This window comes from Lissotriton helveticus, chromosome 3_1 (genome assembly GCF_964261635.1).
Source record: "Lissotriton helveticus chromosome 3_1, aLisHel1.1, whole genome shotgun sequence".
Taxonomy (NCBI): Eukaryota; Metazoa; Chordata; class Amphibia; order Caudata; family Salamandridae; genus Lissotriton; species Lissotriton helveticus.
The window spans coordinates 1,770,272,877-1,770,344,965 of record NC_136061.1 but is presented as its reverse complement, the minus strand read 5'-3'; the positions used below and the strand labels follow the sequence as shown (position 1 = coordinate 1,770,344,965).

At 44.7% G+C, this 72,089-nt stretch overlaps 1 protein-coding gene across 2 annotated transcripts; it reads right to left on the bottom strand.

The window, feature by feature from the left end:
- Window positions 1-11,400: 11,400 nt before the first annotated feature.
- Window positions 11,401-68,360, bottom strand: LOC144823782 (interferon alpha-inducible protein 6-like). Of its 2 annotated transcripts, XM_078682609.1 has the most exons (5): window positions 68,229-68,360; window positions 17,960-18,025; window positions 16,059-16,220; window positions 14,192-14,302; window positions 11,401-11,785 (listed from the first exon to the last, which is right to left on the bottom strand). In XM_078682609.1, exons 2-4 carry the CDS (start codon window positions 17,997-17,999, stop codon window positions 14,229-14,231), a joined length of 276 nt encoding a protein of 91 aa, XP_078538735.1. In that variant the 5' UTR covers window positions 18,000-18,025; window positions 68,229-68,360; the 3' UTR covers window positions 11,401-11,785; window positions 14,192-14,228. The 2 variants fall into 2 exon arrangements, with proteins under 2 accessions (XP_078538735.1, XP_078538736.1); XM_078682610.1 differs by lacking the exon at window positions 14,192-14,302.
- Window positions 68,361-72,089: the final 3,729 nt, after the last annotated feature.

The window sequence follows — 72,089 nt, the reverse complement described above, 5'->3', positions numbered from 1 at the left end:
ACAGTATTCAGGGTAGCCCCCTGGCCGTAGATAAGGCGCCACCACAGGTTGTTATAGACAGGCCATGAAGCCCTAAGATGGACCTCTACCTCCTGATGGTCACCCAGACACCCCCCCGCAGTTGATCTTGTTTTCTTCAGAAAGGGCTGTTGGCCACATTGTCCTTTCTTCCTTTCCATCGCTTAGAGTTTCTGTGAGAACCTCCTGCACTCTGCTGCTGAGCATTATATGTTGTGTGTTTCTATAGGAGCTCGGGGAGAAACTTTTGAGACAATCTGAAGGTTCAATACGTCAGGTCCATTATGGAAAGAAGTTGACAGCACCTTCGCCTGAGGTATTACACACTAAACCTTTACTTAAGAGGCAGAGAGAGAGTTTGTATGCATGCAATAGGTGTGGTAAAGAACTTTCTATATTCAGTGGCGGCTCCTCCGCATTTGAGCATTGCAAAGTAAAGGAAATATAAAATGATAATAACTTTTAGTTATGATCATTTTTATGTTTCCTTTGCGGGCCGGCGGGTGGGCAGAGCTGCTCTGCACTCGGAGCAGGGCAGGGGAGGCAACTATTTGGTCGGCCCTCTCGGGACGCCCAAAACAATCATGTGCACTTTCCCTGTTCTCCATTCAGGCTGCATTACAACCTGCGTGGAGAACATGCCCAGGCCCCCATTTTCCTGGTTGAGCGTAGAACCAGGACGCACAAAACCAATCACAACGCTGCATTGGTCAGTGGAACCTGGGTGTCTACCAATCACAACGCTGGGAGCCTGGCTGTTCTTCCTGGCTTCCTGTCCACGAGGAGCAAAGACGCAGGTCCTGACGGCAAGGTAAGTGTGTATATATTTTTTCCATTGTGCACCCCCATGCCCTTCTGCCCCCCTGCCCCTCATGCTGCCCCGCCACCCGCAAATCATGCCGACTGCCACTGTCTATATTATACACAGGTGTTCTAAGAGTGTGATAAATCGTCATTCTGCGCTGCAGGAGGGACAGTCGGACTACAATCCAACAACCTTATCAGAGTGAAAAATGGGAGGAGGCTCCAGGGCTCCACCCTACGGCCAACTGGTTCTAGAAACACCACGGTAGTGTCTGACTCGCTGTGTGGTTAGTTATTTGCTAGTTGATGGCACCTGAAGGGGACTGAATTTTGCAGAAGATAAGCTAGGATCATTCACGTCAGATACTCCTGTAAAAGGTTGGAAGGGTGTGGATTATGAAAGTCAGTCTGACGCCAGAATCTCTGAAGGGCCAGTAGAGTTGTTGCAGAATCATTTGCTTGTTAGAAACTATAAACTGACTTTAGACCTGGGGGACCCCTGCGAGGGATGGGTTATGTTGAGCTTGACCAGAGTTGGCCCTCGCTTGCAGATCAGGTGTGAAATTTGAAGACCTTTATTAACCAGTATTGCCTGTGGCAGGTCTTTATTATGCTCAATATAGAAATTATGTGTAGTCCTGCCTGACTGAAATGTTCAACGTTCTTATTTTCAGACTTTTTTCAATTATTTCTAAATATGCCAAATGCGGTGGTTAATTAAAAGGTTTCTGGTATGATCATTATAGGCACTTGAGATGAATACGTTTATTTTTACTGAGCCTACATGATAATGGTCATTATTTTAAATCATGTCTGTTATGAAGGTTGTTTCTAATTCTGTTTGATGATGCAAATATACCTTACTCTGTCTTGCCTGTAATATTTCTTTCATGGCCTAGTGTGAGAATGATTTTCCAAGTAAGTCATGGGAGTGATTCAACATTACCATGGGTTGTATGACACAACCATGCATGCCTAAACCACACATGCCTTAACATCACAGTTTAAACAAATACTGCGTCATTACAATGTGTTCTTTTAGCACGCAAGTTGTTACAATGACTTGTTTTAGGGAAACGATGGACTTGGAATAGTATAATTTACTATTCCAACTCCATTCTGTGTATGAGTAGGGAATGTTTGAGTCAAAATCCAACATCGCGTTCCCTAAAGTAAGTTGTTGTAATGACTTGCGTGCTAAAGGAATGCGTAGTAACGCTGCATTCATTGCAGGGCCCACCTTGTAAAGTCACTGCGTGGTTTTGAATGTGTGGTAAATGATGTTTCCCCTCACCATGTCCCAAAATCAGAGTAAAGGATGTAAGTTCTGGGTGAAGGAAACTTTAATTCATCTGCCGTAGGAGGGCACGCCATATGAGGGATGTGGTGGGATGGTGAAATGGCTTTGTAAGAGTACACAAAATAGAGTGTACACCTATATAGTCATTAGTGATACCACAGCACACTTGCGATCAAATGTAAAACATTCATTAAAATGGAAGAATATCCACAGGTTAAGAATTCTCCCGCACTGCTCTCACATGACAGTAGAAGGCGCTGTGTGGATCTGTGGTGACTTCATTTCACCCAATAAGTGACAGAGCGGAGCTGTATATAAGCGTCTCCCATGAGTCCTGTTGTTAGTTTCTTGAATCTTTTCCATCCGAGCCCACAGATGTGGACTGTAGAACAAATTGCCTGAGAGAGTGTTCTGATTCCTAATTTGAGACCTTTTTAGATGGTAAAGAGGCCACTCCACAGATCAAGCAGGTATAAATCTGTGGTTAGATATAATACCCACCAAAAAGAGTGTCACCGAAGTTACGTAACTTATTATTATTCTGATGAATGCTTCCTCACCTTTGGATTAAATAGCATGGCAGTAGCTCCAGATGGTGGAGGGCCTGGTAAGTGGGCTCAGAATAAAATGACCTGCAGAACCGAGCAAACGAAGTACGCTTCACACTGGACTTGACATTCAAGGCAGTAGTACTTCGTAAACCTATGCACCAGCGCCCATGTCACAGCCTGGCAGATGTCTAGAAGAGATATCTATCTCGCAAAAGCCCTTGAGGGAGCTTGGCCCTGCTGGAATGCGCCCACTGGCCATCAATGGGTAGCTTCATGGCCAGTGTGTAGCATATTTTAATGCAAAGGACTGACACCTTCACACGATCCTCTGCTGCACTGCAGTTCATTTCTTTGCATCGACAAACTGATGTGAAAGTTCACACAATGGTCTTTTCTGCAATAAATATAAAAGCTCAGAGCTCTTCTAGGCTCAAGCTGATGAAGTCTCTCCTCCTCCTTTGAGGGGTGAGGTAGTGCAAAAAGCACTGAGAGAGTAATCGATTGGCCAACGTAGAAGGGAGTCATGACCTTTGGTAGGAAGGCTGCCACAGATATCGGTATTAGGTTTTTTGGGGAAAAGGCGGTGTAGGGGGGGTGGGGGTGGATCTAAGGTGCCTGTGTGGCGCACTGATATAATAGCAATGCAGAATGTGGTCTTTTGTGTTAATAGTTTTAAAGAACAGCTGTGCATAGGGTCCAAGTCGTGCAGATGAGAAACATGAAGACTAAGTTCAGATGCCATTGAATTAGAATTTATTGTTTGAGTGGATATGTGAGTTAAAGCTTTTATAAAATGCATCACAACTAGTGACTTAAAGATGGTTGGTGAGATAAACACGGAAAGGCCAAAAGAGCTGGCAAATACTCTTTGACTATGCCCACTGTACAGCCTTGCAGGTGATAGGAATAAGTAGGGCTCAGTCTGTATTTATCTTTCTCAAAACTCTAAGGTAGTAAAGGAAATTTTTACAGGAGCTCTCGCTCTTCTGTCCATTCCAGCCAGAATGCACCTCCTAACGAGTGCCTTGGAGGAAACACCAGTGCACAGAATTGTTGGCATTGCACATTCTCGATGGTGGAGAATAATTCTAGCTAGGGCGCATCCTTCTCCCTGTAGCACCTCATGATGAAACACCACTTGTAGCCCACTAGATGACAGCTTGTCCGATTTGCCATCCAAAGAGCCTAATATGTGTTTGGCAATCAGGAATATGTTCTTTGGATCCTGCAAACTCCAGAAGCATAGCGCCTCCTGCCACAGCATCCAGGACCACACCTTGCTGTGCTTGTTGCACTACCACATGACGGCTGTGTTGTCCATGAGCACCTGGGCCAGTCTCCCTTTGATGGGCTGTAGAAAGGGTTTCAGGGCCAGACGAATAGCCTGAAGGCTGAAGCTTTAAAAGATTGATATGGCTCCAGCTCTCTGCCAGAGATCAGAGGCCTCATAGGCTATCATTACGATGTCAGGTGGAAAGCCTCCAACCACTGGTCGGAGCCTTTCCACCTGACATGGTAGGTTGAAAGTCCGACCTCCGCATTAGGATGATGGCAGTCTGAGTTTAAACCTGTGGAGGAATCCAAGGCAGTTCCGACAGGCCCAAGGAACACGTCAGTGGGAAATGCACCATAATCCCTTAAGGACGGCATTTCCACCGTCAGGATCATGATAACGGCTTACGACAGTCAATCCATGTTGGCTTTTCCAACATGGATTGGCTGTTGGAAACTGACTTTGGGGGCCCCTAGTCGAGCCCCCTTCTCTCCTGGCTCTCCGCATTTAGGCCTGGAGGCAACCTATGGTGCCCCCTCAACATCCATGCGCCATGTGGCAGGCATCGCCTGGTGCCTGCCACACGCTACTGAGATGTTTACAAACTTCCATTTTTTAATGGGAGCTTGTGCTGCGGCCGTTTTCAGCCAGCCGAATAGGCTCCCATGGAAAAATGTAAGTTTATGTGCAATCACATCCTAATTGGGAATGCTGAACCCGCGAAATATGGTCGGGCGGTTCCTTTCCCGCAATGGTGTACAATATCGTAATGAGGGCCATGGTGTTTCACCTCTTGGTCTTAAATCACTTACGGATGCTTAAGGGCACACTTGTCACGACTTACAGTCGTGCCCGGAGCCAAAGCAGCATAGACACTCTATTGTAATGATGCAATACTCGAAAAGGTAGTTGAAATAGGTTTATTAACCCAACAGGGAGGCAAGTCATCCACATCTGAGACCTGGAGAACAACTGACACATATCAAGAATTCCATAGTGACATGCCTGCATTCTCCAGTGAGAATGCACAAACTTAAAGGGATAGATACAACACATCTCCCTTATAATGATAATAATAAGGAACAGAGGGAAAACAAGGAAAGGGGAAAAAGGCGAAATTCAAGGACTTGGAAAGGAAGAAATTAATCAGTACAATAATCTTGGAGATACGGAGGTGGTCTCCTGGACCTGGGCTTCATCCCACGAGAGGAAGCACACACATCACGAGAAAGTGATGGGCAAGTCTCACGAGACGAAACACACGCATCTTGAGAAGATGATGGGCAAACTTGTTCCTTACCAACACACTTCCGAGAGGTAGGTATCACAGGAGTATCAGCGGGTTCCATAACACCATCACCCCCCCCCACACACTTCGACAAACGTGACATGCTCCAAACATCACCCCCCGCAAGCATGACTACGTTCTTCATGACTTTCACAATGCGCCTAGGCCCAAAAAATTTAGACTCTCCCTTTGGGGACCAAAGACCCTTTTTGATGAAAACAAAATCACCTACTTTCCAAAAAGGATCTTTCACACCCTTCAATGCATCATACCTGCGCTTGTATCCATCCTGATAATTACACAACCTAGGATCTTTAACTACAATGCCTCTATCTTTAATAGACAACCACAAAGGATTGAGTTTTGAACCAGCAACACGGCCCCTGAGTTTCTCGAAAGGTGAAATACCAGTCACACTATTGGGAGCATTTCTATGCGCCCACAACTTTTCTCTAAGAATGGGTTTTTAGAGGAAGTCCTCTCTCTAAGGCGGTCTGGGCACACGCTTTAATCAATCTATTCATACTTTCCACCAAACCATTCGCCTGTGGAGAATAGAGGGCAGACCTATGATGGGTTATGGAGAGGTCTTTCAAGAAATCAGACATCTCCTGAGAGGTGAATTGGACACCATTATCTGAAACCAAAGTGTCCGGTACCCCTTCACAGGTGAAAGCATCCTTAAGAAATTCAATGATATTTCTGCTCAAAACGGTTCCCATGCAAGCAGCCGACAACCACTTAGAAGTGTAGTCAACAAGGACGACAACAAATCTCTCAGATAGTCCGAGATTCACAAAAGGTCCTACTATATCAATGGCCACCTTGGACCAAGGTCGTTCAGGAATGGCAACAGGAGAAAGAGGTGGAGTACACACCTTCCTCGATTTATCGTTACCGGCACAAATGTGACAGTCTTTGACAACGGTTTCAACTTCCCGGTCCAACTCGGGCCACCAATAGGATTCTCTCACCCTTGCTTTGGTGAGGCTACGACCTAAATGTCCCTCATGGGCTAGGTTGATTATCTTTTCTCTCATACCAGAAGGGGGAATTAGTCTGTCACCCCTAAATAGTTCGCCCTGAACGATGTTCAACTCGTCCTTTACATTCCAAAAACCTTTTGCCAAATCAGGAACTTCTTTCAAAACAGGCCAACCATTTACTGTGGCTTCCAAAACAAACTCCCTAGCTGGATCGCCAGGAAAACAGCCTTTCCACTCCACTTCATTTAGGGCAGACTCTCTTACCCATGAAACGGTAGGAGCATCCAGATCATACGTGGCCAACTTATCAATAGGCAACCTGGAAAGAAAATCAGCAGGGACATTCTTGGGGCCAGGTAAATACTCAACACAAAAATTGTACTCCATAAGACCTTCAACCCATCTCTTAATTCTGGGGGTAGTACATTCGACATTCCTACATGAGAACAACTGCACCAAAGGTTTATGGTCAGATCTTATTACAAATGGTAGGCCCCACAGATAGAATCTGAAATGATTAATGGCCCAAAAACATCCTAAGGCTTCGCGCTCAATGACCGAATAACGCTCCTCTGCACCCTTCAAAGAGCGCGAGGCGAAACCAATAACCTTTTCTGAACCATCCACCAACTGAGCCAACACCGCCCCCAAACCACGTAAACTGGCATCAGTGGATAAAATGGTCTTTTTGTACACATTAAAATGACCTAAGGTAGGCATTTTAGCAATTTCCGCCTTGACTGTCCCAAAAGCAATAGAACATTCTTTATTCCAATCAAAAACCGCACCCTTCTTAAGGAGAAGTCTGATGGGTTGCATAACGCTAGCGAAATTTGGAATAAACTTGGAGTAATACTCCGATAACCCATTAAAAGACTTTACATGATCCTTATTAGAAGGAGGTTGGGCCTGAAGAATGGCCTCAGCAAGATCAATCTTAGGACTGATGCCCTCCCCAGATATGTTGTGTCCCAAATAAGACACAGATCTAACCCTGAATTTGCATTTCTCACGTTTAAGCGTCAGACCTGCCTCCTTAAGTCTTGCCAAAACAGCAAAAAGGGTAACATCATGTCTGTTGACATCGGCACCGTGGACCAGAATGTCATCCTGAAAAAAGAGGACACAGTCAATGCCGGAAAGGACATTTTTCATGATCCTTTGGAAGCAAGCGGCCGCGCTGGCTAAACCAAAAGGCATCCTAACGAATCTATATGCACCGATGGGAGTAACAAAAGAAGTCAAGTGTCTTGACTCCTCATGTAACAGAACCTGGTGGTAAGCTGCTGACAGATCCATGACACTAAACATAGTAGCACCACCTAACTTGGTCAAAATCTCATTGATATTAGGCAAAGGCTGCCTGTCCACCCAAATAGCACTGTTGAGACTCCTGAGGTCCACACACATCCTAATTTTGGTTCCCTTGTCCTTGGGTGCCAAAACAATCGGTGCAAGCCATTCTGAGGATTCTATCTCCTCGATAACGCCAAGTTTCAATAACTTGTCAATCTCAACTTGCAGGGGTTGTAACATAAGGTTGGGCACCTTCCTGACCTTATGCACCACAGGCTTGGCACTGTCTTTCAGAATTATCCTGTGTTTGAACCCTTGGAGTAATCCTAGATCATCAGTAAACACTTCTGGGAATTTCTCAAGAACATCAGAAAAATCACCCACAACAGATACTAACATGACCTGTTCGGGTGCATTGGGATTTAACGTGATCCCCAGATTTCTTTGGTGACGCCAACCAAGAAGATTATCCCCCCTCTTGGCAATGTAAACCTTACCAACTGTTTCCCTCCCTTTAAATGCAATAGTTTGGATGGAATATCCCAATACCTCAATCTTCTGTTTGGCATATCCCACCGGATTGATATCAGAGGCTATGAGTTTAATCTTGTCTCCATCAAAATTTGCAAACCAAAATTTATCACTGATAAGAGTGAACAGGGAACCAGAGTCAGCTAACACAGGAACGACTTTGTTGGCAATTTGAATATCACAAGAGGGCATGACAACTATATCATCATCAACTTGATTCACACCATTGATAACATCATCCGTAATGCAATGAATGGAATCCTGAGAATAAGCTTCATCATCATCAATACAATTGACTTTGTTACTCTTGCACATCCTTGCATAGTGACCCTTCCTCCCACAATTTCTACAAACTGTACTTTTTGCAAAACAGTTTGGGTAATTCGGTCCATGTTTTTCACTACCACATCTGGGGCATCTAAATTTGTTCTCTCTATTAAAACTATTACTACCAAAGTTTTGCTTAGGTTTTTCTGCTTTGGTTGTGGTTTTTTCTTGTTTGGAGGAAGTTTTACTGACAACAGCAACATTACACTCAGGTTGGAGAGTTTGTCGGTGCTCCTGACTAACATTCGAAACCGGATCATTCTGTGAAGGGCCCTTCCTGATTTCTTTGACCCAAGTAGAGGTATGTTCAACACTCTCAACAATGAGTATAGCCTCTTTTAAATCTGGATTTTTGGACAACAATTTCTCTTGGATTTTAAGATCATTTGTGCAACGGACGAGTTGATCACGGATGAGAGAATCAGTTAAGAGTTCAAAATCGCAAGTCTGTGCAAGGGATTTGAGTGCAGCAACGTAATTTCCAACTCTCTCATTCTTAGCCTGAACACGCATAAAAAACTTGTGTCTCTCCATGACAACGTTAATGCGTGCACCAAAATGATTTTTGAGTAGAAGGACACTCATTTCAAATACATCCGAAGGTTCACCAGCACCTCTGCCATTAGGTATCGGATCTAAACTGTCATAAATGTTTCTACCCTCAATTCCAAGGTTGTTTAGTAAGACAGCTTGTTTCCTGACAGCGGAAAACTTCTCTCCACCAATTGCAAGTAAATAGGAGTCAAAGATAGGTTTCCACTTTTTCCATGGTAAGATAGGTTCACCTTGCTCACTTAAAAACTGGGGAGGTTGATTCATTCCACTCGTAGAAGATGACATGCTGAAAGAAAACAACTAAACAAACTAAAATAACAAGATAAATAAATAAGCTAACACAACAATCCAAAATAATAACTCAAAATAAGGAGTTAAAATAACAAAAGAGTTCCGCACTATCCTAGTGTGCCATGCCTGTTTCGCTACTTCAGAAAAACTTCTTTTGTTTGTTTCACTGCAGTTAATTTACTCTGCGTACAGCCATTTTCATTTGAAAAACGTTAAGTTCAACATTAAAGACTGATATTCCACTGCTTCAGTCAGATATACACATCAAAATCAATAAAAAGATCAGAAATAATCAGTCTTGACTACTATGTTTAGTCTGATAAATACGTCCAAGGTCATCTGTATCAACAAAAATTTATGACTTGCCTCACTTCGTAGATGTATAAATGCCCATGTAATATTTGGTAAACAAAAGAGATCTTCAGCGCGTAGGAAAAATCTATAGCGCGTTTGACAAATGGCCGAGGATCAAGCACGTCGCACAGGCAGACACACGGTTGCTAGGTGACTGGAATGCGCGTGTGTTGACAGAAGCGCGTTTGATTGTTTCTCACCTAGGCAACCCGTTGCCTGTGACGTGTGGCTCGAAAACGCCAGGCACGTTGCGTGTGACGTGACACTTGAGGAGAGAAGACGCGGAGAGACAATGGCGAGCACGCTCCAGGCAGGCACACTCCGATGTAACAGAACAGCTCGTGCAGATCACGTTCCAGACAGGCACGCTCCAATGAAGTTGACCAGCTCGTGTCGGATTTAAAAAATGCCGAGCAACGGAGGTAGGGATACCTCGACAAAACACACCAATTTCAGTCTAGAGTTATAAAATGTACCTTTCGTCGGGTGCCGGTGCCGCCAGTCAGATTCTCCTCGCAATTCACGTAGGGCACAATGAAGAGCAGAAAACGAGGATTTTTCTTTTAAGTTGAGAAAAAAAAACGAATCAATAAAGTGAGGTCTTCATAGCGCTGGGTTCGTAATCACCTGCTGGGTTCATCGTCGCCAGTATTGTAATGATGCAATACTCGAAAAGGTAGTTGAAATAGGTTTATTAACCCAACAGGGAGGCAAGTCATCCACATCTGAGACCTGGAGAACAACTGACACATATCAAGAATTCCATAGTGACATGCCTGCATTCTCCAGTGAGAATGCACAAACTTAAAGGGATAGATACAACACACTCCTCATACAGGTCGGTGCAACGTCTGATTTCTTCAGTCTCATCATGATTTGAATCTTGTTGTTTTCCGTAGGAACAATGTTCGCTAGCACACTGAAAAACGTTTTGGAATTTTAAAAAAAAATTAAGAAGTTGGGAGCAGCGCTCTAGATCCGTGTCAAAGGGCGCAGAAAGAATAACCTGATATTAGTGTGCAGGAGTGATGCTTATATATGGCACTGCTCTTGTCACTTCTGGGGCAGCACAGAGTCACCAATGAGCCACACAGTGCCATTTACCAGAGCACTTGGGCATTGCTGTAGAATTCTCCGGATCCATTCTGGGAATATTTTAAAGGCGCGGAATCTATGGTGAAAAACATTCCTCGGATATTGATGAGATAAATGTTGTTGATTCATTGACTGTATGTGTTCCATAGCAGGAGAGGATTGTCAGAACTGATGATAATGTGAGAAGGAGGATGAGGGAAGGAGTTTGCATTAGACTGAGCCTCGATAACAAGTGCTTAGCCAGAGTATGCTGTATTCCTAGCACCCCATAAAATATGACACCACGAGGGTTCGGAATTTAACGAGAGCGATGAATAGCACCTATCCCATGATTTTCCCTAAAAGGGGGCATAAAATATAGATTTTGATTCTTGTACCACTAAATCCACATGTTATGATATTTATCTAACCTTTTCAATCCGTTAAATTCCCGCAGGTTTGACCTGCCAACATTTATGTGGGAGATGTGGACTTTATTGCACGTGACATTTATTCGATGTGGTAAACGTTGCATGGGTAATCGAGATACCTGCTGAAACAGGAGTATGTGTGGAGATCCTAAAATAGCAGGGAGATTGTATCCTCTTGTAAGATGTAATATACAGAAAAGTCTTTGTAATAATGGTGCTCTTCAATGGCAGCTGACCTGACTTATCATGTTTCGTGTGAGTTAATGGTTCTTTGTTTTTTGTTTTTATACTTGTGTTTCCTTTGCAATAGAAAACATGGAGTTTATTGGTGGTTGTAATGATTTTATTGACAATTTTATAAGATGATTACATTAAGTAAAGACAAACTTAAGCTTAAAGACTGCAGACCTGATTTAAAGTTAGTGGTAATGAAATGTCCTCCAATCTTTAGGAGAAGGGCAAACTTCAAAGGAGAACGTACAGGCAGAATTTCCGTAACAATATTGGTCTATGATGGAGACATTGCAAAGGTTTTTATATTACTATGCTATCAAAGTAGGCCCTGTGTTAAGAAATTACAAGGTTGTGAAGTAACTGAGTTCCTTGCTTCAATGACTGATTGTCCAGCTGCTTCCTGCTGTGAAGTTTGTTCCATCAGATTTTCACTTTAGGACTCCAGGGTTTATCTTGGAATTACTCAACCAACCTACAAAAGATGAGAGTTAGTCAGGACAGTCAGCCAGTATATATTAGAATAAGAGCAAAATGAGTCAATTTACACTCCCCATGTATAAATATATTGTTTATTACAGCAATATTAACATTACCAGGTCCAAAACCCACATGCAGGATGGAGTATGTCCTTAGGCACTTTTGCCTCGGACCATGTGACTCGGCTCCTATCAATAACTCTCTGTGATTACCCCCCCCCCCCTTCTTGGGTAACAGAAACTAAATATCTGGTATTACTACTAAAAATACTCGTTCAGTTCAAATTTTAGAAAATTGTAATATTTCTACACGTTATTAGTAATGAGTGTAAGCATGTTAAAGAGTCTAATAGCCCTTCCTGTAAAAAAATGATAGGTAAAATGTACAAATTCCATATTCAATTAACTCTTTGAATGTGTAAAATGAAGATTTATATAGTGCACCAGCGATCTCAAGTGGTATCCCAGTGGACTAATATTAATCGCACTGCGTTAGATGTACGCATATCTCATTCCTTCCAAAAAATGTAATGTAACATTATGTGGTGTGTGGTGGACCTCTATAGCCTCATGTCCCTCCTGGGATCTATGAGGTCCCCAGGATAGGGAGTTGCTCCCTGTCAATCTGAGGGACATGAGAACCAGTAAACCTAAAGCATAATATGAGCCATGGATGAAAGAGTGATGTGTGGTGCATTCAGTGTCCAATGAGCTCTAATCTATGTAGGCCTTTGTTTCCACCTGGCTTTTTGGGCAGTGTGGAGTCAGCTTCAGTCATTTACAAAATGAACACATACCAACATTTTGTGTGCAAGCTGCTTTATTGTGAGTAAATATATAGGGCATAAGTGCCACTTCGAAGAGGGCAAATTAAAAAATTGTTTTCAAAGAGATCGAGGCCACCTAGAACCAACCTTCTCTAGATATATAGATATAGGCCCTTAGTTGGTGATTCACAGGCAAACGAGGCCTTGCCAGCTTCTTCACCTGCGAGATTACAGAGAGTGGGATTAGGTCCTAATCCAATTTTCCTTGAGATCTACTCACAGTCGGTGTCACAAGCTATCCTAGTCTAAGAGGCTTCCCTTGTTGCCCTTATTCTACCAGAGTAACAGCATCATCGTTGGCTGGATGATGCCATGCCTTTGAAGACAACTTCCCTTCTCTCACTGTAGTGCTCCCCTTTGTTAGCCTTACTGCACACGTTTGATGGCTGCTTTTCTAAACAGAATCCATGCAACATCACCACCTCATTAGGGTACGTACTAAGGAATGTATGCATTGTGTAGCTTTGTACAGAGCATGAAATAGACAGCCATGACTCCTTTGCTAAGAAAATGACCAGAATTAGTGTCATCTTCACGTCGGTGTCCACCCAGCATAACGTTGGGATCTGACTGGTGTTGAGACCTATCTGTCGGATTTGGGGCCTTAATGTGGTGACTCAACATGATTGCCTGTTTACTCAGCTTTGACACCCCAATCCAGGTAGCATCCACTGAGGGGCGTATGGTTGAGACCCCAAGACAAACACTAGCCAGTGTCTCAGGATGGAGCTGAGGTGTTTAAGCCTGGCTTTTTGACTACCTTACAGTCATTGTTTTGTCCCCTCCCTACTATGACCCTTTGCTGACAGGGCCTTCCCATGAATACTGCTGCAAGGCGGCTAAAGCACCAGTTCACCATCGAAACCTCCAGTTATCCCACCCCTATTAAGTGGTGTGTACCACTGACACCTAAGGGAGCCAACCAGAACAGGCACAGATCAATAACCTTCCCATACCTAAAGCCACACTGTGACTAAGTCACAGCATTCACCTGACCAGCCTCTACATGTCATTCGCCAGGAAGCTTTAGTGGACCCTCGCTATGGCTTTGATGGGACCCATAATTTGAAAAGCTCTGCCCTGTATCCATGGAAGGGGTTAGTGGTGAGCCTTTGGTACGCCACAATGCTCGAGCTTCCACCATCACAAGCTACAAAGAACGCCACTGGGCGTCTCCGACTCAGACTCATGTCCGAGTTTTTAGACCTTCTTCAGGCCCCAATTTCTAAAACCATCGGCTTTAAAGCCGATGCCTCAGACCGTGCTCCTCGGTGGTGAGTAACTAATGGGAAATGAGTGCAAAAGGTTATGTTAGTGCAATGAAATACATTATCATTACATAAACGTGTACATAGTTGTGTTACAATAAACCCAGCCCATACATTGTCGAATTATAAGCAATTTACAACGTTATCCAGAATGTGCACTTGAGAAGGATCTCATGGCTTCTGATTACAACTGACTAGAAAGCAAGAGTAAAAGATGCAGAGCCACACAGCCCACTGGCATGCTTCGGATTCCCACGGGTTTCCCCATTGCAGAATTACCTTGGGAAGATTAAAATATGCAACTTACTTTTTCTCCGTCTTGTCTGACTTGCCTGTCACCTTTATCATAACATATTCACCACAAATCCAGCAGCACCACCAACAGCAGCACCGACGTAGGCCCCTCCAGTTGTTGCTCCTGTAATAAAATGGATTCTCCCATTAACGAAGCACTGAAGGGCACTGAAGCAAGTGACTTGCGCTGGTGAAAGAGTTGACGTCATAGAAAGCTGAACTAATAAGGGGTGACGGTGAACAGCACTGATTTAAAAAGGAGCTGTTTGTCACAGTAACTACATATGTTTACAAGCTTCAGCCAAATCCAGGTGGCCTACTAGAACAAGCATTGGCAAAGTCAAAAGGTTTCGCCTTTACAACCGGAGAGACGGTCTGTAAGCTTTGCCAATGTTTGTCTGAAAAATATTGTTTAAAAAAATGTAAAAAAGAAAAAAAAATTAAATACTGGAGAAAAAGCAAACACATATTTTATGGGATCTCAAATCTGGTCATTGAATTAAATGTTTTCAGTCTTTATACCTGCAGTGGTTTATATTTCAAATACTTTTCACTCAAGAAAATTTGAACAGAATTTTATTAAGAATAGAGGAAGTGTCAAAATGGAATGCCTAATGTAGGGTCTGATTTGGAGTCTGGCGTGCGCAATACTTTATCACAAATGTGACAGACATCCCGTTCGCCGTATTAATGCATTATATCCAAGGCTCACAGTTTTACATTTTCACTAATTTTTACAGAAAATTAATTACATGAAACAATATATTTCCTCATTGTATTTATTTTTAAAAGCAGAAAAATACAAAAAAGTGGGCATCTTTGGAGCGTAGCGCCATGCCGTCATTCATGAATTCCAGGACGACACCAGAGCAGATTGACAGCATTGGGAGTTCAAAAAAACTGGTTGAGATTTCCTTAAATCAATGCTTATCTCAACATATATTTACTGTATAAAGCTACTATTTTCATATAGGTGTATTGTTGTATCATGTTTGGTGATTTAATGTGTTAACACCGGAAGGGCATCGAAGTATGAATTCTTATTTATCAGTTAAATAAAAATGGCGAGTTCTGACTCAATTTATTGACAAAACAGAGAAAAATATACAAAAATACCACTAAGATGGCCAAAACATAAATATGAATACATACAGATGGAAATGTTTAAAACATAAATACCATAAAACCGGGAGCCATGATTATATCCAATGGCACATGTAATATGGCAGATGGGATATCTGTCTCGTTTGTAAGAGAGTAACCCATCTGACGAACTCAAATGTAGGCCCTTAGTTTGCACACAATTCAGACATTTGGTAGTCTGCAGTAGCCAATGGTGTAGGTTAATGGGCCTCAAGGATGATGTTACCCACATCTTCTACCGTAGACACCATCTGAATGAGTGCAGCAGTGGCATTTCCCAGAGGAATACAAAAGCCTAAGTGCCAAAGCGTGTACTCTCCTGCAATAGGGTATACCACAAAGTCTACTATTCAGCTAACACTCAGCAAAAATATCCCTGTTGCTGTGCTTTGCAAACAAGATGGGAGGGGTAGGGAGTAACACAGCGTGTTGGCCGGGTATTTGAAGTGAAAAGCAGCAGACAGAAAAACACAAGGACTCTCAAGGATTGCTGAATGTAAATGAAAAAAGTTGTAGTTCCTATATGTGAGCATTGAAAGGGTACAAGTCAGCCAATCAATAAGACTGTAAAAAAGAAGGCATGCACCAAGGGAGAAGCACACACAACAAAAGGAAGGCAAAACTTCCTGTAAGAAACATGCAAATTAGAGGAACAATAGAGCATTGGTAAACTCTCAAATCTGACTGAGGGTGCCTCATATTAGAGATTCTATCAGTTCACACTGTGCTTCTCTTACCCAGGCTCGTCAGGATGGAGACCAATGATCCTGTTGGCACTCCACCACCATAGGCGATGGCAGTGGACTTCATCATTGCAGCTGCAAGGGACCCAGCTGCTACACCAGCTGCTGTGAAACCAGCTGCAGTCAATGCAGCAGGGACAGCAACACCTGTAATCCCTGTGCAGAAGAAGAGACAGAGGCCAGTATTACACGAGCAATCAACTTCACCCCCTTTACAATTAACTATGCCAAAGTGCCCAAATGCCCCATTATTCCAGCCTAAGCACATAACTACCTATCAACCTAGCTCACCTCTGACCTACAGCCCCTCTGCACGTCCATTCCACCAATGATGCCAACCTACTTAGATATTTCAATGCACTGCCGTCTTCCTCTGCAGAATCTGCGCTACAAAGGTGGAAGTTAGAGTGAATTTGTATTTAAATACAGAAGGAGCAAGTATGCATAACCTCTTTCTCCATTGGTATAAGTGTTCATTGGCTTTGTTCTAAGGATAAAGCTTTGGCACAAAATGGAGGTTTTCCCACCCTGTGTTGTTTATCATGAAGTTCTCCCATTGGAATGTTTCTCCTTGTCATCTGTGATCCCCTGGTGCCGGACCCACTACTTGGAAAAAGAGAACATGGCGCTTTGTGGACTTCGAGGCTGCCTGGTCTTCTGCTGCTCCTAGGATTTGTTGTCTCATTTCAACCACTGCAGAAGGCTTCACCATCTAGTCCTTCAGTAGCTGAGTCTTCCTTACAAATGAATCCCCTTTAGGCTCTTACAGTTACCCCCACTGGTCTCTCACTCTGGTTATCTGACTCCTTCTTGGGCTTTGCACCCGTAGACCTGGCCCGGATCTTGGAAGTAAAAGGAGCACCTGTGTCACTCACAATGTGGGTGACCATCATGAATATTAAACATTCCACCGCTGTATGTCAGCCACGGCTGACTGACTTCAATCCAACTCCCTTCAGTTTAACAGCAAAAAAACGGAGGTGCTTTACTGCTCTTCGGATAAGATACCGCGTTCACTCCCCGACAATTTCTGGCCCTCGACTTTTCCTGAGACAGTATCTGCCGCTGAGTCTGCACGCAACTTAGGGGTTATTTTTGGGCCTAACTTGCAGCTGGACATGCATGTAAATAAGACCACGGCTACGTGCATGATGCTGCTGCGTATGCTTCGCAAAGTTCTGCCCCTTCTACCTGAACAGTCTAGACCAGAAGTAGTGCGTGGGACCATCCTAAGTCGTCTAGACTATTGTAACGCTCTACTCCTGGAAGCCCCTAAAACGCTGCTAGGTAAACTACAACGGGTGCAGAATATGGCGGCTAAGCTGGCCCTCTCCCGCCCTAATTTCAGCTCCTCCACCGCTGCTCTGCGGGATTTACATTGGCTGCCGGTCCATCTACGTGTTCAGTATAAAGCTGTCTGCTTGGTGTTCAAGGCCTTGCATGGACAGGGCCTGGTCCCTCTGCAGAATATGTTTTCTTGGTACTTGTCCACGCGCTGTCTGCGCTCTTCTTCTGCGTGGCTGGTGGTGGTACCGAGATTCCAGAGAGTGAGGATGGGCGGAAGCTCGTTTAGTGTCGCAGCGGCTAAACTCTGGAATTCTCTGCCACTTTCTTTACGAGGTCAAAGGGACCTTTTACCATTTAAAAAAGCGTTGAAGACCCACCTGTTCCCTAGGGCAGTGTAAGATGTTGTTTTGTTGCTGACAGTGATCGCAAGCGCCAGGATGCCCTTGGGGTGACAGTAACGCGCTTTACAAATATACAAAATAAATAAATAAATAAATAAAATGCTACGTAAACCACCAACCTGTTGCCCCTTGGTGCCTACATTGCCGTGTTGGCCTAGAACGCCATGATAGGATGCTTGCAAAAAGAGAAGAGGGGTAATACCTTACCTGCACCCACAACCATGTAAGCAAGCGAAGCCCAAGACATACTGCTTAACTCCTTCTCCTTCAACTCTAAAAATGAAACACAGAAAAAGACTTGCTCATGCCTGAAAACTGCACCTTTACCATCACTGTCCACTCAGGGCCTGATCACAACCGGCCTGCTAAAATGTGGGGGAAATTGCACACACCCGCTAATCTGAGAATAGGCAAAGTTTGCAACTAGGCGAGTGCACAATTTGTGCCCAATTTCATGTTGGCTATCTAGGAATGGAGAATAACATGCCAACAGTGCATGTTATTCCTCATATCTATGTTGGTAAATCAGTGCCTGTGCACTATGTGCTTCTGCGGTTTGTTTCAATTTTCACCTGACGCAAATCGCGGAACCAACTACTTCTGAGTTTTGCCCCTACTGTAATCCTGTTTTAGAAGCAAATGGAAATTTGCTCCTAAAACGACAATACGGGCACTATCGCATTCAGGGCATTAAAGATTATTGACTTTGAACCTTTATCAATAACTTCAACAGTTTTGTGGCAAAGTCCTCTGGATTTACATATGACGTACACTTGGATTCTGCCAACTAAAGCAGTTGATGGAGCGAGATTTAGAAATATATTTATTTCAGCTCGCAAAGTTAAACTTCCATAATGAATAATAATATTAATTATGTGTGCAGTGAAAAACATTAATCAACCTAGATTAAACTTACAGATCATTACACGCGGGAAACTAATATGTGTGCTCATATATGTGCAATCGTGTGCAAAGTGCTTGCATGTGAGAAATAATAAAATAATCCTGTTTATTGTGCTGTCAGAATTAAATGTGGCTGTTTTTATTAATGGCAAGCGCTTATTTCTGTGTGCTCATGTTTTGTCTTTTCGTTTTAAACGTTGCACAAATCTGTTTGTTGCTTTATTTGCTTTTGCTAGGTAACTTAGACTAATGGGTTAATAATTAGCTAAGGTGTGTGGGTAACAGAATGATTTCTAATTCTTGCATTAATTATTCTTTTGTGTTTGTTTATATACTAGTTTCTGAAAAAGAGGCTTGAGGCCTAGCACATCTTATTATGCAGTTGGCAAAAATCCTGCTCAGAGAAAGCAAGAGCCCAGTGTGGAAAGTTTCTGCTGATGTTTTAAAAAAATGAAAATACAAACTTAATTTAATGAAAGAACTATTCGTACTTTTGGTCGGCTTGACCAAGGTCAGGAACCGGCAGAGAGATTGTCAAACTAAGGAAATCACGGACAAATATTTTTAGTTGTTGCAAACTGAAGGAAGCTACGTGACACGAGAATAAGGGACAATAGACTCTAAGAAAGAGTCGGAACTGGGCTTCGAAAATGTGATGACTTAATGTGGTCTGTCGTTTGACAGCCAATCAGCGTTTTGGACAAATGTGAAAAGTATTCTTTTTACTTATATTAGTTAGTTAGAAAGGTATAAAAGCTGACCCCTTTGGAGGGAGGGGGTTCTTCTCACTTTCCAAATCCAGATGGGCGTGACGTGCTGACGGACTTCTTTGGAGCACGTAAGAATTAATAGGGCAATAAGACTTTATAATTTTAATTTAGATGAAGTGAGTTTTAGATAGGGAAATAGGGTTTAGGTGATGGAAAAACTGTTTATTCTTCTTTAAACATGCTATTTGATTCTGCTTGAAAGCTGTCTAACTAATTTACAATTCCTCAAACCATGCTGCTTGAATAATAAAGATTCAATAAAATGCACTTTTCTTTGAATAAATAGTTAATAAATAAATTTTTTGAAAATACAAGCTGGCCTTGTTATTTCAAGAGTTTAGTTACCATCAGCAGATCATATCGCCTGTGTGACTTAATTAAATAGAAAATTATTAAACTATGGTAAAGTCATTGTTGGACCCGGTCCTTTGGGCAGGTTCACCCCGAGACTTTTTGTTTTTTCCTAGCCTGTTTCTGGAACCTGGGTTGGGGATTTTAGGCCTCTGCGCACTTTTTCACTGCGGTACAGTGTAAAGTGCGTGTGCTCTCTGTGTATGTGTGGTGAGTGACCTGCCCTCCCATAGGAATGAATGGGGAATATGTATGCCCATGGTAGATTCCTGGTGCGTGGGGAGTGCAGGGTCCAGTTTGATATGTGTGAACTCGTGAGGATGAATGCTGCGTAATGGTATATGCAGCATGGTTGTGTCTAGTCTAGAAGCGCCACTTTTAGAAGTTGGCTTATTTGTGTAGTGAGTCTGCTGGCACGTGATTGGGTGATGAGCCTGGCCCAGGAGTGCCTGGGCCTGCTTGTGGATTTACTGTCTGGTTTGAGTGGGACAGGGGCTGCAGGGCCCCCGGAGGGGGTCGGAGCCATCCCAAGGATGAAAGGCCACATCTGCTATCAGGGAAGCGGGAGGAGATGGTGCCGGGCTGTGTCTGCCTGCCCACCATGCTGGCTCTCCCTCCTGATGGCCCACTGTCACCTCTGACCTGAGGCTGACAGGAGAGAGAAACCAGAAACACCCAGGGCTCAGGGCCTGCTTACCCAAAGACTTCAAAAGACTTCAAAGCCTTTTCTGTGTATAAGAAGGGGCTGTGTCCCCTTCCAAAATGTTCTTGTCTTCTTCTTGTTTCTGACTTGAATCTACCAGGGTCGGGCGCTGCCCAGCCCCTGGATGCCTGGAGGACTCCTGATGGACTCTCCTGGATCCCTGGACTCCTGGGGGACCCCTCTGCCCTGCCTGGGCTGATGGGGGGACTTGGCTTTGCCCCCCCCTGGGAAGCTCCGGGACCTTTGCAGCATGGAGAAGCTGCATTTTTCTGTGGAGAGCGCTGGAACTGTATTTCTAGCGCCTGGAGGCGCTGAGCTTCCCCCTGAGCGCCTGGAGCGCTCTGCCTGTTTGCTAGCGCTTTGGAGTGCTTGATTTCCCCCTAGCGCGTAGGAGCTCTTTATCCTTGGCCATAGCGCTTAGGAGCGCTTTATTGTGTTCTAACGCTGGGGGCGCTTTGTGGGCTTTGGCCGGTGCCCACCCGGCATCTTATTACCCCATTTATTTGATTGATTGGGCCGATCGAGTGTCCACCTCGATTTATTCTTTTTTAAAGAAGCCGGTGCCCACCCGGCATTTGCCTCCCATTCACTGCCGCCGCCCGGGCTGGGAATCGCCTGAAGAACCGAAGGCGCCGCGCTCTCATTGGCTGAGAGAGCCCAGCCCCCTCACCAACGCCGCGACGGGATAGGCCCGTGCGGCGCAGCGCCATGGCCCTTGTCGTGCCGTGATTGGAGGAAGAGAGGAGGCTCGTCATCGGAGCCGGGACGGGATTGGCTGGTCGGCGCGGCCCCGGGAAGAGGAGAAGACGCGTGGCCTGCTGCTGGGGCTCCCGTGTGCGGAGGGAGCCCCGGCGAGAGAGAGAGAAGGCCGGCGCGAGGCTCCCCGCATGGAGGGAGAGCCTCGAGTGAACAGAGACCTGCCGTCGCCCCGCCCGCGATGGGCTGTCGGTGAGTCTGGGCTGGGCCGGGCAGAAGAGAAGGGAGGGGCGCCGGGACACATTGTCGGTGTCCGCCCCCCCCCAGTAGCGCGAGCACGCGCTAATTGGCAATAGGAAGCCATGAGGGCTTCAAGGGCGGCCCCGGTTGGCAGTGGGTCGCCCCAACGTTTGTTGCGAGTCCAGAGGGGCTCAAGGGGCCTCATCTTGTTTTGCGAGCCCCGAGAGGCTCGAAGGGGCATATTTAACTTTGGTGCGTTTAAGGGCGGCCCCGGTTGGCAGCGGGTCGCCCCAACGTTGTCCACAGCCATGAGAAGGCTCGAGGGGCCATTGTTTGCAGAGCCTGAGGGCTCCCACGGCCATAGATAGTTTTTCAGAGCCTGGGTGGCTCTGTGTGGCGCAGTTGATGTTCAAGGGCTACTGAGAGCCCATGCCACAGTTTTGAAATTCTCCAGCTGCCCAGCAATTAGTGGGCAGCTGCACCGTTTAGGCGCAATTGGAGAGAGAGTCCCTGTGTGGGACAGAGGGGGCACAGTGGTGCCCGGCCTGTCACAGCTGTCCAGCAATTAGTGGGCAGCTGCACCGTTTAGGTGTTGTGTGATTCCCAGGTGCCCAGCAAGTAGTGGGCACCTGCTACGTTTAGGCTTATGCTGAGACTGACGCTGCATGGCAGCGCACCCTGACATTGAGACTCAGGGCATCTTTGCCCCTACAAGGCCAGTTGGCCTAGGGACTGCCACAGGTGGTGGCTCATGTTTAGTTTTGCGCAATTGTAGGGTTATTGCACCTCTGAATGTATTTCCTTGCATCATGTGTTATTCCTGCACCTCTGAATGTTTAGGCATCATGTGACTTTTGCGCTACTGTATTGTTATGGGACCTCTGAATGTATTTTTATTGCATCATGTGCTTTCTTCTTAAACACCGCTGAATGTGTAGGTATACATTATGTGTTTCTCTTTACTACTCCTCTGAATGTGTTCCACACATCATGGGTAATGTGTTCTTTCTTAGACCCCTAAATGCTGTGTGATACTTAGGTGGTTGTTCTTTTTAGTACAGGTGGTCCTAGTGAGGTCCTGGTCCCCGGCGTGACATTCACCTAAGGTGGTTAGGGTTGCGTAGGAGGTACTTACCTGTTCCCAGTAGTTACTGGATGTGATCTATAACTGTTACTTTGTGTTACAGTGATTTTATATACTTTTATTCTAATTTCTGACAAGTATTTCTATATCTGCAAAGTGTTGATTCTGACAGTGGCCCATGTGGCCCTGTCTTGTAAATAATCCCTTGTGAATATTGCCGTGCCAGTTGGCACAATGTACATGTGTGATTTCTATCTGATATGTTTTGACAATACAAAAGTTATTTTAATATAACCTTGTGTGGAGTCTCTTTTGTGGTGTGCCTAGTATGTTGTTGCTGTTGTGCGCTGGCGCAAATGCTTTACACATCGCCTCCGAGTTTAGCCTAGACTGCTCGTGCCAAGCTACCTAGAGGGTGAGCAGGGGTTATCCTGGCGTGTGACTTCCTTGCCCTGACTAGAATGGTGGTTTCTGCCTGGCTTTGGCGTCAGCCTTAGCCTACCAGAAATAGCCGGTTCTAACATTGTTGGTCAGCGGTGCGGATTTGGACTTGTGTTTGCGCAATGCCACAGCGACAGCTGGCTACATTACAAAAACTCTGCGTTTTTCAGATAGTCACATATTTGGGATTATTGTTTTTGATTTTGTTTTTCCTCAAGAGTGTCATTTTCAGACGGTGTTCCTGCGCTTTATGTTTAGTGACAGATGAGAGAAAATGACAGGGCGGGACGCCAGTAGAGAGGGGAGGTTCCCATAGATTAGGAATCCCTTGCTGGGTCCAGTGTCCAATTCCTGTTCCTGTCCCTGTGTGGGTAGATGGAAGAGAGGGAGTGTGGAGGAGAAATTGCTTGCTCAGGAGGGTGGTTATTCCCTGAGTGTAGTGTGTGTGTCTGGATTCCCCAGTATGGTAGAATCCAGTGGTGGCAGCTTAAATAGGTCCAGTGCGTGAATTCCCATTTCCAGTTCCCAGAGTATGGTGCCTGGTGCTCTGTAAGAGGGTGATAGGTTGAGAGTCAGAGGCAGTGAGGAACTGTCTCACCAAGTCTGGAGGGGGAGTGTGTGGATGAGTGGTGTCTTGAACTGGAGGAGTTCGTGTGAGGTTTTTTTAAGGAGCTTGCACGTGAGGTGTACCTCTGGTGGTGTGCAGGAGGTCCTGCAGAGGCATTGGACAAGAAGGTGGATGTCTGGCGGCATGCTGGATGTCTCGCAGAGACATTAGGGAGTGATTCTAAAAGTAGTGGCTGGTGTATCTGATGGTCCTGTGTAGGTGAAGAGGTTCATGTGTAGCCCAGCTAGGTCCCATTAGGATGGTAGGGGTGTAGGGGCTCACGTCCTGTCTCAGTGGAGGCGGAGTGAGTGTGGGACGGTGTGTCCCGTGTTGGCCCGAAACCCTATCTCAGGGCCTGGAGGGTTCCCTAAGGGAGCGCCAGGTCAGGGGCCTAGGCTGTACTTACAAGTCATTTGAGGAGAATCTTCCTGTGTCTAGAGGACGGGGAGTGTCTGTAATCAGAACTCCGGCGGTCCTGGTGTTGGGCAGTACCGCTCCTAAGTGGAGGGTGCAGAAGTCCTGGTTCGCTGGGCATTTGACCGTCTAGAGTGCTTGACCATTTTTTTTGGGGCCTCTGGAGGTTGTTCCCCGAGGAGGGGGGTGGCCAGGTTCAGGTTCAGCCTGACCTGGAGGGAAGGGCATCTGTAATTCGTGTCCTGACCGGTTGTTGGCTTCCAGGGGTACCGCTCCATGGTGGGAGGGTACAGAACTCTGGAGGGGGGTGCAGAGGGACGGTGTCCTTACTTCTGACCCCAGTGGGAGGAAAGTGTGTTGCTGATACGCTGCTGGCGTGTGCTCTGTCTAGCCTAAGACATACTGAGAATCCCACTGTGATAGGGAGTACTGGAGGAAAGTGTGTTGATGATACGCCGCTGGCGTGTGCTCTGTCTAGCCTGAGACATACTGGGCCTGTAATAACGGAACTGGAAGGGGGTGCAGAAGGACGGTGTACTTCTGACCCCGGTGCAACCTGAGGGTTTAGATCCTAGGTTGGGAGATTAGGAAACTTCTAGGTCAAGAGGAATCTCTACCAAATTGGATCAGCGGAAGAGACTGAGGGGGCTGCCCTTGCTGTGTGTTCTGGGGCCCACCTGCAGTTTGTTGTTTCCACTAAGGTTGGGGAAAGGGGGCTTTGCTGTGTGCTGTGCCCCCACCTGCTTGAAGAGGGACTGTGCTGTGTGCTTTGTACCTCAGAAGTGAAATAGTTTCCAGGTGGTAGACCAGTGACGGAGTGAGGTCCTGATCTGGTAGGAGAGTTGTGTTCTGGTGAGTGCTTCCCTGTGAGGGTTATTCCTTCACCCTGACTAGAAGCAAGGGTCCCTACTTGGTCTAAGGTACTTACCTCTGCCAACTAGAGACCCCCAGTTCTAACATTGGTGGAATAGAGGTAGGGTGGGGCATTCTTGCCGTGACCTCTGGTCAACCTGAGGGTGTGGTCCCAAGGTTGTTGGATCAGTGGTAGTTGTAGCTACCCTGAGAGAGATAGTGGAGATTGGCTATTGTGTGCCAGGGGCTACTGCCCCCACTCTGTGGATTGGTTAGGACCTGTGATATTTGGATGGCCTAGGGCCTGGTCCTGGCTGTGGATGACTAGTGTGTACCAGTGGGGTATCCTAGTTGTGCCAGAGAGTTTTTTTTGTTGAGGGAAATCTATGTCGGTTCAGAGTGGCGAAAAACTGGAAGGTGTCCCTGCCGTGCAGGCCCGTGTCCGTGGTTTTGTCGCCCAAAGCAGTGAAGTCCATCAGTGGTGTGATTGGTCTACCCTGCGTTTTGGCTGGAAGGGGGTCGTGTTGGACCCGGTCCTTTGGGCAGGTTCACCCCGAGACTTTTTGCTTTTTCCTAGCCTGTTTCTGGAACCTGGGTTGGTGATTTTAGGCCTCTGCGCACTTTTTCACTGTGGTACAGTGTAAAGTGCGTGTGCTCTCTGTGTATGTGTGGTGAGTGACCTGCCCTCCCATAGGAATGAATGGGGAATATGTATGCCCATGGTAGATTCCTGATGCGTGGGGAGTGCAGGGTCGAGTTTGATATGTGTGAACTCGTGAGGATGAATGCTGCGTAATGGTATATGCAGCATGGTTGTGTCTAGTCTAGAAGCGCCACTTTTAGAAGTTGGCATATTTGTGTAGTGAGTCTGCTGGCACGTGATTGGGTGATGAGCCTGGCCCAGGAGTGCCTGGGCCTGCTTGTGGATTTACTGTCTGGTTTGAGTGGGACAGGGGCTGCAGGGCCCCCGGAGGGGGTCGGAGCCATCCCAAGGATGAAAGGCCACATCTGCTATCAGGGAAGCGGGAGGAGATGGTGCCGGGCTGTGTCTGCCTGCCCACCATGCTGGCTCTCCCTCCTGATGGCCCACTGTCACCTCTGACCTGAGGCTGACAGGAGAGAGAAACCAGAAACACCCAGGGCTCAGGGCCTGCTTACCCAAAGACTTCAAAAGACTTCAAAGCCTTTTCTGTGAATAAGAAGGGGCTGTGTCCCCTTCCAAAATGTTCTTGTCTTCTTCTTGTTTCTGACTTGAATCTACCAGGGGCGGGCGCTGCCCAGCCCCTGGATGCCTGGAGGACTCCTGATGGACTCTCCTGGATCCCTGGACTCCTGGGGGACCCCTCTGCCCTGCCTGGGCTGAAGGGGGGGCTTGGCTTTGCCCCCCCTGGGAAGCTCTGGGACCTTTGCAGCATGGAGGAGCTGCATTTTTCTGTGGAGAGCACTGGAACTGTATTTCTAGCGCCTGGAGGCGCTGAGCTTCCCCCTGAGCGCCTGGGAGCGCTCTGCCTGTTTGCTAGCGCTTTGGAGCGCTTGATTTCCCCCTAGCACGTAGGAGCGCTTTATCCTTGGCCATAGCGCTTAGGAGCGCTTTATTGTGTTCTAGCGCTGGGGGGCGCTTTGTGGGCTTTGGCCGGTGCCCACCCGGCATCTTATTACCCCGTTTATTTGATTGATTGGGCCGATCGAGTGTCCACCTCGATTTATTCTTTTTTAAAGAAGCCGGTGCCCACCCGGCATTTGCCTCCCATTCACCGCCGCCGCCCGGGCTGGGAATCGCCTGAAGAACCGAAGGCGCCGCTCTCTCATTGGCTGAGAGAGCCGAGCCCCCTCACCAACGCCGCGACGGGATAGGCCCGTGCGGCGCAGCGTCATGGCCCTTGTCGTGCTGTGATTGGAGGAAGAGAGGAGGCTCGTCATCGGAGCCGCCACGGGATTGGCTGGTCGGCGCGGCCCCGGGAAGAGGAGAAGACGCGTGGCCTGCTGCTGGGGCTCCCGTGTGCGGAGGGAGCCCCGGCGAGAGAGAGAGAAGGCCGGCGCGAGGCTCCCCGCATGGAGGGAGAGCCTCGAGTGAACAGAGACCTGCCGTCGCCTCGCCCGCGATGGGCTGCCGGTGAGTCTGGGCTGGGCCGGGCAGAAGAGAAGGGAGGGGCGCCGGGACACATTGTCGGTGTCCGCCCCCCCCCCAGTAGCGCGAGCACGCGCTAATTGGCAATAGGAAGCCATGAGGGCTTCAAGGGCGGCCCCGGTTGGCAGTGGGTCGCCCCAACGTGTGTTGCGAGTCCAGAGGGGCTCAAGGGGCCTCATCTTGTTTCGCGAGCCCCGAGAGGCTCGTAGGGGCATATTTAACTTTGGTGCGTTTAAGGGTGGCCCCGGTTGGCAGCGGGTCGCCCCAACGTTGTCCACAGCCATGAGAAGGCTCGAGGGGCCATTGTTTGCAGAGCCTGAGGGCTCCCACGGCCATAGATAGTTTTTCAGAGCCTGGGTGGCTCCGTGTGGCGCAGTTGATGTTCAAGGGCTACTGAGAGCCCATGCCACAGTTTTGAAATTCTCCAGCTGCCCAGCAATTAGTGGGCAGCTGCACCGTTTAGGCGCAATTGGAGAGAGAGTCCCTGTGTGGGACAGAGGGGGCACAGTGGTGCCCGGCCTGTCACAGCTGTCCAGCAATTAGTGGGCAGCTGCACCGTTTAGGTTTTGTGTGATTCCCAGGTGCCCAGCAAGTAGTGGGCACCTGCTACGTTTAGGCTTATGCTGAGACTGACGCTGCATGGCAGCGCACCCTGACATTGAGACTCAGGGCATCTTTGCCCCTACAAGGCCAGTTGGCCTAGGGACTGCCACAGGTGGTGGCTCATGTTTAGTTTTGCGCAATTGTAGGGTTATTGCACCTCTGAATGTATTTCCTTGCATCATGTGTTATTCCTGCACCTCTGAATGTTTAGGCATCATGTGACTTTTGCGCTACTGTATTGTTATGGGACCTCTGAATGTATTTTTATTGCATCATGTGCTTTCTTCTTAAACACCGCTGAATGTGTAGGTATACATTATGTGTTTCTCTTTACTACTCCTCTGAATGTGTTCCATACATCATGGGTAATGTGTTCTTTCTTAGACCCCTAAATGCTGTGTGATACTTAGGTGGTTGTTCTTTTTAGTACAGGTGGTCCTAGTGAGGTCCTGGTCCCCGGCGTGACATTCACCTAAGGTGGTTAGGGTTGCGTAGGAGGTACTTACCTGTTCCCAGTAGTTACTGGATGTGATCTATAACTGTTACTTTGTGTTACAGTGATTTCATATACTTTTATTCTAATTTCTGACAAGTATTTCTATATCTGCAAAGTGTTGATTCTGACAGTGGCCCATTTGGCCCTGTCTTGTAAATAATCCCTTGTGAATATTGCCGTGCCAGTTGGCACAATGTACATGTGTGATTTCTATCTGATATGTTTTGACAATACAAAAGTTATTTTAATATAACTTTGTGTGGAGTCTCTTTTTTGGTGTGCCTAGTATGTTGTTGCTGTTGTGCGCTGGCGCAAATGCTTTACACATCGCCTCCGAGTTTAGCCTAGACTGCTCGTGCCAAGCTACCTAGAGGGTGAGCAGGGGTTATCCTGGCGTGTGACTTCCTTGCCCTGACTAGAATGGTGGTTTCTGCCTGGCTTTGGCGTCAGCCTTAGCCTACCAGAAATAGCCGGTTCTAACAGTCATTATACCGCAAATGTATATAAATATATATATGGATTGTGAATAGGTTTTATTAATTAGGTCACATGATTCAGTTGCTCAAAAATATGTCTTTTTTAGTTTATGGGCCTTGTGAGTGATTTATAATTAATGGTGAGTATTGTAGAGTTGGGTAGTGTTGTTAGGACATATTTTCTATAGGGGTGCTGGATCAAATTCCCTGGTAGCAGAGTTCGGTTGCTATGGTAACTGACATGCTACATGGTAATTGCATAGGATCGATGTTTAACATATGTTGAGTTTGTTCACATGTTATATGTAGTCGAAAGGATTTTTCCAGCAGTGTGAAAAATTCCTAGCTTGCCGCGGCATTTGAGAAGTGTAACAAGAAGTGAAGTTACACAGTACATTTGTTCTGTTTCAAAATAGTGGTATTGTTATCACTAGTGTTGTGGGCGTACAACCCAAGTTTAGAGATTTTAGGTGTGTTAGGTAGAATGTATAGTGAGGATTTTCTATGAAATTGTAGCTTTCGAGTATAGGGACTAGGAGCCTGTTTTAAAACTCACTGTGAAGAGAGTAATAGAATCTTTCCAAACTTGAATGAAGGGTAAGTTAGCGTTGTCTATTCTTACTAGCAAAAGAGGATTTCTATGGTTGGTTAAAGTCCTGCCAAGATTTCATGTACATGTGGTTAGGGAAACTTTCTGTTTGAAAGTGCGTGAATGATTTTGTAATTTCGTTCGAGTCAAACTTTGAATTGCTACTTTATGTGCATTCAGAGGGAAATGAGTTTGTTATTACCTGTTAGAAGGGTAGAGTAGTCTTACTTTATCAACGATTGAATATTCTGTGAGAATAGCGTTGTCTATTCCACGCAAAGAATACTTGTATAATTGTAAAAGCTGTCACTTTATTTTAGCGAAACAGACAAATGGTTTGTTTTTCTGTTGTTATTAATTGAAATTCATTGAAAAAGTGTTCTTAAAATGGCGCTGTGAAATGTTTTTGTGAAGGAGGGGTGAGCGCTAGGAGTGAGACACGAGAAGCTGCATCGGCTGTGTACGTCACAGAGTCCGCGCTGCGATTGGCTAACATACGTCACAGCTAGAGCATTGATTGGTTCACGTGATTCTGACAAGCTGTTAGCTGATTGGCTTTTCTGAAAAACAGCAATTCTACTGGTTGAGCAAGGTGGTGATGTAGCTTAACCTGATTGGCTTGTTGGTGTGTTTCGCGCACGGATTGGTTAATTAAGCGGAACAACCAGGAAATATTTACGATCATCCTAAATTAAACGATTTTGATTTAAACATGAGTTATTATTACAAAAAAGAGGAAAAGAAGCTTACTTGGCTTCAGAAATAAAAAAATTTACTTTCACCTGATAAGAAAATTGAAACGCGAGGTGGAAAATTACTTCATAAGTACAAAACACCTGCAGCCTATATGGAAGGTGAATATGGTTAGCATACTTGCCTTTGGTTTGATGTATGGATGGATTATACCAAAAATTACGGTGTTTTGGCTTGGCCGGAAGATGGCTCATTTAATATGAGAATTTTGAAAAACTTGAGAGAAAAAATGATGGCTCTTGTGCCGAGACCTAGACCTACACAATTCGAAGCTTTAGTTGAATGGGAGGATGAGATGTTTGAATTGCAACGAGAAAGCTGTGGAATAAAAAAAAAAAAAATCATCAAACTTTAAAAGAGAAACTCATGAAGATAGAATGCGTCGATGGAGACAGACAGACATGTGTGATGGTCTTTACCCAGTGAGAGAAATGATTACTGAAATACCAGGTCAAAAGAATACCCAAAAGAAAAATAATATTGAAGAAAGTGATTTAGAAGATCCATTTTTAGAAGAAATGTATATGACAAATAAAAAACAGACTCCTTTAAAACCAGCTTGTTCATGGTCCACCCCGATGGTTTCTACTAGAACCACACCAAGTGCACCTCCATTGAATGAAGAAACACCCAAATTATATCCGAATAATTCTGAATCTTTTAAAACTCCTGAAAGGTTAAAGATGAGAAATAATTCTAGTGTATTTGGTGAAAGTCGAATTTTTCCTGAAACTCCAGGGTCAAGAAATGAGATTCCTTCCAGAAGTTTAATGGGTGCTGGCAAAGATGAGGAAGCTCCAAATACTTCAGAATATTTACGATCAAAGGAAGAATTAATTCGACAGTTAACAAAAAGCATGGAAGCAGTAACAGTCCAAGTAACGATTGGTCCTGTTCAGCCTGTTTTTGATCAAGGAGAAATTAAACAGCCAGGTTTAACAATTCCATTAAATGCAGAAATTCAGAAAGTGGCTGAAATTTTTTATTCAGAATTAACTGAAATTCATCGAGAAAAAACCAAAAATCCTGATTTAACTTTTAATCCAGGTTCATCATGCAGAACACCAATGGGTGCAGAATCAGATATTGAATCCCCAGAAAAGAGTGTTGAAAATTCAGATTCATCCTCAAAGCTTGATGTTGCAAGACTAAAAGCAGATTTAGAGGAATTAATAATTGGCACAATTGGTCCTGACAGTTTGAAGCATTATCAAGATGATGAATTGTTGTTTATTTGTAAGAGTGTACAGTGGAAAACAAAAAACAAATATGATCAATTAGAAGAGTTGGCTGCAGAATTAGAGATTGATTTGAGTAGACAGAAGAATTTGGGAAAACATTACAGATTGGATTTCACTGAAAAAGACATTGATAATTTCAATACAATGGGAAGAATTATGCATATAAAAGATTTGATTGTGTACATTAAAAAATTGGGTGACTTGAGCAAATGGAGAGTGAAGTGGACCAAGAAAAAAGAGGAAGAAAAAAGAGAAAGGATGGCTAATCAGTACCCAATGAGAGAAATTGCAGGTGGTGGTTATGTTCATGTTCCCTGGTCTAGACAAGATATTTTGTTGTTCACAAATGATTTTCCTCGGCTGAGAGAAAAGCCCGTGGAATAGTATGGACAGGTGGAAAGATTCATTAAAGTGTCAAAAGTTCTGTGGATTGATCTTGATGGATTCTTTGACATTGTTGTCCCATCAGATCTCTGGACAGAATGTAAAATTGCCGTAAGTTGGCCAAAAGTAGAACCAGCTCGAGATACAGTGACAGGTGCTCCATCATCAGAAGTAATGGGATTGTATGACAAAGTGATTTATTGGTTGAAAAATAAGATTCCCCCAAAAGAAGTTGATTGGGTTAAAATTGACAGAACAAATCAGGAGCCAAAAGAATCTGTTCATTCATTCTATGAAAGATTACTGTTGGTTTTCAAACAGTACAGTGGCTATGAAAAATTAAATGAAAAGGACATGAGTCACTTTATTTACAGATTCGTTTATGGTCTCAGACCTGAAATTGGTGACATGATTAGAAATAATATTGTTGGTTGGCAATCACACTCAGTTGATGACATATTAAGAAAGGCAAAATACTGCAGTGATGAAATTGATGCCAGACAAAAGAAATTAAAGGAGAAGGCAATGTGGGCACAGGTGAAGGTAGCTGAACAACAGATTGCTAGTTTGGAGAATAAAAATGTAAATTTTAATCAGAATCAGAGTCAAGGAAAATTTAAGAGTAATTTTAATAAGCCAAAATTTAACGTTAATGTTGAGGAGCTGAAACAGAAATTGCCTTGTTTTAATTGTGGCGAAATTGGACACTGGAAGCGAGAGTGTAAAAATCCGCCCAGAAATTTTAAAAATACATCATTAAATCCACAGATGCAGAATGATGTAAATCTGCAGCAACAGCTACAGCGACAACTAAATGAGTTGAATCTGCAGCAACAGCTACAGCGAGAGTTAGCAAATCAGCAGAGTCAAATTCCACAGCCTCCTCTTCCTAACTGTGGAGGTGGTCAAAGGTATAATTCGGAAACAGGATTTAGCGGAGGTGAACAGGTAATCAGACCAAAAGGAGTGAACGTGCCGAATGTTTCCCAACAGTTTTTGATGACAGAAAATGGAGGAAGTGATTCAGAGGATTACTTATGACGGTGCCTGAGAGAGGAGGAAGAGTGTGTACTTGGAGCCACTCTTGAGGTTGACCAGTCTGGTCCATTTGTAAATAGTAAAGTGAATGATGTAGAAATCACTTTTCTTGTGGACACTGGTGCTACCCGTTCTACTGTTAGATCAGTGGAAATTGAAAACCTGCCTCTCTCTGGTGACACCATCCAAGTAGTTGGCGTAGCTAATCAGCAAATTAAACAGATTTGACAGAGCCTGTGAAGGTAGAAATTGGCAAATTCAAAGACAAACACAGGTTTGTAGTTTGCAATAGCAGTCCTGTAAACTTGCTGGGAAGAGATATCCTATGCAAGATGAACTGCAAAATATATTGCTCACCGGAGGGTATTGAGCTACAGACTTTTGAGGAAGATGGGCTTTACAAATTAACAATGTTGATGGTTGAAGCAGAATAAAGTAAATTGTTTCCTGTATTTGAAAAAGATAATCTTCCAGAAGAATTGAAAAAGACAGTCAAAACTGAAATTTGGGATTTAACAGGGAATGAGATGGGCTTGATGAGACATGTTGATCCTGTTAAAATTACAGTGAAACAAGGAATAGAATTTCCAAACATACCTCAGTACAAAATGAAAGCAGAAACAATTGAAGGTATCATTCCTGTAATTGAGAAATTCATAAAACAAGGTGTCCTTAAAGAAATTGAAAGCAGTCCTTGTAATTCACCGATTATGGGGATCAAAAAGCCAAACGGAACGTACAGAATAGTTCAAGATCTGAGAAGGGTTAACCAGATAGTTGTTCCATGTTGTCCAGTCGTTCCAAACCCAGCGGTGATTCTTTATCAAATTCCGCATGATGCAGAATGGTATACTGTCATTGACCTTTGCAATGCGTTCTTTACTGTTCCATTGCATCCAGACAGCCAGCAAATCTTTGCGTTCAGGTTCCAAGGTTGTACACTAGAATGGTGTCGTATCCCTCAAGGGTATACAGAAAGTCCATCTATCTTTAATCAGTTGTTAAAGAAATCATTGGAGAATCTAAATTTGCCAGGAAAATCGACATTGGTCCAATACATTGATGATTTACTTGTTGCAGCAAAAACACGAGATAATTGTGTCACAGATACAATTACTCTTTTGAATCATCTGGCAGATGAGGGACATAAAGTGTCTCCTGCAAAATTACAGTTTTGCAAACAAGAGGTAAAATACCTTGGTCACAGAATTGCAAAAGGAGTCAGACAAGTGACAATTGGGAGAATCAAAATGATTCAGGGAATGCAACCTCCAAAAACAAAGAGACAGGTCAGAATGTTTCTAGGAATGGTTGGTTATTGTCGTCATTGGATTAGTGGATTTTCAGTAATTGCGAAACCACTGCAGAGACTGACAAAATCAGATATAAAAGATCCAATTGTTCTCACAGAAATTGAAATGGAAGCTTTTGAGAAGCTAAAAAGAAGCCTGTGTGAAGCACCTGCTTTAGGCATGCCAGACTACGACAAGAATTTTGAGCTGTATTGAAGTGAAAGGGAAGGATGTGCATTGTCTTTGTTAATTCAGAGACATGGAAAACAGAGAAAGCCAATTGCATAATTCTCAGCAGTACTTGATCCTGTTGCAAAAGCATTACCAGGTTGTTTAAAAGCAGTAGCTGCAACCAGTGTGAGTCTTGAGCAAAGTGAGGGAATCATTATGGGATTTCCTGTAAAAGTTTATGTACCTCATTCAGTTGAAATTTTGCTTACCAGAAGTAAAACTCAACACCTAACAAGTAACAGGCTTACTAAATATGAAAAGATTATTCTGGGATCAGATAATGTTTCAATAGCTAGGTGTGTAAATTTAAATCCTTCTACATTATTGCCTGATGGTACAGAAACTGAAATCAGAAATGAAAATGACATCGACCATGAGTGCTTAGATGTCTTAGAATAATGCACGAAACCTAGGAAGGACATTAAAGATGTTCCTTTGCCTGAGTCAGACTTTGTTTACTTTGTTGATGGCTCTTGTCTAAGAACAGAAGAGGTATTTCTGAGAGCAGCTTATTCTGTCTGTACAGTTGCTACGGTGATTGAAGCATCATGTCTTGAAGGAGTTCGTTCAGCTCAAGTAGCGGAACTGATTGCTTTGATTTGTGCCTGTGAAAAAGCAATACATTTGAAAATCACCATAATAACTGACAGCCAGTACGGATATGGAGTTGTGCATGATTATGGACAGCTTTGGTCACAAAGGGGTTATTTAACCTCTGCAGGTACTCCTATCAGAAATGTAAAACTGATTAAAAGACTAATTGATGGCCTTCAATTACCAGAAAAGATTGCTGTTGTAAAATGTTCAGCTCATAAAAAAGGTGAGGATTTCATTACCAAAGGAAATGCCTACGCAGATGAGATGGCAAAATACTGCGCGAGAAACAATTTTGCAATTAATCAGGAAAAGAATTATGAACATGTTTTAAATTCACTCATGCTAACATCAGTAGCTGAAACATGGCAGGGAGTTAAAGATTTACAAGATGAAGCAAGTGATTAGGAGAAAAATACATGGTTGAAAGCAGAATGTAGACAGAGAGATGAGGATGGAGTTTGGACTTACAAAGATGGCAGAACAGTTTTACCAAATAGCATGATTGCTGACATGGCTAGGATGTATCATGGTCAGGCACATATTGGAAGATATTCCATGATCAGACTTTTCAGAGAGACTTGGTTCAATCCAAAGTTCAGAATTATTGCAGAGTCTCTCTGTCAACGGTGTTTGGTTTGCCAACAAATGAACCCCAACAGAAAAACAGTTGTGAGCATGGGAACCATAGGACGGGAGGGTGGTCCTTTTACCAGGCTACAAATGGATTTCATTGAAATGCCACCTCATAATAAATTGCATTATGTTCTGGTCATTATCTGTTTGTTTTCAAGATGGGTTGAAGCTTTTCCCACACGTCATAATGATGCGACTACTGTTGCAAAATTGCTTTTAAGGGAGATTATACCAAGGTACGGTTTCCCGGTGACTGTGGAGAGTGATCGTGGAAGACATTTTGAAAACAGATTGCTAAAACTAATTTGTGAAGCTTTAAACATAGAACAGAAGCTCCATTGTGCATATAGACCAGAAGCTTCAGGTGTTGTGGAGCAAGTGAATGGTACTATAAAGAACAGAATTGGAAAAATGTGCCTAGCAACAGGTATTAAGTGGACAGATGCCCTTCCACTTGTTTTGATGTCTCTGAGAAGTACACCTGATAAAAAGACAGGTTTAAGTCCACATGATATTATCATGGGCAGAGTTATGAGACAAGCTTTTATTCCTGTAGGTAGATTGATGGCTATTAATGATAGCGTCATTTTGGAGTATTGTAGGAACTTATCTGATATCGTGACTTCTGTGTCTAATCAGGTGGGAACTGAAGTGCAAACAAGAGAAAAAGAACAAGCACATGATCTGTTACCAGGTGACTGGGTCAGGACAAAAGTTCATCGAAGAAGAAACTGTCTAGTACCCAGGTGGCAGAAAGCAAGACAGGTTATTCTTGTTACAACAAATGCAGTGAAGTGCAAAGGTTTGAAGAGGTGGATACATGCAAGTCACACTATTCGTGTACCTACACCTGAAAATTCTGATGAAGAGAGTGACACTACTGTTGATTCAGATTCTGAAGAAGAACCTGAAAGAAATCCAGATCCTGAAGATCGACAGGAAGGTCGACATCTGGAATGTTTGAATGGAAAGCAAGTCTTGAATGTAAAAGATTTGGAGATTGTGACATTAGACTCAGAAAATGATGAAGATCTGCTAGATAAAGAAGCGGAAGAAGAGTCTAATCAAGTTGTGAATCAAATTCAGGAGAGTATTGAAAAGCAGAAAAGAAGCTCTGAAAGCAGGAACAGAAATTCTGAAACTGGGAAGTTGAAGGTAATTGAAGAAGAAGAAGAAGATGAATTACCAAGTACCAGCTATAAGGATGATGTTTCCTTTATTGTTTTTTCCAAACACAAGCACATTGCACAGAGTACATACTTCCAATTACAATTCATGGTACATAATATGTAATACATTTCAAATCCATAATGCTATGCACCCATAGTCTCCTTCCATCTTGCTATTGGCTCCCAAATCTTTAGTCCTTGCAGCCTTCCTCTCTTACCCTTACGTGCACATATGGATTTCTCAAGGTTATACGTTGCTAAAAGATTCGCCACCCAAATTTGCATTGGAGGAGGGTTCTTATCCAGCCATGCTCTTGCTATGGTTAACCTATACACCGCCATTGCCATAAACATAAATTCCTTATGTATATCAACCTCCTCTGAATCTAACCCCAGCAATATCTACATGGGCGTTAAAAAGACTTGTAAGCCTAATATCCTATTCAGGAATCCCTCTATCTCTCTAATCAGGGTATACAGCTGGGGACAGAGCACGAAAATGTGAACGATATCTGCCTCCAATGAATTACGTCGAGGGCAGGTTATACCGCTAGATCCTCCCCACTTTGCTATTCTAGCTGGGGTATAATACAAGGAGTACAAAGTCTTATAATGCTGCGACTGCAGGGGAGCTGAACACAGAATGGTACGGCCCAAGTCCAGCGACTCCTGAAATTTTTCCGGTTCTCCCCCTAATTTTCCTGCCCATTTGTTACTAAATTTATTAATGTCGTCGGGCTTCCCTTTTACAAGGCTTGCATAAAAGGATCTAATCGTACAGTCACCTCCCAGCTTTATTTTTTCCAGTATTTGATTCCGTTCAAAGCCAGCTGTTCCCCCCTGCTTATTACTAAGAAAGCTCCTTACCTGGAGAAATTTAAAAAAATCCCTCCTATCTAAGCCGTACTTAGAGCAGAGAGCTGAGAACTGGGCTATTCCCTCTAAGTCCCTTAGGTCTCCTATCTGTGTAATCCCTTTATCTGCCCAACCTGCCATTATTGGATCGGCGAATACTGCCGCTGGAAATGATTTATTCTTATACAACCTGGTGTATCTATTGTACCTCCCTAACCCGGCCTTTTTTAAAAATGCAGTCCATATTTTCAGTACCGCCAGAACCGTTTTAAATCTCGTCCTCTTGTAATATCCAAAGTCCACGCTGTTTAAAAAACAATTCTCTGCCTCTGTTCCCAGCACTGCTGCATACACTTCCGTGGACATAATTGTGACCCCTTGATCCACCCCTCCTCCCCCAATTAAACCCTGCATATACTGTAGAACTGCAGCCATATGGTAAAGCCTAAAATCAGGAGCCCCCCATCCACCTCTCTCTCTCGGGAGGGACATAAATCTATATGCACGCCGGGTCTTACCTTGAGCCCAAATAAACCTATTCAATATTCCCTCTAACATATTGAACCATTTTACTTCAAAGAGTAAGGGTAAAGATCTAAAAAGGTAAAGAAACTTAGGCAGAATAAGCATTTTGATGACGTTGGTGCAGCCCATTAGAGATAGGTGTAGGTTATTCATCCTCTCCAGATCTATCCTAACCCTTGAAATTAGCGGGACAATATTATTCTCAATCACTAAACCCAAATCCGCAGATATTGACACTCCGAGATATACCGCAGTACTGACCACTCTTATATCATTACAACATGAATATACATTTTCTATTATCTGGGTCTTGGATCTATTCAAGCGATATCCTGATATCTGCCCAAACACCTCAGCCTCCACCTCTTGGATAGCTAAAGATGGATTCGAGGTTAGAATGGCCACATCGTCTGCGTAGGCCAAACTCTTCACAATACAACCATTTGCCCTCGCCGGTGGGATCGCAGGGTTACTTTCTAGTTTCCGCAACAGTGGGTCCAAATACAGTGCGAACAGTAATGGTGAAGAGGGGCAGCCTTGCCTAGTCCCCCTAGCAATCTTTACAGCAACAGAGAAGCCTCCATTAACTTTGATCCTAGCAGTGGGTACCTTATACAGCACCTGTATAGCTTTTATATACCCTTCAGGAATCCCGCACCACCTCATAACTCGCCATAGGTAGTCCCAGGAGACCCTGTCAAACGCTTTTTCTGCGTCTAAGAATAGTGCTGCCATTGGGTCCCCTAGGACACCTACGGCGTCAAACATGGTGATTACCCTCCTTACATGCTGTGTTGTACCTTTTCCAGGTATAAACCTGTGTTGTGTGGGACTCACTAATTGTTAAATTATCCTTGCCAGTCTCTTTGCCAGTATTTTAGAATAGACTTTAACGTCCGCGTTCATTAAAGTGATTGGCCTATATGAACCGGGAGCTTCTGGTGACTTTCCCTTCTTTAAAATTACCACAATATCTGCCCCCCCCCAGGATTCCGGGCTGGATTCCCCCACTTGTGCCTGTTGCATTATATTAAACATATCCAGCAACAATACATCCTTAAATACTTTGTAAAACTCAACCGGTATTTGGTCCGGGCCCGCTGCCTTTCCAGTAGGCAAACTGCCTAAGGCTACCAAAAATTCTTCTAATTGCAAGGGTGCCTCCAACCTTTCCCTATCTTCCTCTGGCATGCCTGGGGCAGGTATTCCCCTAAAATAGGTTTCTATATCTTCCAAACCCCCTGGATCATCAGCTGCATATAGTTCTGTATAAAAGTTCCTAAAAACTTCCCTTATTGTTTCAGAATTCATAACCAGATTACCCTGCGCCTCCCTTATTTCTTTAATATTAGCCGTAGCTGTTTTCTGTCTAGTTCTTATGGCCAAAATGTGTCCCACCCTTTCACTGAACTCATACGTTCTTTCCTTCTTTGTTAAATAGTTATCAGCTGCCTTTCTAGCAAAGCCTTCTATAGCTTCGGCCTTTAATGCTATTATTTTGAGTAGATGTGTTTCAAAAGGGGAGTTCCGTAGCATGGCTATAGCTAGATGTTCTTCTTCTTTCAGGAGTTTCTGTTGTACTGCTTCCCTCTTAACCCTCTCCTTTTTTTGTCTTGCCAATACAAAACTCGCTGTCTCTCCCCTCACCCCGGCCTTAAAGGCATCCCAAACCACCCCCGGGGGTGCTGTCCCTCTATTAAAGTCCCAGAAGTATTTAATCCATCCAGTTATATGTTCCCTGTATGCGGGGTCCTTTAACAAGGCTCTCTCGAAAGACCACTGTGTAACAGTTCTTGGAGCCTGCCCCTTCCTTAGCGTGAGAACTAATGGACTATGATCCGACAGGATACGAGGGTGTTTCTCAATTAGTGACTCAGCGAGCAAAGAGTTAGAGATTAAGAAGTAATCTAGCCTAACCATAGTTTTATGTGGGGCCGAGTAAAAGGTGTTCCCATCCATGTGGGGATGTAGTTTAACCCACGGGTCCTCCAGGGAGTTATGAGCCACCATGGCGGCTAATGCCCCAAACACTTTCTTTTTCCTCCCCCGATATTTCGCCCCTGGCTGCCCGAACGAACTCTCTGGATCATAAATGTTAAAATCCCCACAGCAGACAATCGGCTCAGACCATAGGGCTAATTCTGCGTCAAGAAACTGGAAAATCTCTGGATCGTCTTCCGTGGACCCGTAAATTGTAACTAATGTGAATTTTTGCGCCTTAACCTCTACTTCCAGAATAACCCACCTCCCCCATTGATCCTCCTTCTTCCTCTTGACTGCCACCTCATTTCTTCTCCCTAAAACTGCTACTCCCCTAGTTTTGGTCGCTTGCTTAGTGTAGGCCAAAACATCAACCCCTAGTTGCTCCAGGAGATACTTCTTATTTCCTTCAATATGTGTCTCTTGTGGACAAATCAGATCTAATCGCAGGGTCCTAAGGTACGCTGCCACCCTCAGTCTCTTATTTGCTTCGTTGAGACCACATATATTAATTGAAGCTATCCTACATGCCATTGTAGTAAATAGAAAGATCCTGAAGAAAACACCCATTTCATATGTCTCACCCCATGTGCTTGATACTGTGTGTCAATGTGCTGAATAGTACAAAACCAACCAAAACTTTGTGCCTGTTTCACCCCCACTCCCTCCCCTCCCCCCATGTGCCCTTGCAAGCCCCCCCTTCTCCTCCCCCCTCCCCCCCTCTACTGGCAAATAGGTCAAGCATGACCTATACGTGCCCGCTGTCGGTGTTGTGCCTGTCGCACCCTCACCCCCAACTCAACCCTCTACCATGCTGCTACGCCCTCTATGGGCCTTGTGTTTCCCCTTTACTGCTTTGCCCATCAGAGTTGTGGCCTTCTGACTATTTTGTTACCCTCCTTTCTGGTTTTTTAACTCTTCCAAGAATTGTTGGGCTTTAATCTCTGAGAAGTACATTCTTACTTTCCCCTTAGTAATCACTTTCAATCTTGCAGGGAAGAGTAAATACGCTTTCGAGCCCAAGGCCTGGAATGGAGCAATCAGCTGTCTAAGCCTCCACCTTCTCTCCACTGTAACATGGCAGAAGTCCGGTCTGGCAAAAAATGTTACACCCTCATAGGTCCGCCTGCTATCTGGCCTCGCCTTTTGGATAATTTCTTCTCTTAGGAGAAAGTTTCCCATATTTACTAGAATAGCTCTAGGCATAGCCCCTTGAGTACTTCCTCCTACGCCTGCTCCTTGGCTCTTCTTCTGCGTGAAGGGAAACCTATGGGCCCGTTGTATCTCTTTCTCCCACTGCCACTTCGACTCCGGGAATGCCCCCTTCAGCAGTTCCACCACAAAACGCCTGGCGTCTTGCCCCTCCTGTCCTTCTGCAATGCCCAAGAGTCTAATGTTATTTCGCCTCTGGCGGTTTTCGAAATCTTCAATTTTCCACTGGAGATCTTCAGTCGCTTTTTCCTGCGCCGACTTAAACATTTGCCAGTTGCCAACTTCGTCCTCCAGCTTACCAGTTCGCTCCTCCACTTCTGTTACTCTGATCGCCATTTCATCATATAGCTTATTGATTTTCCTCATAGTGTTCTGGATATTTTTTTAGGCCTGTCTCGCTCTGCGACTCTCCGATCTAGCTTCTGCCTGCATTTGCCTGAGTGTGTTGAAGAGCAAATCAAAGGGAGCATTTTGCGCTACCGCGCCTGTCAATGGTTCTGGAGTGTTGCCCTCCTGGTATGTCTGTGAGGTGGCTGAATAGTCCCAGACCAGACGCCTATCTGTACCCCTGGGGGATTCAGCAAGCTTTTTCCTTGTTTTAGGCAATTTCCTCCTTTGGGCTGTACCCCTTCCTGAGAAGCTATCCCCTGAATCTGAGTCACCTGCAGAAGTCATTTCGCTGGTTCCTTCTGAACCTGCGTCCCCAGTATCCTCAGTTAGCGAGTAGAAGCAGTCCCCCTCACCAGACACACCCTCCGTCCGTCCCAGCGCTTGCTGCTTTGTACTTTGCCCTGCTCCTGTTACACTGGCCAAACTTACATTGCTCCCCCAAGTATTTTTGGAGCACGGGGTGTTTTTAAGTTCTGCCTCCACCAGCATAATGGCCCCCATCATGTCTGCTTCGCCCACCTCTCTGTTTTCTACCCCGGCATCTCTTACCGTACCTTCCGTGACAGCAATCCGCTGTCTGCTGCTTTCTGCCGTGGGGGTTTCTGCTGATACGGCTGGGTTACTGACAGAGATCCGGGCGGGCGGTTGCTTGGCAACCAGAGGCTCAGCGTCTACGGCGTGCACAACGTCCTCGAGGATGCTCATCTCAGCTTCTATTCCTGCAGCGGAGCCGGTGCTTCTGACGGACAATCCTGGGGGTTTGGGTGAAGTGAAAGCCTCCGCTAAGGTGGGTTGACAGAGTGAACTTACATTTTCTCTGCTTTTAGCCTTCTCACTCGGTTTTCCCGTTCTGTATGCACGATTGTCGACCGGCGCTTCATGCCCTGCCCCGTTAGGCGCGCCTGTCTTTCCTCGGGGGTCTGTCTTTTTCTTTCCAAGTGGGGGTCCTGTTTTCGGTATTGCGCCCATTCTGGTACCAGTCTCCGGCGCTCCATGACCTGCGCCTACACCTTTTGCTGGGGCTAGATCCTCCGCATTCTCCTGACCCTTCTCCTGCTTTTCGTTCCGGAGGGGCATTTTGTTCACCTGCTGCTGTCTCTTTCTGTGGCCGTAGGCGCTTATCAGGCTGCAGATTTTCCCTTTTACCCAGACGTAATCTCCGAGAAATTTCTTGGTATATTGAGCAATATACTCCAAGCTTATAGCATGCCTGCTCAGCCCTTTAAGAATCCAGCGCTGTAGAGCCATCAGGGGATACACAGCAACGCCATTTCCATTACCATTACAGCATTCTTGGATTTAGTTGGGAGCCAGGGTGAGTGCGACTGCTCACCACAACCCAGCAGCGGCCATCTTGCCTCTCGTCATATGATAAGGATGATGTTTCTAATGGAGTGAAGCTGCTGAGTAAAGAAGTACCTGAATCCAGAATTCAAATTTCTGACAGTGAAACTGATGAGAGTGATGAAGATTCTCAAATAAGAAAGTTCAGAAAAAGAGCTTGGAGAACAGAGTGTAATGTAACTGAGCCAAAGAAGAAATTACCAAGGAAAGGTGATAATTGGCCAGAAGAAAATGAAGGCCTGAAATTCAAGTTGGTACACAGATCAAAGGAGCAAATCAACGAGATATCAAGTCAAAAGGATCCTGAAAAGAAAACTGAACCAGGAAAGAAAATAGAGGTCATTAATAGAAGGGCAAAAAGAATTGTGAAACCAAATCAGAAATATAAGTCACCTGAATGGACTTATATCATTATTCCACCTGTAGTGGAGATTAATAGTAGCAGTCAGGAAGAAGTAGATGACAATAGTGACAATGATTGAAGTATTTTAGTTTAAATTTAGGGTTTCTGTTTTTGGCATAAGGCTGAAGAAATTGTGTTAGGTGACACAAGGTCGAAGAAATTGTGTTAGCTGGAAATTAATTGTGACGTAAGGTCGAAGAAAAACTGTTAGAAGGTTGAGGGTTTTGAAAAAAAAAAAAAGAATTTAAAAAGGGGGGTGTTAGAATTTTAAAAAATTTAGACAATTTTAAATTTTATTTTTGTTTTCTTTACAAATTTAGTGAAAATGCCTTACGTTTTTGTGGATAATAGTTCAAGGTGCTCTATATTCAAGAGATGCTGTAAGATGTCTTTGATTTGTGTGTCCTAATAATTTTATTATGGTTAGTTCTAGCTGTCATTTTCCCTTTTGGAATAGATAAAGAATTGCACAAGGTCAACATGACGAGCAAAGCTTCAGTTAAACAAGACAAACATAGTGCAACTGACAAGACTAACAGAGTTATTGATCATAATCCTGAGATCCATCAGGATAGATCTGTTGGTGATTTTTCTAGCAATACTTTTTCAAGACTCCTGGCTGAATATGTAAAAGTCATGGAAGTCAAAGATTGTTATATATGTGTGAAATTGCCTGCTTCTGATTCGGAGGGAGTTACCTATAATATGCTTCCTCTTACTTATGGCATAACCTGCAGTGTGATAGCTAGCTTATTTGATCAAACTGGTCGTTTAGAATATTACTATTCTAATCATGACGAAATTTTTGCAAACCTGAAAATTTAGAAAAGCTTGAATAAACACAAACAAGCCAAACAGATGAGGGAATTCTTTGTAGTGACTAATGAACTTACTTATGAGTATGCTTTTAGAAATAATTTGACATGTAAATTGAGATCTGAGGAAAAGTCTTTCTTAAATTTAGTTGAGGAGAGAAGAGCCATTTATAAAAGGAATGAGATGCTTAAACAGACCAAATCCAAGTTCTGGCAAAAGGAGGACGAAAAATGTAATGGCAAATCTTTTGAAAATACTGCTATTCACGTAGATAAACCAATTAGTGGGAAATTTTGTATTAGGAGAGACAATACTTTATTTGATAACTATTTTGTGGGTGCGAGTCACTGTGAGGACACTTATCAAATCATGGGGGGTTGGGGATTCAAAGGTGGCAAAGACCCGATATTTCCTGGGATTTATTTTGTTTGTGGAGATAAAGTTTATTACAATCTCCCTGATCACTGGTATGGGACATGTTTTGTAGGATTCGTTTTTCCAAAAATATTTCATAGTGACAGAAAGGCAGAAGGTTCATTTGAAATCAGCAAACATTTGAACAGATACAAAAGAGAAAGTTTCTCAGAAATTTTGGGAGACATTTTTGAAGCAGTGATACCTCTAGTAGGTATAACCCTGAATGCAGGTAGAATCAGAAAATTATCAACAATTGTTGACAGAGTGTCAACTGACACAGCTGGTGGTTTCCAATTAGTGGATACTGAGGTCATTGCTATTCGGTCTATGGTAATGCAGAATCGTCTTGCTTTAGACATTCTGCTAGCAAAAGAAGGAGGAGTCGGTGGCATTTTACATGTCCAGCACTGTTGTACTTATATCCCTGACAAAAGTCAGGGTATTGAGATGTATATTAAAAATATCACTGAGCTGCATTCAGAAATTGTTCCCTTAGAAGAGGATGATTTTTCAGAACGTCTATCCAAAAGATTTCAAGCAATCAAAACTTGGTTCCAACAGATTGGTGGTTCAATTCTTGGCAAAATACTGACACCTTTATTAGTTATAGTTTTTGTGATACTATTGTTGAAGATCAGTTGTATGTTAAACAAGAGAAAGAAATACCTGAGGGAAAAGAAGAGAATATATAAGATCAGAAAGGAACAAGAGAAAGAGATAGAACTGGAAGAGTTTCGTAGAACTCAATATGAGAATTGCAGACAAACTGATGAGACAAGTCTTTAGAAATACTAACACAGTGAAAAACAAACATGTTCATCTATATAAAAAACAATTGTTACATTTTGGGTGTGGTTTGGTGATTTTAAAATCACCAGATGAGGGAGTTGATGGAGCGAGATTTAGAAATATATTTATTTCAGCTCCCAAAGTTAAACTTCCATAATGAATAATAATATTAATTATGTGTGCAGTGAAAAACATTAATCAAACTAGATTAAACTTGCAGATCATTACACGCGGGAAACTAATATGTGTGCTCATAAATGTGCAATTGTGTGCAAAGTGCTTGCATGTGAGAAGTAATAAAATAATCCTGTTTATTGTGCTGTCAGAATTAAATGTGGCTGTTTTTATTAATGGCATGTGCTTATTTCTGTGTGCTCATGTTTTGTCTTCGTTTTAAACGATGCACAAATATGTTTGTTGCTTTATTTGCTTTTGCTAGGTAACTTAGACTAATGGGTTAATAATTAGCTAAGGTGGGTGGGTAACAGAATGATTTCTAATTCTTGCATTAATTATTCTTTTGTGTTTGTTTATATACTAGTTTCTGAAAACGAGGCTTGAGGCCTAGCACATCTTAATATGCAGTTGGCAAAATCCTGCTCAGAGAAAGCAAGAGCCCAGTGTGGAAAGTTTCTGCTGATGTTTTAAAAAAATGAAAATACAAACTTAATTTAATGAAAGAACTATTCGTACTTTTGGTCGGCTTGACCAAGGTCAGGAACCGGCAGAGAGATTGTCAAGCTAAGGAAATCACGGACAAATATTTTTAGTTGTTGCAAACTGAAGGAAGCTACGTGACACGAGAATAAGGGACAATAGACTCTAAGAAAGAGTCGGAACTGGGCTTCGAAAATGTGATGACTTAATGTGGTCTGTCGTTTGACAGCCAATCAGCGTTTTGGACAAATGTGAAAAGTATTCTTTTTACTTAGATTAGTTAGTTAGAAAGGTATAAAAGCTGACCCCTTTGGAGGGAGGGGGTTCTTCTCACTTTCCAAATCCAGATGGGCGTGACGTGCAGACGGACTTCTTTGGAGCACGTAAGAATTAATAGGGCAATAAGACTTTATAATTTTAATTTAGATGAAGTGAGTTTTAGACAGGGAAATAGAGTTTAGGTGATGGAAAAACTGTTTATTCTTCTTTAAACATGCTATTTGATTCTGCTTGAAAACTGTCTAACTAATTTACAATTCCTCAAACCATGCTGCTTGAATAATAAAGATTCAATAAAATGCACTTTTCTTTGAATAAATAGTTAATAAATAAAAAATTTGAAAATACATGCTGGCCTTGATATTTCAAGAGTTTAGTTACCATCAGCAGATCATATCGCCTGTGTGACTTAATTAAATAGAAAATTATTAAACTATGGTAAAGTCATTATACCGCAAATGTATATAAATGTATATATGGATTGTGAATAGGTTTTATTAATTAGGTCACATGATTCAGTTGCTCAAAAATATGTCTTTTTTAGTTTATGGGCCTTGTGAGTTATTTATAATTAATGGTGAGTATTGTAGTGTTGGGTAGTGTTGTTATGACATATTTTCTATAGGGGCGCTGGATCACCGCCATCAGGGATCTGGTCTTCAGTCTTGTCTCCTGAGGAGGTAATGCCTCTTGCCTGCTCATGTTACGTTTGTATCCTGACAGTGATGCATAATCTCCAGACCCTATGGACAGCTTTTTGCTGAGCACCAAGGGCCAGGGGAACAGATGACAGACATAGATATATATCACTAGTCTGCTATTTATCACCAGGAACCTCTTCGCTGATTTGTTCCTAAATTTCAGGTGAGGCTTGTCTCCCAACTTGCTGCTTCTACACCACTGTTCAGTAGAATGCCCATCCGCTCCTCCCACCTCCTGTTCAGTCTCCTCGGACCACATGCAGTGTCTATTGTCTCATCTCAGCTGGTGGACTAGGCCAACTCTATGATGCTGGGTCTAGTGCCTTAAAAATACACGGCACTGCACATTTCTGTCTGCCATTCAGCATGTTGGACTTAAGCTGAGCACATGCACCTTTACATTGAAGAGCTAGCCCGTGGCTCAGCAGCTAAACTTGCAGTTTTATTTATTAATGTTTTTTGTGATTTTATATAGCACAGACATGGCCCAGAGGCATCATAGAGCTATGCAAAAATACAATTACAAACAATAATCCCAAGAATATATTCGAGATACATCACAGGGAAAGAGAAAAAACAGGCATTTGAGAATGTGTGGCAGATCAAAGATTTAGTCCAAGTGTCTTTCAAATATGGGTCTTAAGTTGCTTTTTAAAGGTAGCCCAGCAAATGGTTATACAGAGGGCCAGAGGAAGGGAGTTACAGATGCTTCCCGAGAATGATTGGTTCATATAGCATTCTCGTTTGAAGGTGGGAAGCTCGAAGAGAAGGTATTGACGTTTCTTGAACCCTGTTTTGCACCTGAAATTTAAATTGTTGCTGCTGAGAAGATGGGCGAAGAGGAATTCAAGGCATTGAGTGTTGTTTTAAACTAAGCTCTCGCCTCAATAGAAGTCATTGGTGGGACAGCAGGATAGGTGGGATATGGTAAACTTTCTTGTGACCAGGATCACAGCAGGCTGCAACATGTACAACTGTTCTGAGCAAAACTAAGGGCCCGATTAGGATGGCGGGCGCATTGCCCCTGCCGGGCCGACGGTGGTCACCGCCAGCCCGGCGGGGGCAATCCGCCCGCCATCCTATTAGAAAAGACCCCCGCCATATTATTATTGCTGGGGGGTCCGTGGCGGACGGAGAGACCGTCCGCCGCATTTCCACCCCGGTCGACTTTCGACCGGGTGGAAAAGGCTGCAATATGGTGGCGGTGTCTGTTTGACACCGCCAGCCATATTACAATGTGCATTACATCTTCCTTGGCCTGTTCCGACACCTTTAACGACCCCACAGAGTGCCACAGGGATCTATATTGAGTCCCCTGTTTTTTAACCTTTACCTCAGACCCCTGGGTGATCTAGCTGAAAAATCTGGACTCACCCTCATGACCTATGCCGACGATTCCCAAATTATTTTCTCCCTATCTGAATCCTGTCCGACATCTCCATCTCTCCTCAAATTAGGGCTTCAAAACATCCTAAACTGGATGACAAGAAACCAATTAAAGCTCAACGGAGACAAGACAGAGATTCTTCTTTTGGGAAAACGTCGAGATCTTTGGAATCCCTCACACTGGCCTAGCCAGATGGGTAATTTTCCTACCCCAGTGACCCAAGTACGTAATCTGGGAGTCATCATGGATAGCTCCCTCTCCATGAGCCAACAGGCCAGCAAAGTTGTCGGCCTTTGCCTCACGATCATCAAATGGCTGAGGAAAATCCTTTGGATGCTGCCCTCCTACACTCAAAAGACCGTAGTCAAAGCCCTTATAACATCATGGCTTGACTACGGCAACATTCTGTACCTTGGTTCAAACAAAGCGGTAGTCAGTCGACTACAACTTGTACAGAATGCAGCAGTCCGACTACTGTGCAGAATCCCTAAAAATTCCGGAGTCTCGAGCTACCGTCGGGAACTCCACTGGCTCAGGGTAGAAAACAGAATCCGTTTTAAAGCCCTGAACTATATGTTCAGAATTAAAGCAGGTACTGCGCCCAAATACCTTCTAGCTTTGGCTCACCCTTACATTCCCAAGCGAAACCTTCGCTCGCAATCAGGTGCCAACTTCTGTGTACCAAGATTTAAATTGGCAAAAATGGGCGGCAGATCTTTCGCCCACCTTGGGCCATCCCTCTGGAACGCACTCCCTCCCTTCATTCGAAAGGAGGAGAACCAAGTCAGGTTCAGAAGGCACGTCAAGACCTGGCTATTCGAACAATAATCAAGAATAGCCAGTAATTATTCCTGACAATCTTATGCTCTGTCTCGGCGCCGGGAAACCCTTATTGGATAGCTGTAGCGCCTTACAAATAGAAAAAATAAAATAAATAATATAAATGCCTTTCCGTGGCGGCATTGCTGCCATGGAAAGGCATGCGGAGTCTGCTAGGGGGCCCGTTGCTGAGTGCACCACCTGCCACAATGTTATGGATTCAGGATGCGCCCGCCACTGTGGCGGGCGCATCCTAATAGCACCCACAGGATCCCGCCCTTGTGGCGGGCGCTCCATTTTCACGACGGGATGTCCGCCCGTCATCCTAATGGGCCCATTAGTGTGCTTTAGGGGCACCTGAAAGGAATGAGTTCACACAGTCTATTCTAGAGAGAACCAACAACTGAATTTAAGTTCTGTTCCTGAATGAGCTGTCTGATCCCCTAGAATAGCCTTACTTGGAACTGGTCGCTCGCCCATGGATGTGACTCGACTCTGGAGGTTGAGCAGATTGTTGCGGATGAAGCCAAGTACCTTGGCATTCTGAACATTGTTGGGTTGGCACTCCACGGCAGAAATGAATTTCATTAATTTTTGTGCACGTAGGTTGGATTTCTTCAGAGATATAAGAAAGAATTATATTTTTTGGAGGGTCAAGTTTAAGGTTCTGAGTTCACATCCATGTCTGAATTCTTGCTTGAGTGTTGGAGAAAGGGTAATGTCGTCCGGGGATGAGACTTTCAGGTAGAAATGGGCATCATCACCATACAAGTGAATCAGGATCCCAGAGTTATTAAGGGTATCAAAGAGTGACATAGATACAGAGACAACATTTTCCTCCAAATGATTGAGGCTTGCAGTTAAAATAGCGATCGCTTTAAGAACATTATGAGGCAAAATATTTGCAAGTTGCTGTTTAGTTATCTGAAATTGTATGTCATTTTTCTCTATCAAATTGTTTTCAAAATATCTATCAAACCATTTTCATAATATCCACTCTGCTTCAGACTTGAATGACAAATGGGATAGGTGAAACCCACAAGTAAAAATGATAGCAGAATGGCTGCTTCTGTGTTAACCACAGTAAAATTGATCTCGCCCACAAGGGAGCTGGAAGAGATGAGCAGCAGTGTCACAATAGGCTTCCACTGGCTCCGCATGAAGAGTGTTGGCTGCGCTCTACAATCTGTTCAGAACAAGCATTGGCATAGCCAATAGGTCTCGCTTTTGGGACCTTATAAATATTTAGTTATGCAGCACAATATCCTTGGTGCAACAACATCAACTGTTGCATGGCTAAACACTTATAAGGTCCCAAAAGCGAGACCTATCGGCTATGCCAATGCTTGTGTATTGGTAGCCGTCACTTGTGAGAAAGTGAAGCTTGCTTTGCTACTGTAAGAGAGCAAAGCTTGCTTTGCTGTTGCCTGGTTTGTATGTGACCTGAGATGAAGTAACCTTGCACTACTGCTACCCTAGCTGAACAAGTCCTCTGAAGGTGGGAGTTTCCATTGCTTTTGCCCCATCTTATCCAAAAACAAAGAATATATCGAAGCCTTTGCATAAAATGCTCTGTGAAATGTGGAAAAGTAAATTTTGCCATGTTCTGTGTCCCTACGCCCCATCCATCATATGTTATGTATGCATGACCAATATGCATATGTTATTCCCCATTTCTGATTAATGACGCAATTACAGTTGTGTCCACCTCTAATATGTTAGTTTCCAGTCCTCGTGAATACTACGAATATCAGGCCTATGTAAAATAATGTTGCCACGTTTCTCAGTGTGCACGTTATTCCATTATAAAGTCCCCGTTTCTAGGCCTCAAAAGGGCCCGGACCCTGGATTCAGCTCCTGTCTCCTGAAAGCCTCGCTGAGGAGCGATACAGCCCCCACCTGTATCCTCGACCTTTCACTTACTTCCTGCCTCGCACTGCCCGGTGCAGCCCGGCCCTGCCTCTAAGTCTGCCAAAAGTATGTTATAGTTCCAGCTATCAGTTCAGTCCTCCTCCTTTGCATTCCTAAGCTACTGAACTGCATCAATAGTTTCCGTCGTTGTCTAGCCTTCTCGTCTCCCTGTTAGAGAAATACTGTATTTAATGGTCATTTAGTATTCTTCATCACGCATTTCATGTAGAATAATGCATGGTCCAGTCTTAGAATCAAGTTAGCCTCTCCCCTCATGACTTCTAGTTTATATCAACATGTTCCCTAAACATTAGATACCAGATAGGGTTTAGGTACATGTCGCTCCGACCCTCCAGACTCTAGTCTCTGCTCCTAGCACAGAGTTCGTAGCCCCCAGCTTCTCCTAGTAACACGTCATTGCCAGTTTTCGCGCACCATTAGGTTAGAGGTCCCGGCTCCTTAGGTAGCCCCCTCCTATGTGTCCGCCCATTCATGACATATTCTGTTACGTTTTACTTCACATGTCTAAGTAAACTCCCAGTTACACCTCTTTTTACTGTTATCTCTCGCGACTGCTACACGTCATGCCTTCTGCTCCACCCACTGCTACGCCTACTGCAATGTAATGCTATGTGTTTGCGTTATGTATATAAATGAATGTCTTGTTATTGAATGTTAGCGCGCTCATCCCAGACCAAGCCCCGGCAGCTGCCGGGCCTCTTTTCCCCTGTCATCCTGTTCCTATGCAGGTTGTCCTGATCCTGTCCTTATGCTGTAATAAACCTGCAGAAACTCCTACTACCTCGAATCTTGACTCTTATTTATTGAGCTATCTGTTATTCATTCATTCATCCAAAAATAGGGTATTATTTATTTATTTACCACATAATGGCGCCCGAACAGGGACTTGCCCTTTCCCCACGCGTCGGTGAAGCCACGCCGACCCCCTGACCCTCTGCAGTCGTGACGGAACCATACCGTGCACCTGGCAGATATTTCTGCTTCAAGTATCCCTCAGGCCCACGGAGGAGACGGAGGAGGCGGTCCAGCATCCGAACGAGACGGTGGAGGAACGCGGCGAGTCCCGACCAGAGCCCAAGCCGAGAGTCCAAGGTCCGAGGTATCCGGAGGTCCACCCGTAACTGAAGTCCGAAGTCCGAAGTTCGTCGTCGTAGTCCAGTCCCGTCCGAGGCCTTCCGTTCCGTGCTGCCCGGTGAGTACCATTGCTGGGGTAGTGTCTAGACAGGGTCAGTCTAAATTGACTCTGGTCCGTGGGTTGGTGGTACCCAAGCTCACAAACGAAGTGTTCACCTAGGTGGATACGGGTCTTGATGTGTTCCTTTATGGGACCGGTATGTTCCGTACTGTTATAGCAGTGCATCCAGTAACTCTAGTCTGTTCCGTTCTCGAGAATTCTGTTCTGTTTTCAGTATTTTCAGGTAGTATTCTGTTCGAACTGTTATTTATAATGTTGTTTAATATATTTCCAATGTCGTGGTATGCCTGAATTGTTTCCCCAATTGTTATTGTTTTTCGTGTATTGTATTGTGTTCCGATTCAAGTTTAGAATGCCGCTCTTTTCCAAGTTACGTCAGTTAAAAACAAGAAAGGGTCTGCTGGAAGCAGCAGTTCCTGTTCCGCCTAGGGACAGTCCAGGTCACTTTATGTATCAGAAACATGGCATAAGCGCCATATTGTATCTAGATTTATGGGTAGAGTATACCAAACAGTTAGAAGAAAAGTATAGATGGCCCGTATCGGGTACATGGGATGCCGAATGTATCATGCGAGTAGAAGAAGCATTATGGAAAAAGAAAGCCAGACAGTCACAGAAAGATGCCATCGAGTTATGGCGTAAGGAAGCTCATAAAAGAACGGAAAAGGAAGTCAGAAAGTCAGAGTTAAGTAGAGAATCCCAAGAACGAACCCAAGAAAGAGAATTAATCGAGATAGGTGAACAAGTTAAAGCCGAACAGTCAGACAGACAGAGGCATGCCCTTATTAAGGGTATGTATCCTCTCCTTGCCGAAGGCTCGCCAAAAGCGACCCCAGAGGCACCCAGTAATTTCCCGCCACCATTAGTTCCGACCAAGCTACGTCACAAACCGACCGCAGCTGATATTTTTATTTCGTCCTATTTGGACGACACAGTTCCAGAATATGCAAATCCTGTTCGCGCTCCGCTAGTCCCTGTAAATCAGGCACTTCCCGTTCCTCCAGACACCGGAGTACCTGTTACGGTACCCCCGGGTCAGCCTGCCATACAAGTTCAGCCCACGTTACAATTACCGACCCTGCAAGCACGAAGAATGTCAGTCGACGATTCTAGTCTAGGGGCCGCAGGAGGAGGTCCTCCTCAAACCCCGCCGCCACACAAACGTTTATCAGCACTCGAATTACATGCTCAAGCATCACAGCGTACTCCTAAAAGTAATAAGTCTGTTACAGAAATCAGACAAGCCCTTGCCGAATGTGTTTATGATCCAGTTCCAGGCGAATATAATATGGTTTTATATTCCGTACGCGTAAGAAGGGTGACCGAGTATCTAGTCACCTTACCAAATATGAAAGAAGATCTAGACAGAATATACCGTTTCATCCGTACAGGGGATGATCCAGAAAGTATTGGCGAGATCATGTCTCAAAGGAAAGCCGAGATTCAGCTCATGATATTAAAGTTCCTGATCAATTGTCTAATAAGAGAACAAGATTACCCGTCTAAAGATCCCGCCGAAATGAGAATCCTGACAAGGTGGAGTGATAATATAGCCGAGGGTAAGCACAAGACCATTAGTGCCATGGAAAGTATGTACAAGAAAATTCGTAAAGAAATAGTAAGGTTACACGAACAGCGTAAAGCAGCACAAGTAAGTGAGAAAGAAAGTATCTCTGATCCTGAAGAGGAAGACGAGAATCCCGCCAGAATAGCGTATGTAGGGAAATCCAGATTTCCAGATCGCCATTTACGTCTAGAACCCAAGTCTATTTTTCATCATCCAGCACCAGAACGAGAGCCTTGTTCTCTAGAACAAGTATTTCAAGCTACCGATCACATTCTGAAATCACGAGTCGGTTATAGCGAGTTAAGCACCATGCATGAACAAGAATTAGCCCGATCAGCAGTCCGATGGGTTACTGATTCTACCACTTTTCCAGACGAAATAGTGGCACAAATGTTTCTGAAACTGCCCCCAGCCGAGCAACGACTGGTGGGTATGTATATGATCCAGCACCTCATTACTCAGTATGAGGGTCAACACTCTGATCCAGGCCCGTTACACGATATCCTGAACGAGTTACTCCAGTACAGATGGAGAGGTCTGGGTACCGATTTAATTAGTGTTATTCTAGAACAGCGTCACAAGTATAGAACGTTCCTGAACCCGCATTTTGTTCACGTCTCACCCCCAGAAAGTAAACCATTCTACATAGACAGACAGAATCCGTTACGAGAAGTCCACCCAGTCCAAGGGACGGGTGGCGAAATGCAACGAGTGTTTGTATACACTCCGATTTCAAAGATGGAACTCCTCGAAATGAAAAAGCTAATTCCCTGTCATGACAAAGATCCAGCAGGGTTCCATAGAGAATTAAAAGACATGCTCCGTATGGGAGAATACACTTACCCAGATATCATTAAAATGTTAAAGGTTCTGCTACCCGCAGGGGTGTATGAAAAGTTAAAGGAAAAAGAATGGGAGGTGGGAGAGAAAAAGATCGATTGGACAGCTCTAGAAGCTGAAGACAAGGCACGAGTACCAGGTACCGGTCTTGGAGATAAATGTAAAGAATTACCAGAATTATTGATTCAAGTTTTACCCAGATTATTGACAACTAGAAAAGAAGACTGGGATGCCATCTCAGCCTGTAAACAGAAACAAGATGAAGACATTAGTGATTTTTATTCTAGATTTGAGAAATGTTTCAGTATTAATAGTGGTCTCAAGACAAGTAGTGAGTCATACCCTCATCTTTTCGTTACCAAATTAGTCGAGAATTCAAGTCCACAAATTAAAAACCGAGTTTTGAAAGTCGAAAGCACCTGGCAAGCAAATACTCCGTCCCAGATGCTCCAGATGCTCCAGTATCACCAGAATAGAATTAGAGAAGAGCAAGAACACGAAAGAAAACGTATGAAAGACACGAAAATGAAAGTGCTAGTTGCACAATCTATTCCTCAAGACAGTCAGAAGAGGGGTCCGATTCAAGCCAGTCATCCTGCGGCTCCCGTTAAAGGGAACTGCAATTATTGTAAACAGCCAGGTCATTTTATAAACGAGTGTGCAGTTCTGAAACACAACATAGCTACTGGTAAGACTAAAGAAAGACCACGTCCGCCGAGACAAGAACAAGTTTCACAGATTCCTCAGTCACAGAATGCACAACAGACAGTTACAGTACCGCAGCCTATTGCTGCAACACAGCACGTTACATCGCAGATGTACCAGTATGCACAGTCTGAGTATCCAGAGTACCAGTCATATTCATGAAACAGCCTAGAGAGGGAGGTAGGCTTGCCTCTCATCGAGATACCTGTAGACCAAGAAGGTCCCTATGTACACAGTCAAGTATTAGGGAAAGACAGAAAGTTTCTGATCGATACAGGGGCAAGTAGGACCACAATTAGTCACGCCGAAGTTCCAGGGGCTCCGCTCTCAGGCTCAAGAAATGTTTCCCTTGGATTTTCAGGAAAACCCATAGTTAATGAAATATCTCAGCCAGTTACTCTAGAAGTAGGTCCATTTTCCCGTACTACTGATCTGTTACTTACTAAGGCATGTCCAGAAAATCTGTTAGGTATTAAGACACTGAAAGAGTTAGGTGCAGTTATTTGCTGTTCCCCAGAGGGAATACGTCTGTTCCTACGTGACTTTAAGGGTCACTATGTATTACGAGATTTTGATTCCAGATTGTCTAATGTTCCGCAGCATTTATGGGCGCAAGGTCCAACTGATGTAGGTTACATGCAAATCACACCCTATCGTGTGACTCTCAAACCAGGTGTAGTGTTACCCCGAATCAGACAGTACAGATTGCCACCTGAGGCTGTAGCAGCCTTATCCAAAATTATTGACGAGCTCATGGCTCAAGGAGTAGTTGTAGAAACTGACTCCAATGTATGCAATTCTCCGATCATTCCAGTCATGAAACGTACTGATCCAAATGCACCCCCAGTATATCGATTAGTGATTGATTTACGAGAGCTTAATAAATGTATTATTCCTCAGTATCCAGTTGTTCCAGACATTTCTTCCCTGTTAACTGCCATTGATTCCGAAGCCATGTTTTTCACTGTTATTGACCTCAAGAATGCATTTTTTAGTGTTCCAATTCATCCAGACAGCCAGTTTCTTTTCGGATTTTGTTTAAATGGAAGGAGCTATATGTTTACGCGCGCTCCTCAAGGTTTCACAGAAAGCCCTAGTATTTACAGTCAAGCACTCAAGAGACAACTAGACAATATTCACATGCCAACTGACACTGCCCTGCTCCAGTATGTCGATGATCTACTGATCACAGCCCGTTCTGAACGTGCTTGCGAGCGAGCATCACTTACAGTTCTGTATTTTCTAGCCGAGATGGGGCACAAGGTGTCACCTTCAAAGCTTCAATTCTGTGTCCAGCAAGTGGTATACTTAGGACACTTGCTGTCCAAGAGGGGTAGGCAGTTGACACCCGACCGTATCCAGTTAATAGCGAATCTTCTCCAGCCCAGAACCCAGAAGGAGGTACGTGCTTTTATCGGCCTTACTTCTTATTGTAGACAATGGATTCCCCAGTATGCATTTCTAGCCAAGCCACTGATACAGTTAACGACACAGGAGGCAGCCGTATCGACTGTCCTCCCTTGGACATCTGAACATACACTTAGTTTCAACGAGTTAAAGAAAGCCCTATGCCAAGCTCCAGTTCTAGCTACACCGAACTACAGTAAGCCTTTTACACTTTTCGTTACAGAACGCGAAGGTACAGCATTATCTGTTCTCACACAAGATCAAGCAGGTCAATACAAGCCCTGTGCTTATTTTTCAAGCACATTAGATCCAGTCGCCCAGGCGTTGCCTGCGTGCCTCAAGTCAGTTGCAGCCACAGCACTAGCTATCAGACAAAGTGATTCCATAGTTTTAGGACATTCCCTGACAGTACAAGTTCCACATTCAGTAGAAGTTCTTTTAAACCGAACACAAACTCAGCACTTGACAATTGCACGTTTAACAGGTTATGAATTGACACTGTTCCAGCCACACATAGAAATTAGACGCTGCAATGTCCTGAATCCTGCTACACTGTTACCATCAGTTAATTCAAATCCAGACACACATGACTGTGTGGAAGTAGTTAACGTTACGACAAAGCCAAGACAAGACCTGACAGACATTCCGTTACCAGATCCTGACCTGACACTTTATGTGGATGGTTCATGTATGAGAACTAGTACAGGAGAACTAGTCGCCGCATATGCAGTGACTACTGACACTGAAGTTATTGAAACACACCGTATTGATACCCTGTCCGCTCAAGCAGCAGAGCTAGTTGCTCTGACACAAGCCTGTATACACGCCAAGAACCTGAAGGTTAATGTTTACACAGATTCACGTTACGCATTCGGAGTTGTACACGACTTCGGAGTGCTCTGGCAGGAGAGAGGTTTTATGACTTCTCATGGAACCAAGATTCAGCATGGTCTCCTTATTCAAGCCCTGTTAGATGCCATACATTTACCGGCATCTATTGCTATCATGAAGTGCAAAGCACATACGAAAGTTACTGACATTATTTCCCAAGGTAATGATCTAGCAGACCGCACAGCCAAGCTTACAGCACAGACACCAGACATTCCAGTAAACATGACACATACTCCAGATCTGATTACATGCATGACAGTTAAGGACCCTACACAAGATGTCATAGATATTCAGTTACATGCTACTCCCGATGAAATCAAGAAATGGTCTGTACAAGGAGGGGTCCAGACAGATCAAGGATGGTTAACGAAGGGTAGAGCCACATGGTTTCTCCCCGATTCTATGGTTCAAGTTATTATCAATACCGCACATAGTCCAGCACATTTAGGAGAAAAAGCTATGTTAGACAGTATCCAGAACATTTGGTTCAACAAGCATTTACGAGCTGCAGCCAAGCAGAAAGTCCGTACCTGTATGATATGTTGCCAGTTTAATCCAGGTAAAAGTGTCCCGGTGGAACAAGGTGGTTTCCAGCCCCCTGACCACCCTTTTGAGGTCCTCCAGATGGATTATATTCAGATGGAGCGATGTCGAGGTTTCAAGTATGTCCTTGTAGTTGTATGCGCTTTGTCCAGGTGGACAGAAGCATATCCAGTCCCAGATTACACAGCCGCGACCACTGCCAAGCAGCTGGTTCGTGAATTCTTCCCTAGATACGGACTCCCTAGAGTCGTATATTCTGACAACGGCCAGCCATTCTCATCCGAACTCATGAAACACGTTTCCCTGTTGTTAGGGTACCAGTGGAAGTTCCATTGTGTACGCCATCCAGAAGCAGCTGGACTAGTCGAGAGACATAATCAGACTCTGAAAATCCGTATAGCAAAAGTCTGTAAAGACAAGGGTGTGGACTGGTTAGTAGCTTTGCCAGTCGCTCTATTTTACATGCGTATGGTCGCACATTCCAGATCAGGTCTGTCCCCGTATGAGGTCGTATTCGGCCGCCCCCCTAACATGTGGGGTACTCCTAGACCCCGAAGTATTACCGATGTTTCATGTAATATGCTGACAGATTACCTAGCTTCCTTGATGTCTGCCCTCAACTCATGTCGTTCACAGGTTGCCGCCGCATTTCCAGACAATACAGAGGTGGCACCGCACGAGATCGTTCCAGGATCCTTGGTGATGGTCCGCAATTTTGACAGATCAAGTCCGCTGGAACCACGTTGGAAGGAGCCACGTCAGGTCCTCTTGACCACCCGAACTGCCGTCAAGTTAGAAGGCAGGAAGGGGTGGGTCCACCTCTCTCATGTAAAACTTTTCAAAGGACCAAAGCCAGACTTCAAAGACATTGCCAAGAACATTTCCCCGGATTCGAAGGATTGCCAGAACATTGTTTTAAAGGACTGTCCCGCACCAGACTTTATTACAACCCCTCCCTTGTTAGAGAAAACTCCGCAACAGGAGTATAAGTTAAAGCTCAGGTCTAATAAGTCAGCCAGTTTGATTGTATAAGTCCTCCCCTAGGTGAAACGGTTAGACTGTTTCTGACATGTATAAAATAGACCCCCATAGTGAGAGAGTCAGTCGAAGTTCACTGCAATGCATCGTTTTTCTGAGTTTCATACTATTCATCAGCATAATGATTTCCTGCATCAGTTATGCTTTCTATCTGTGTTTTCCAGTTCCTCATGTAAATATGTCTGCTCATGCTACAGTAGAGCACACGTTTAGTGATCTGCCTCCTCACGAATATTCATACCGCCTCGCCATGCGTAATAACACATTCATCCGTATGTTACATTATTCACACCAGACCAGCAATGCCACTAATTGTTGGGTGTGTGGTCGACTCCCCCCTTTCCAGACATCGAAGGGAGTTCTGCCACTGTTTCCTTATCCATTTTCACACAATGGTTCGTGTGGAGCATGGTCCACGCTAACGTCATCCTCAACAGATATGTCTTTTCTTAACAGTACATGTTTCCCAGACAAGCAAGGTTTCCCCCATAGAACAGGTTTAGATCTAGAAAATGAAGTATATAATTTAGGAAATTATTCGTCGAATTTCATGGTTCTGAATGTTCAGTCTGATACTACTCCAGACTCACCCGCTATTTCAGTACTACCAGTCAAAGGCGAATTATGTGTCCGTAGTTATGGTTCTGTACATATAGGTCATAGTGAATGTACTACTGTTATCCAGTATAGTGACAGTAGGAAATCTATTTTTATAGCTTCACGTCATTCTTATTTTGTTTGTGGTCAAACTGCATATGTCCGTCTGCCCCTCGATTGGGAGGGAACCTGTTACATTGCTTTCCTACTGCCACCTGTTTTTCTAGCCCCACCTGATTATCATAGGAATTCTTTCTTAGTACACACTAGACACAAGAGAAATCTCCCGATTGTCGATTATACTGAAACCGCCGCAGAGCAATTCATTGATATAGATAAAGGTGTTTTCCCTTATTTAGGTACAGTTGTAAATAGTAAGCTTATTCGTAGGTTAACAAGAACCCTTGAAGCTGTAGTAGATGAGACTGCCTCTGCTCTAGGTAACTTAACTGAAGAACAATCCTTTATGAGAATTGTCGTTTTACAGAATCGTCTCGTCCTTGACGTCATACTGGCCGATAGGGGCGGGGCCTGTAGAATTCTCGGATCCAGTTGTTGCATTTTCATTCCAAATAACGCGCCGTCTGTTTATTCAGCTATAACCAGACTCCATAAAATTGCCCATCTGTTACATCAAGATCCAGGCACCTGGACATGGTCCGGTTGGTTCTGGAATGTAATTTCCGCATGGGGATGGAAAGTCCTGTCCTTTCTAGGTATTGCAGTAGCGATCATATTTAGCTGCTGCCTCTGTATACAATGTGGCCCTGCGATTTGCAGCATGTGTGCTACCTCTTGTATTCCCAGTCCCAAGCCCCGTTCTAAATCCCGTTCCAAGACAATTCGAGACGAGCAAATGGTACTGTATGAAATGATAGACGGTATCATGAATATTGATGTTTCCTGATGGAAACGTAGTGACAAGGAGGGAATGTGGAAAAGTAAATTTTGCCATGTTCTGTGTCCCTACGCCCCATCCATCATATGTTATGTATGCATGACCAATATGCATATGTTATTCCCCATTTCTGATTAATGACGCAATTACAGTTGTGTCCACCTCTAATATGTTAGTTTCCAGTCCTCGTGAATACTACGAATATCAGGCCTATGTAAAATAATGTTGCCACGTTTCTCAGTGTGCACGTTATTCCATTATAAAGTCCCCGTTTCTAGGCCTCAAAAGGGCCCGGACCCTGGATTCAGCTCCTGTCTCCTGAAAGCCTCGCTGAGGAGCGATACAGCCCCCACCTGTATCCTCGACCTTTCACTTACTTCCTGCCTCGCACTGCCCGGTGCAGCCCGGCCCTGCCTCTAAGTCTGCCAAAAGTATGTTATAGTTCCAGCTATCAGTTCAGTCCTCCTCCTTTGCATTCCTAAGCTACTGAACTGCATCAATAGTTTCCGTCGTTGTCTAGCCTTCTCGTCTCCCTGTTAGAGAAATACTGTATTTAATGGTCATTTAGTATTCTTCATCACGCATTTCATGTAGAATAATGCATGGTCCAGTCTTAGAATCAAGTTAGCCTCTCCCCTCATGACTTCTAGTTTATATCAACATGTTCCCTAAACATTAGATACCAGATAGGGTTTAGGTACATGTCGCTCCGACCCTCCAGACTCTAGTCTCTGCTCCTAGCACAGAGTTCGTAGCCCCCAGCTTCTCCTAGTAACACGTCATTGCCAGTTTTCGCGCACCATTAGGTTAGAGGTCCCGGCTCCTTAGGTAGCCCCCTCCTATGTGTCCGCCCATTCATGACATATTCTGTTACGTTTTACTTCACATGTCTAAGTAAACTCCCAGTTACACCTCTTTTTACTGTTATCTCTCGCGACTGCTACACGTCATGCCTTCTGCTCCACCCACTGCTACGCCTACTGCAATGTAATGCTATGTGTTTGCGTTATGTATATAAATGAATGTCTTGTTATTGAATGTTAGCGCGCTCATCCCAGACCAAGCCCCGGCAGCTGCCGGGCCTCTTTTCCCCTGTCATCCTGTTCCTATGCAGGTTGTCCTGATCCTGTCCTTATGCTGTAATAAACCTGCAGAAACTCCTACTACCTCGAATCTTGACTCTTATTTATTGAGCTATCTGTTATTCATTCATTCATCCAAAAATAGGGTATTATTTATTTATTTACCACAGAATCAAGGGCTGTTTTACAATGTTTGATGTGAGATGACATTACAGTGTGAAGAGTTGTCAGAGAATGGAGCTTGTGATAAAAACGCCAAGAGGTGTCAGGAGGTGGGGCATGTGATGTCACTGCAGTGTGCTGTTAGTAGGTACGATCTGTGATATCATAATAGAATGATGTGCGGTCAGTGGGGGGGGGGGGGCTTGTGATGTCACTGCGGTGTGCTGTGTGATCAGGGGTTCAGGCAGGACTGTAACGTCACAAGCTGGGCCATAGCTTTGTCTGCAGCTCTGTGACCCCAAAACGAACTTGATTATGAACAGAGCCACTGGAATTATGAGATTCTGCAGTTGCTGCATTTTTCGCCTAGCTATGGATCTGTTGCATTTGTCACATAATCCGTATAATTTGCAGATTTTAACCAAATAAAATTGTTTCTAGCTCAAATGGATCAAAAGTTAGTAAAAATGCGCGACCTTTGTCGCGCCGTGAAAGGTCCTGAGCTAAGGTTCACTGGTTACTTTTCAGAACTTGTTTTTGTATTTGAATTTGAATTTGAAAGTGGTACTAATAAGCTGAAAACTTTGCTAAAACAGTGCTTACAAGGGTAAAAAATAAAAAATTATGAAGTAATCCTCTCACAAAATGTGCTGAATTACGCTGCATAATTTGCCTTTTCTTGCCTCGTAATTTAGTCAGCATAATGAATCCTTCTCCTGCCGCATAATTCCAGTGGCCCTGATTATGACTCTGCTTAAATTGTTGTTGTGCGGTTTGTACATGATGTCACACCTGTTAAGCTTTTCACCACAGCTCAGCAGAACGCCATGCTTCGCACTAAAAACAACCACTCACGCTGCTGTCTGAGGTGTAATTAAGCCAATTCCAGCCCCACCGGCCTCTGAAGCTGACCGGTGGGTGAATAGGGAATTCTCGGAGCTACTCCATGCATTTGAGGATTGCCGTTTCTCTTAAGTCCCACTTTCTACCACCCCTGCATGCGCCCTTCTACCTGCCTTGCAAAGCTGTCTGTCTGCTGGTTGCAGGCTCGGGGCATTAGAAAGATATATGCAGAAAGGGCAGCATTAACAGGACACACTGTACAACAGCCCCATTGGCGGCGGCTTACCGATGCCCACCTATGGATTGATACCAACAAAGCTGAGGAATGCACGAGAGACCGCTAGATGGCACTGTACAGACACTGAGATATCGGTACAAGGCTCGGAAAAGCAGAACACATCACCACCAGTGGCCTCTCTGGCGACGTCACGCTATTTAAATATATATATTTTATATATATATATATATATATATATATATATATATATATATATATATATATATATAAATATATATACCCACAGCAAGGGGCAGCTCTGCTGTACTTAAAAACTCCAGGCAGACGGCACTGTTCAGCTGCGGCACCGGATGGCGATAGAGAGACGTCAAGAGCTCGCCCAAGTCACTGAGCTGAAAATAAGCACAAGAAACAACTGTCACTGAGAGTCACGGAGGAGAGAGTGCGCGGCACAAGGAGTGAAGGCACGAGACAGAGAGGGAGAACCCACGAATTCCTGAACAATGTGGAAAAAAGAACAAAAACACGTGTCACAACAGAGATTGTCTAAAAAAGAGAAATGGCGCGAGGAATAAAAAAACGTAGAAAAAGAGTCACACAAGAAAGAATGACTGAGACAAGGAGAGGTCACAAGAAAGATAATTAACAAGGAAGAATTCCTGGTGGAATTAGAGACTGCATACAGAAGAGAACACACAGGAAAGAAAGCCGAGAAGAGATGTACGCAACCATACAACTCTCAGATAATAAATAAGAAAAAATCTCCACGTAATGATATACCTCATAAGTAAGAAAACACATGAAAGAATGCTTGGTCTATGAGAAAGCACATAAGGAGAACGCATAAAACAGGACTGATCAATAGGAGGCATGCGTGAGATAATGAACAAGGGAGAAAGGCCAAGTGGTACGAGAATTCATAAGGAAGACAGCACAAGTGAAACCCCAAGAGGTAAGGGAAGGCCTGTGAAACAGAACACTCGAAAAGAACAGCACAGCAGGAGAGCATGCACAAGACAAACAAGCAGTAAAGTAAGAATGTAAGCAGCAATAGATCCCACGAGACAGGAAGGCTATCTCGTGCCTAACCAGCACAAGTCATAATATAAAAATAGTGACTGAGCCAAGACTGCCTGTAAACTTCTAATAATATATAATAACCATTTACAACTACAACGCCGCGCGTCATCGCGATCGCGTGAAAACGAAAGTGATCGCGATCGCAATGTCGCGCTCTGTGCAAAGTACTCGAGGCATGCGCGAGCGGCAATGATTGGAGAGGCGGAGCAAGGTGCGCGTGCTTGTGCACGTAACCGCAAGCTGGTGGCCAGCGGGTAGCACTTTGAAAAGCCCCTTACTAAAGTCGAGCAAGCAGTGCATGCGCTGCTCTAGGCTCAACCTAATAAAAGAAGAGCCCTCAGGAACTATCTCCAGATGAACCAAACAGAGCCTTATAATCTGCCGTCTGACCACAATGTCCTATACATAGCCCTACAAAGTAACAAGGCAGCATTTTTCTGAAGGTACAAAAGACTTGGGACGACTTCCAGCACCTTGGAAGCACACAACCTGTGGTCCTTCACTCTGTCGTTCGCTGAGCGCAGCTCCTCTCTAGGCAAGCGATGGAGGAGCAGCAAGGGTAACTAGGGCACGTGAGGAGGAAATCAGACACTCAAGGGAGAATGGATCATTCGGTACTCTTCCACTGTATCACATACAATATGTCATGTGACAAAAATATTGCAACCGTGATATTGACTAACTACTACATTGCAAGGCAAATATAGTGTAAATAGATGCGGAGTTAAGAAGAGTAAATAGGCACTTAACTTGCTTATCGAGCGGTAGGAGATGTAGTGGATGCAATACGTTTTTAGTTAACAATATGGACCTTGATATAGTGTCGGAGACCTCCCATTACTGTCTCTCCAAAAACAAAAGTACAGACTAGCGCCCTCTACTGCCCCTCTACAATGAAGAAGTAAATCCTGAGTTGCACCTCTCTGCAACAGAATGCTGCTTCCTTTAGCCAGTATTCTGCCTCTTACTTCTAGTTAAAAAATAGTATAGTTGGCTTTTAGGCAAACTTTTCTTCCCATCAGATCATCACCACGCTCCGAATACTAGCCTACCCCTCAGTACTTACTCAAGGAGGCAGAATCATACATTCCATGCAGCATATAATCTCACTCTGATTCTAGAGTTTTGTAATGACCCATCAGGTTAGAACATGTGACCTGGGTCTCCTCTTGGGTCTGAGATTTTTACATACACAGCTCTCTCCTCAGTGACCAGATTTTGATATTCAGCAGATGTAAGGCTATACGATGGCAATGACCATTGATGCAGAAGGATCGCAATGACAACACCCATGTGCATAGAAAAACTGCAAAGGGACATATACCAGACCTTTAAAACTGATTCAATCTAAGAAAGATAGAAAAAGAGCAGTGCTGCTAAAAGTTGTACACTTTGTTAGATTTCAGAAAGCTTTGGACTAGCCCAAAAAGGAGAGGACGGGGCTATCAGTATACTTTGTCAGGGCGGTCCATACAATGGTGGGGAGCACACAGTGTTTTTTAAATACCCCTCACACACCAAAAGGACCCTTGGTGTCATGCTCCATCATTGGGGTCTTCGCACCCCTCTACGGGATGCGGCGTGCTACTAACCTGCGACTACGCGGGAGCACTTTTTATTGGCTATGCGTGGTGCATGTGGGGTTTTTTGTGCATAGGTGTGATCACCGCATAAAAGCCCCACATGCACCATGCCTAGCCAATAAAAAGTGCTCCAGCGTAGTCGCAGGTTAGTAGCACCCCGCATCCCGTAGAGGGGTGCGAAAACCCCAATGATGAAGCATGACACCAAGGGTCCTTTTGGTGTGTGAGGGGTATTTAAAAAACCCTGTGTGCTCCCCACCATTGTAGGGACCACCCTGACAAAGTCTTTACGTGGATTCTCTCTGTTTATGTAAATCTGAAAAGGGAGAAGGAATCCACTCATTTCTCTCCTTCCCCCTGTTGTTATTTTTGTTGTTGGGGCTATCAGTATGTCCTGTGTTGCACATCAGTAGCTGATTCACTCCGGTTTTCTTTGCATACTGGGACTTGTGGGCCTGTTTTTATAATGGTAAAAACCAACCTACAAACACCAGAAAGCAAGTGATAAGATAAGGACTGGATGGATTTCAATGTGTATGTGTGTGGCAAAGGGGAAGGTAGTAGATGGGAAATACTTGCATTCGGGGTGGGCAGAACTCATGGAATTTTACTCTGCAGAATTTCGTAGAGGTTCAAAAAAACTCAGCAGGATTCTGCGGAGTTCTGCCAATTCGCGGAAATTGGCACATCCCACTGCTTGCGCTGTGATTCAGCACGAACGGCACCACCCGGCGCGTCCGAGGGTGAAGCTACTTTAGCTGATTTAGCTAAGTAGATTTTCTACGCGGGCAGCAGCCTTTTGACCGCGAACGGTCGCGACCACCCACATTGGAAAAATCTTGCCGGATGTCCTCTAAGCGACCAAAAAATCTCGCTAGGGGATCACAAACCAGGATCGTACCTGCCAATTTACCCTTTTTGGCATGCGATTGGCGAAACGTGGTCAGAAGTACAAGTTACAAGAGTAGCATGGAATCACCAAATTCCACCAATTCCATTGAGGGAACGGAATATTTGCATTCAATGCATTCCGAAACAAAAAGATAAATATTCGAGGACCCTTCTTAATACTTAGTATGATTATTAGAAATATGCACACCTCGGTTCTCAAACAACCATACTTATAAACTATGTTTAGGTTAATTATCCATTTCCCATTTTCCATCCTATGTTGAAGTCCAGAAAAATGCCTGTGATTGTGGGCCTTGGCTAAGGGTCTCTTCAGTCTGCATAGCCCCTCTTTCAAATCTGCTATGTTGCATCAATGTGGTGAGGCAGTGTTTAAAGCAATCTATGTGTGTCCACGGTTTGTTATAGAAAGAGAGGGATAGGGAAGCATGAACTACATTTTAAGTATTGTACTTGGGAAAGACCTCAAAAATTCAGACTCTCCTGGTAAATCCGGGTTGTTTGATTACCAGCCCATCAGAACGCAAAGTTTCTAGCAGCTTTCTTTTGGAAAGCACACAAAAACCGGCACAGAAAAACTGTTTTCCACATGTTATGCCCCCAAAACGTGTAATCCCTGTTATTTCCAGCCCAGAAATTACCAGGACCCCGCCATGATGATAATTGGGATGGGAAAATAATGGAATTTGTAATTGGGCACTCATATTGAGTACCTATTAAATGAGGGATTGCCAGTGGAATCTGCAATTCCTAGTCTAGTTTCCTTGATAATTCCCCATTTTGTCACACAGACATTCCAGGTGAAAGGTAACATTTCATAATTTCAATGCGATCTTGAGTTGCCTCAGGTTTAAAGGCAAGGAGAGGGTCTCCTCCTGTACAGAGAGGTGAGGGTGTGTGTGCGGGGCAGACAGGTGAAGAAGAAACAAGCCTTCTCTCTAGGGTGTCCGCTCGCTACCTTTTAATAGAAAAACGTAAAGGTTGGATGTGAGCGAATATAACTTTTAGTTGACAGAATCAGATTAAGTTTTATGGCGTCAAAGTATGTTTTGGGGGAGAGGTGCTGTAGGGGTGTTAGGCAGTTCTCAAATGCGCATTTTTAATGGAAAGCTACAAAAACAGTTTGCAGCAAGAAGAGTCTTACTGTCTGATATATAAGTTCTGAAAGCACTGTAAACACTTCAACAAAATCTTTTTGGCATATTTTATAGCATTTTATTTTAAACTAGATTAAACTTTTCTTATTCAGTGTGTATTATGTGTGTTTAAACTATGGCTAACCAAGACAACATTCCCACAAGAACAACACATTTCACCCAGATTAAGGTGCCTTTATTTTTCATTTAAGGTGTTAGTATTACATTGTATAATGCAGTTACCTATAGAAGAAAGACCAACAAAATAGTTATGGAATATTTTCTACTTTTTCCACGTCTCTGACAGGATTACAGGTACTCGTGAATAAAGAATGCCTATCTCGCAAACCGTCCTCGTTTGAAGGGTGCAAACCTCCTTTCACTCATTTTCACCCTCCAGACGAGCAAAATGCCTCCCGTGGACTTCATTAAAACATCCGCTTTGAAGGCAGCGCCGCTGTGACGCAGCCTGGCTCGCTGCAGGTCAGTCAGGGAAGAAGCTTCGGCGGCGGCGGCAGGAAAGAGAGCTGGGGGAGGGTGCATGGCGGCAGGGGGCACGACTTACCTCAGTAGAGGGACGGTGTAGATCAGGTCAGAGCGGGCTGAGCAGTGGATGCTGCGTGAGGGTAGAAGTCTTTTAAAGGTGGTTCCTCCCCGCCATCACCCGCCTTTCCCCCACCGGCAGCACACAGAGTATTCTTTCGTTTACCTTTTGCCCCCGAGCAATAGGTTTCGTTTCTCCGCTGCTCACTGTCGACTCTTTCAAAACCATTTTCTTTATTGTTGACGCCCAAGGTGGTACCGTTCGTCAAAGACAAGCCTCACCCTTTTGGTATTTGTATGGGTACGTGCCCTTCTTCTTTTCATTGTGCGTGTGTCGGGTGGTCTGAAGTAGGGGCGAGGGTAGCAGGCGGTGCCGTGCCACAAGGTCCAAGGCTACCAGGGGGCCCACTTCCACTTTATTGTGGCCCTGTTTCACTACCAAACCAGGGGGCATTGGGAGTAGACCCCCCTTTCATTGCTGACCTTAGGACCCATTGTATCCTTGAAACACCACTGGCAGTGTGTGGTGTGTCCAGCACTCTGTACCCCAGTTTACTTTTTTCACTTTATGTGCAAGGTCGCAGGGAGGCTGAACGGGCTTTGGAAACTTTTATCAAGGAGCCAGATCACCTCTCATCATGTCGAAGTTTGTGCCAGCGTGTGTTTAACCAGTCTCAAAGTTCTCTCTCGGACCTCCTCAGGAGCAGGACAACCACTTGCCAGCCGCTTCCCATTTAGGGGTTTGAAGGGCAGGTAACCAGGGGGAGATATGCCCCCCCGGGATTCTTGGGCAGAAGGTACAAACCAGATGATTGTAACATGATTTTGCCTATGTTAGTTGGCAGGAGTGTAATCACCTTATACATCCTGGCATATTGGGCTACCAGCCACCATTTTATGGTAAAGTGACACGATGGCTTGTAGCAAGCAGGTGTAGCCGGCAGTTTTTTTGTTGTCAAATCTTTTTATTTCACCCCCATAACATGGAGTTGCAGTGGCATGACTTGTACACAGCGTTAAGCCTACAACCCAACAGGGCCGGCCGCGTTCGAACATGAGAAAAAGGAAAAGCATTGACAATAATCAAGCTTCAAATTATACACAGCGGTTTACCTACAACCCATAAGGGCCGGTCGCGTCATACTCAGTCAACAGATCCTGTGTAGTCACAGCCCAAGATAGCCCGATCCCCGGAACATCGGGAACCAGAAACCCCAGAGGGGTAGAACGATAGGACCAAGATGGTCAACACTTCAGTGAAGCAACAGAAAAAGGGACAGCAAAGTAGAGAAGACAGTAGGAGTAAAGGAAAAGATGAGACTAAAAGAGAAAGGGGCCATTAGACGCTAGGAGTGGGGACCAATAGGGGTGAATAAAAAAGGGGGAGTATTGCGTCAGCGGTCGGGGCAGTCAATGTCATTGACAATGCACTATGCCTCACACACCCAAGCCTCATGTCAGCAATCTACTGTAATCAGAGGGAACTAATGCATCTTCTACTAATCGCAGCGCCCTGAGCTTGGGGGGCATGTTACGCGCCTGCTCTACACCGCACAGGTATTTCACCAGGGGTTGCCACACCGCTTTGTAGCGCACATCTCGGGCCTGCAGTCGAGCCGTGAGAAGTTCCAGTGTTATGACATGCCAGAGGCGCACAAACCACGCAGCGATGGGCGGGTCCTCCACCTTCTTCCAGTACAGGGCAATGAGCTGCCTGGCCGCTCCTAGCATTTGGAGTGTCAGCGCCCACTCACTCCGAGTGAGGGCCGTCAATCCCGCAGGTTTAATACCTAATAGTATCGTACAAGTGGCCTCAGGCAGAGGAAACCCCAGCACCCCCCTGATGTGACTTAGGACCTCCTTCCAGAAGAGGGTCAGCAAAGGGCAGGTCCACCATATGTGCAAGAAATCCCCAGTCGCAGATTGGCACCTCCAACACAGGGGAGAAGAGGTCGGGAACATTTTATGCAGCCGCTGTGGCGTGTAGTACCACTGCGTCATTATTTTATAGGCATTCTCCTGTTGCGGTATACTATGGTAAATCCGGGGTATGTCACGCCATAGTCTGGACCATTGCGCCGGGGTGATGTCCACTTCCGTGAGAGAGTGCCAGCGTTGCTGGTATGGCGGGGAAGGCGGAGTGTGCGGGTGTTGCAAGATCCGGTAAATTTTGGAGATCAGTCCCTTTGTCTCTGTAAAAGAGCGAGCCAGTCGTTCAAACGGGGTGAAGGCGCGCGTGGCCGCCTGATAGGTATCGTCTGCGAGCACCCAGTGCTTCAGTTGAGTGTACTGCCTTTCAGCCGTACGCGGCACTCTGAATTCCTCCCTGCAGTCCGCAAAAGTCTTGAGGGAACCTCCATCAAACAGATCCGTGAGCACCCTGCAGTCACCTTGAGGCCACCTACGAAAAGCCCCAGTCCGATGCGCCGGGGGAAAACTTGGATTCCCTTCAATAGGGGTATGAGGCGAGGGGAAGGTCGTAAGGCCCTTACGAACCGCTATCCTACATCAGATCTCTAACACCGTCTTCGTGGGCACCGCCAGGTACGCGCTCGGGGATCGTCCTGCTCTAGGCTTCCATGCCAGATCCCATATGGTACGCCCGGTCACGGCCCTATCCATATGGAACCACCCTTTCTCGCTCTCTGTCGCACCCCACTCCACTACGTACCGAAGGTGAGCAGCCCAGTAATATTCTACCAGGTTGGGGCAGGCTAGGCCCCCCCGGTCTCTGGGTGCCATCAGTAAGGCTTGAGAGAAGCGAGGCCTCTTACCCCCCCAGATGAAGTTTGTTAGATCACGCTGTAGGCTTCTGATGCTATGCAGCGGTATAGGGGTAGGGAGACACTGAAATAGATACATGATTTTGGGCAGGATGGACATCTTGACAGCGTTGATTCTGCCCAACCAGGATGGCACTAGCGGTCTCCACAGCTGTAGATCCTCGAGAGCCGGCAGTTTTTGAGATGGTTTCGGACACAGAGGGTTGTCCTGCTCACAAAATACCCCAAAGCCGATGAGGAGTGGGGGAGGACCGAATGGCCCAATACAGTGGTTTACCCCAGGGATGAGTCATGAGGAAGAGCACTGCTGCCCCAAGCAGGTTCAGGAACACGCAGTGGTTGAAGTGGGGCGGGGTAAGGCTAGCAGGATGCACACCACAGGAGGCCTAACAATGGAGGAGAGCGTGTGGGAGTGGAATGCTGGGGAAGGATCAGGGCCTAAAGGAGGCGATCCAGGAGGTTTAGGGGAACACAGAGGTCAGGGACTGTGAGTCGGATGAGAGGAGCTGGTTGTAGGGTCCGGGGAGGAGAGGCGACAGGGAGGGGTTAGGGAGGAGCTCCTGTATCGCAAACCTTTCCAAGTTTGTTTGCAAGTTTGTTTGGGTTCCAGGTGTAAACACTGGTCCGAACTCAGGAGAGTCTAGTGAGGCTCACCCACCCGAGGGGAATCAATGACAAGGTCCCATGTGGCAAGCCTGAAGGCGGCGTTGGACAGGGGTATACATGGTGAATGTACAGTGGCAATCCTAGTGTCTTTTCCCCTAGTGGCCTCTTTTGAAGTGTGGCCAAGTGTCATATGAAAATGCCCAGCAGGCCTGTCAAACAGGATATGGCATTCAAGCAATACTTGATAACTTAATGTCAAAAATGATTCTCCCAGTCCCACCTACTGCATATTCTGACTGGTTCAGATGGGTCATCTCTGCCCTTTCAGATCAGCCAATTGCTTGCTTCTGGTAGCAGGTCCACACCTAATTTATGCCTATTGAAATGCTAATTACTATCTGTCCAAAGTGGCAGGCCAAAATGCAGAATTAGCTTCCAGGGACTTCAGGCAGGAAAAGGTAACACCCTAAAAGTTACTTTTCAGTAATATTTAG

Coding starts and splice junctions, on each gene's coding strand:
- LOC144823782 (XM_078682609.1), bottom strand. CDS start 17,999: ATGTCTTGGGCTTCGCTTGCTTACATGGTTGTGGGTGCAG. Junction 16,221..17,959: donor TTACATGGTTGTGGGTGCAG/GTAAGGTATTAC, acceptor TCTTCTGCACAG/GGATTACAGGTGTTGCTGTC. Junction 14,303..16,058: donor CTCCATCCTGACGAGCCTGG/GTAAGAGAAGCA, acceptor ATTTTATTACAG/GAGCAACAACTGGAGGGGCC.